The 53,314-nt window shown below is 34.0% G+C and overlaps 4 protein-coding genes across 7 annotated transcripts; 1 reads left to right on the top strand and 3 right to left on the bottom strand.

The window, feature by feature from the left end:
• Positions 1-15,107: 15,107 nt before the first annotated feature.
• On the bottom strand, positions 15,108-16,915 carry LOC137825499 (uncharacterized). The gene is made up of 2 exons (XM_068631173.1): positions 15,345-16,915; positions 15,108-15,270 (listed from the first exon to the last, which is right to left on the bottom strand). The coding sequence occupies exons 1-2, from the start codon at positions 16,774-16,776 to the stop codon at positions 15,248-15,250; spliced, it is 1,455 nt and encodes a 484-aa protein (XP_068487274.1). The 5' UTR covers positions 16,777-16,915; the 3' UTR covers positions 15,108-15,247.
• A 3,864-nt stretch (positions 16,916-20,779) lies between these two features.
• Positions 20,780-24,902, bottom strand: LOC137825497 (beta-glucosidase 11-like). The gene is made up of 13 exons (XM_068631170.1): positions 24,629-24,902; positions 24,427-24,496; positions 24,271-24,326; positions 24,039-24,114; positions 23,793-23,864; positions 23,613-23,700; positions 23,238-23,490; positions 22,965-23,080; positions 22,323-22,543; positions 21,723-21,754; positions 21,551-21,638; positions 21,166-21,256; positions 20,780-21,056 (listed from the first exon to the last, which is right to left on the bottom strand). The coding sequence occupies exons 1-13, from the start codon at positions 24,815-24,817 to the stop codon at positions 20,810-20,812; spliced, it is 1,599 nt and encodes a 532-aa protein (XP_068487271.1). The 5' UTR covers positions 24,818-24,902; the 3' UTR covers positions 20,780-20,809.
• Positions 24,903-25,793: 891 nt separating this feature from the next.
• Positions 25,794-30,231, bottom strand: LOC137825498 (beta-glucosidase 11-like). 2 transcript variants are annotated; one of them, XM_068631171.1, is made up of 13 exons: positions 29,797-30,231; positions 29,614-29,683; positions 29,433-29,488; positions 29,192-29,267; positions 28,931-29,002; positions 28,739-28,826; positions 28,346-28,598; positions 28,056-28,171; positions 27,478-27,698; positions 26,854-26,885; positions 26,666-26,753; positions 26,434-26,524; positions 25,794-26,301 (listed from the first exon to the last, which is right to left on the bottom strand). In XM_068631171.1, exons 1-13 carry the CDS (start codon positions 29,926-29,928, stop codon positions 26,010-26,012), a joined length of 1,587 nt encoding a protein of 528 aa, XP_068487272.1. In that variant the 5' UTR covers positions 29,929-30,231; the 3' UTR covers positions 25,794-26,009. The 2 variants fall into 2 exon arrangements, with proteins under 2 accessions (XP_068487272.1, XP_068487273.1); XM_068631172.1 differs by having other exon boundaries at positions 28,931-28,999; positions 29,797-30,155.
• Positions 30,232-40,956: 10,725 nt separating this feature from the next.
• On the top strand, positions 40,957-44,619 carry LOC137825496 (beta-glucosidase 11-like). 3 transcript variants are annotated; one of them, XM_068631169.1, is made up of 13 exons: positions 40,957-41,232; positions 41,467-41,536; positions 41,666-41,721; positions 41,877-41,952; positions 42,147-42,218; positions 42,325-42,412; positions 42,536-42,791; positions 42,991-43,106; positions 43,434-43,495; positions 43,703-43,734; positions 43,832-43,919; positions 44,026-44,116; positions 44,203-44,619. In XM_068631169.1, exons 1-13 carry the CDS (start codon positions 41,110-41,112, stop codon positions 44,456-44,458), a joined length of 1,386 nt encoding a protein of 461 aa, XP_068487270.1. In that variant the 5' UTR covers positions 40,957-41,109; the 3' UTR covers positions 44,459-44,619. The 3 variants fall into 3 exon arrangements, with proteins under 3 accessions (XP_068487270.1, XP_068487268.1, XP_068487269.1); XM_068631167.1 differs by having other exon boundaries at positions 43,275-43,495; XM_068631168.1 differs by having other exon boundaries at positions 40,961-41,232; positions 41,681-41,721; positions 43,275-43,495.
• Positions 44,620-53,314: the final 8,695 nt, after the last annotated feature.

The following is a 53,314-nucleotide window of genomic DNA, read 5'->3' as shown; positions in this document are numbered from 1 at the left end:
GGGTGCCAACTCGTCGCGTATGTTCATCTCAATCAAATCTAAACGAGCATTTAGACCATCCTTCGTCTTCCCGTTAATGTTAAGAAGTGTACCAATTAAGCTATCACACACATTCTTCTCAACATGCATTACATCTATACAATGTCTGACTTCTAACCTCGACCAGTACGGATGATCAAAGAAGATTGATTTCTTCTTCCAAATATTTGTCACAGATGACTTTTTTTTTTACTTACCGAAGGTGTGGTCTATGTTATTTACCTTTTCGTAAACCTCAACACCGGTTAATGGAGTTGGTGGACCACTACCCTCTTGGTGTCCATTAAAGGCTTTTTTCAACCTCCGGTAAGGATGATAACTTCTAAGAAACCTCCGATGCCGAAGATATACTGTTTTCCTTCCATGTTTCAATTGTTGAGAAGCAGTGTCTTCTTCCTATATTGGACACGCTTTGTGACCCTTAACACTATAACCTGATAAGTTACCATATGCCGGAAAGTCATTGGTGGTGCAAAATAACATGGCATGAAGCTTGAAAGTTTCATTAGGAAATCCGTCAAATACTTCAACACCCTAGTCTCACATTAACTTCAAATCTTCAATTAGGGGACTTAGATAAACATCAATATCATTCCCTGGCTGTTTCGGACCGGATATCATCATAGACAACATCATGTATTTTCGCTTCATGCACAATCCAAGAGGTAAGTTGTAAATAACTAGTAATACAGGCCATGAACTGTGATTTGTACTCATATTACCAAACAAATTCATTCCGTCTGTAGCTAAACCAAGTCGGATATTTCTTGATTCTTTACCAAACTCTGGAAAGTCATCATCAAATTTCTTCCATTGAATAGAATCAGCTGGATGTCGGTACATGCCATCGCATTTCCTCTCATCTGCATGCCATCTAAGATTCTTAGCATCGTCTGCGTTTGCAAACAAACGCTTCATCCTTGGAATGATGGGAAGATACCACATAACCTTCATTGGGGGTCCATGCTTTTCCATCTCATCAATAGAATCATCATCTTTTTGTTTCAACTTATAACGTGATAACCCACACCTCGGACAACTTTTCAACAATTCAAAATCTTTCCGGTATAATATACAATCATTAGGACATGCATGTATCTTTTTGTACTCCATACCCATTGGACAAAGAATCTTTTTGGCCTCGTAATTACGATTAGGTAGAGTATTTCCCTCTGGAAGCATATCCTTCAATAGCTGGAGCAATTCCGTGAAGCTTTTATCAGTCCATCTGTTTATTGCCTTCAAATTCATCAATCTTAACACCGCCGACAACCGTGTGAAGTTAGTTGATCCAGGATACAAAGGAGTCTCTGCATCTCTTGACATACTTCCATATCCATGCGCTTTTGCAAAACACTCAGCTCCCACATCACGAATCATGTCCTCCAATCGATCATCATCTCCATCATCGTGTACTGCTTCATCCATGGTAGAACCCACATATTCTTCAGTTACGGAAACACGTGGTAAATTTAATAATTCACCATGCCATGTCCAAGTTGTATAAGATCGAAGAAACCCATCACATAGCAGGTGTTCCCTCATGATATTCACATCCAGTATCCTTCCATTCAAACAGTTAACGCACGGACACCTGATCTTTGCTCCATCATGACCACTAATAATCGCGTTACACTGCGCAAATTGTATAAATTCCTCTACTCCCCTTTCGTACTCATCACTTATACGAACAACATTAATCCCACCTCGATCCATTATATATTATGGAATAGTTAGGATTTTCTAATAATTAGTATTCTATCTCACACATTTGTCGAGGGTCGAACACCCCCAGACTCAATCCAAACACGATAATTCTATTCTAAAAGTAGCAACTAACATAACATAAAACTTTTATTAAAATGTAATTAACTACTAACTAAATATATAATATAAATTTAAGAAAATACAAATTATATAATACAAATTTATATATAATAATATATAAATTATAATACACAAAAATATAAATTCAAAAAATTTTAAATACAACACCAACCTTTCCGTGAACCAAGTTGCTGGTGATAGGAGTGGCAGAGGCACGCGACAAAGGCGGCGGCGGAAGCGGTGGCGGTGGCGAAGCAGGGACAGACCAACGAAGACCAATGGAACAGTAACCTAAAATGCAAATGCGCCAACGAAGTAAGGAACGAAAATGAATGAATGAACGAAACTTACAATGGTGAAAATGCAGAGAGGACGCGAGCGCAAGAACAGTGGAAATAAAGAGCGGAGAAGAAAGTGAAAGTCTGAAACTGAGTGGCGCGCTTCAAATTTTAGGGTAAAAAGAATTTACAAATGCGGTTTTAGAGTAAAACCGCATTTGTAAATCAATGCCAATGATTTACAAATGCGGTCATATGAAAAACCGCATTTGTAAATCAGTGCACATTAATTTACAAATACGGTTTTACTCTAGAACCGCATTTGTAAATCAAATTAATTTAAAAAATGTCACCGCGTTTTTTACAAATGCGTTTAATCGCAAACCCGCACTTAATAAGGAGTATTCTTTTAATCTTTTTACACCAGTGAAAGAATCTAAGAAAGCCAACATCATATGTTTTCCCAGTTCCCAATCTGTTGTGTTCAATGCTAAGTCTAGTTAACCTGTTCAAGACCCCTAAGTTCTTTGGCAGTGCTCCAGTTAGACCATTCAAGGAGAAATCAAGAATCTCTAGTTTTGATGCATTCAACAATGATGCAGGGACAGATCCTGTGAGATTGTTGACCGCACCAGCAAATACTTGAATGTTAGGAAGAGTAATTCCAACATCAGCTGGTAATTTCCCATGAAGATGGTTTTGATTAAAAGTGAAATAGTATAATGAAGATTTGTTATAGATTGAAGAAGGAACTGAGCCAGACAAGTAATTCCCATATAGCACCAGATATGTCTAGCTTGATAAAAGGCCTATCTCGTGTGGTATGCTTCCAATGAAGTTGTTTAACCCAAAGCTAATTTGAGACAAAGAAGAAAGGTTTCTAATCCAAGTTGGGATTGTTCTTGTAAGATTGTTAGCTCCTGCAGCTAGTACTTTCAGTTTTATGCAGTGACTGAGATTACTTGGAATACTCCCACCAAAGTTATTATAGCTGAAGTTTGGATGTTGCAGGTAGAGTAAACGACCCACCTCATGAGGAAATTCACCATGGAAGCTATTGTTTAACAAGCTTAGTCTGTTGAGGAATGTGAGGTTTTCTATGAATGGTGTAAGAGTGCCTCCTAGTCTCAGTTGCTCAAGGCTAAGGTCCATGATCCTTCCATTGGAGATGTTACATGTGATTCCTATCCAACTGTATTGATGTGATCCTTGCATTAATTTGTGAAACTATAATTAATATACAATTTTCTGATCAAACAAAAATATACAGTATCAGACATAACTGAATGGAAACTACATCATTGCTACTTGGTATTATTAATCAAGATCCAAGACTGTTGTATAACAGATATGGTTTATTAATTATATAACATAATGAAAAATTTATTTAAGTGAGCATTTATGTCGAGCTTCTGAGGTGTAACAGTTTTTCATGTGAAAGAGATTTTGGCACTACACCATTGGCTATTCGTGAGCATTTTCAAGTTCTAATTATGTAAAAAAAGTTTTAATAAACACCTACAAAATTGACTATTTTAAAATATATGAGAAAATTACACCAATAGGCACAAATATTGGAATCAATGTTTAAGGAAGTAATTTATTGTAGATTTAAAATAATCAATTATTAGATTCCAGAACTTATTTTTAAGGTTCTATTAAGTGACTCTAATTTATTTAAAACTTCAATTGGATTTATCAAAAATCAGTTTAACACGATTTGAGTTAATCCAAATAAAATGAAGATAACTAACAAAGTTAATTTAAGATGTTACGTTCCCTCTTCACATTTCATACATAAAATACTTAAACATTGTGAATTTTCTTTGAGATTGTTGTGAATGGGTTCTTATACTGCGTGGTCCAAGGTCCAAAGACTCAAAGATATAGTCTTAGAAATAATTTTTATGATAAAAAAATAAAATAAAATGATTTTTCTTAAATTAAAATTAATTTATTATGTAAAACTTAAAAATTAAGGAAATGTAAAATCATCAACATATATACATATATAGACATATATACATATATATATATATATACATATATATACATATATATACATATATATACATATATATACATATATATACATATATATATATATATATCAGTCTCAAAACTTAGAATTAATATTAATGTTGAGTTTGAAAATTAAACTTAATATATTTTGAGAATAAGTTGATATTGTGTTATGTGTTATCTCAATCCGATCTCGAATTTAATATTCTTCAAGAAAATATTATATATTAATAATGGAATTATTTGCTACAACTTTTTTTTATAACATGATATTTTTTTCTTGAAATGTAATTAATACAAATTATAGTTAGTAAAACTTAAGTATTCCAATCTATTACTGTAAATACTATTTTTATATTTGTTTTAATTTATATATTTATAATTAATTATTTTGAATATATTTATTATAAAAATAAAAAAAAAAAATTTAAATAATATTTATGAGAAAGTTAGACTTTAATAATTTTAACTATAAAAATCAAATTATTTAATCTTAATATGAGTTGAATTGAATTTCATATCTTAGTGTAATTCATTTTTAACATTATATTATTATTAATTTGTTCTCTAAATTTTAATTTTATCTATATTTTTTTAATGTTTGTAGTGACTGAAGAATAGCTAGTATTGTTGTAGAACCTTGATGGACCATGGTCTCTCTGCAGATCTAATTTAGTTTCAACAATCTGTGAAAACTCATTTTATGAAGCTGTCTTCTGCTATCATTTCTAGCCATAGATCTTTTCTTCTTTTCACAACAAAATTTAATTCAACTAGTTTTGTAAATATATAATTAACTAAATAAGAAATTTAAAACTATACATTTAACTAAAAATATAATATAATTTTAAATTATATTTTTTACATATTATTATAATTAAACACTTACTATATAATTTATTTAAAACATGCATGGTGCTTAACCATTTTGAATTATTTTGCAACATTAGTGTCATAAATATGTTTTAAAGTAAGTAAATTTAAAGAAAAAAAAATTTAAAGTAATTTCCTAATAATTCAGAATTCTTTTTTCAAATTTGTGATTAGCTTTTTGAATTATATTATTTGAAAGTTTTTTTTATGAGATTAGCTTCCAAATTATGTAATCTGAAATATATTTGAATTACATAATTTAGAAACTACTATCAAATCCAGAAGTTCTGAATTATGTCATTCAAAATACTGTTTTTTATAATATATTTCGGATTACATAATTCAGAAGTTATTTCTGAATTTGAGATTAACTTTTGAATTATGTAATCTAGAATATATATTTTTTAAATTGCTTATGATTCTATAACCTCGAGAACATTTTCAGATAAAAAATATCTTATGAATTCGAAAATGTCTTCCAAATAATGTAATTTGGAAAGTTTAAAAAAGTGAAAGACATTGAAATCAGTAACAAATCAATGTAAGAAAAAAAAAATAAAGATCCTTAGGATGTTAGGCGAGATAAAATGAAAGAAGAAAGAATGTAAAAAAGTGTGTGAGATTTTAAAGATTAATTTATTTTTTTATTAAAAGATAAAAAGTTATTTTCACATTTACTGCCACGAGAATGTAAGGAGGTAGGAAGAGGCCGCCGAAGTATCGATCAAATAATGAAAGTGTTGCCGGTGAGAATATTAACATAAGAAATTTAAAGTTTAAAATTTAAATTTAAGATTTATAATTTAATTAGTACATGAAAATTTTAGGGTTTAGTTTTACGTCCCAACGTCAACATAATTAGTACATGAATGAACAAAATCAATAGGAAGTGGTGATTCACTTTTTTTTAGGCAAATTCTTCCTCCACTTTTTTCCTACACATTCATTTTTTTTTTAATTTCCAACCTTATCCTTCTCAGTATATTTAGGATTTTTGTATTGACAGAGACTGTGATGATTTATTCTCTATTTTTATTAGTATTTTAATTTTTTTATTATGTAGAATTTGATATTGTTATTACCAAAATATTTAATCAAATCTTAATTTTAAAAATGTAAGGATGTGACCCTTTAGTAGATTGATATTTTTCTAAATGTTTAGAATTGTTGATTATAAATTCTATCTTGTATACATTAAAATCATCACTATATATTTATTAATTATTTTCCTTGTTATGGAATAGAAAATGATTAGCATTATTGTGTTTGATTGAAATGTTTATTAGTAATAAAAATAAATGAGATAAATAAATAAATAAATAATAAAATTAATAAGGCAAGTTATTTAAAAAAAAGTGAAAGTCATGAACCAAAAATCTTAGTTAATTCACATATTTTATGATTAAAAAAAATAAAAGGAAGTTGACAAAAATAAAGAAAATTATAATTCTCTATTTTAATAGCACTCACACAATCTAGTTTAAAAATAAACGTATATCTTCCTCATATATTTAATAAAATAATAACCACACTTCTTTCTAATTTTAAAATGAAAATTTATCTTTCCTATATGTTTATCGAATAAATATTTCTAATGTTTTTAATAAAGTGACGTTCTTCGCCTTATTTTATTTAAAAATAACTTATATTTACTATAACTTATATATAAAAACTAAAAGCTGAAGTAATAAAATATAAAAAAATGAATTAATAATAGAGAAATTCTTTTAATTTTCTCAAATGATATTCATACATTGTTGGAAAATTCATTTAAAGAAAAGTTTGTATTCAATCCTCACCGTATGTAAAGATTCTTGGAGTAAATGAAACATTACTCTTATTATTGTACGTATCCATTATCCTATTTTTCTTCCTTCTATCTACACCTCCATATGTGAGTGGTAAATCCCCATATTGTGTGGATACATGCATCTAGGAACTTGCACATATCTACATTTTTAAGAGTGTGTGTTGCACCAGAAGACCAAAGACATAATTTATATGCAATAAACTTGATAGTGTTGGATAAGTGGATGGCGCATTAAGAATATATTAAGATGTAGTATTAAAATAAAATTTTTAAGTAAATTTACAACTAATTTAATAAAACTAATTCATATAATGTAATATTGTATTTAAAAGTTTATATTAGTTGAAAATCCATCTCTTATAAGATCACCACCAACTTTATTTTATAGTGTTAATTTAACTATCAAGATTTTATATTTCTAAATTATTCTTTTAAAAATTAATTTAAAATCTAAAATATTAATAGTTAAAACCTTTTGATAATTAATTTAGATACCAATTTAAAAAATAATATTAATAATAAAAATTATTATAAATAATTTTATACTTTTTAAAATAATATATAACTTAGTCGATAGGTGACTAATTATTTTTAATAGTTATATAGTAATTTTTTTAGTATTAATTGAGACGTACTTTCAAAGTAGTCGACAAACTATACTTTTTATAGTTGGACAAGAACTTACACTGGTCAAAATACAATTTAACATCATAAATCATGTTGTTTTATTTATTGATGTAGCACAAATTGCAAAAGTATGAACCCTAAGAAAGAAAGATCTTACATGGTTTTTTTTTTTTATCAGCAAAGAATAAATAAATTAAAAAAGACATTTCAGGGATGTCCCAACCCTTATACAATACCCATACATCACATGTGATAAACCACATGTAATTCAGGGCTTCCAATCCAGAGAAAGATGTTCATAACAGCAAATCCCTACTCTCCTGGGGTTCACCCCAGTTACACAAAACCTACATTAATAAGATGGTACTAAACTCATCCAGCTTGGATGCATAGACTCACGGGGCTATACACAGTTGCAGTATTACTGCCCCATGAGTGAGAAACCTGCATCGTTCGGCTAAGCTCCTAGTATTTTCCTTCCCACAACAGAGGATTTAATCCTTACTATTACCACACTTCTGCATTACCTAGCCTCGCCCAATGATGATTACAAATCAATGAGGTGTACCAAGGTTATGATGCTAGGGAATGATTCAGTCAACACAATGAATTTGATCACAACGACCAGGGACCGTAATAACCCTTCTGCATCCATGTCACAAGATCACCATAACCACTGTTTAACAGGTGTTTAACAGGTGTTTTTCAAGACTTTGATAACAGTGACTTGTTAATGTTGTGCGAGGATTTAAACCTTATTATTACTACACACCTGCATGACCTAGAACTTGTGTATAGCTCCAATTCGTTCTGCGTCTTCTCCTCTCCCATAAGCGCTCATCACCCTAGTCCAAACCCTGCTTTATAGCTTCAAAAGCTTACCACCGTAACCAGTATGATAGCTTTTCCATCCAAAAGCACCCCTGCATATAGAACAGAGAACAATTCCCCACTGTTACCTTATTTTAAAGAGAAAGAGCTCCTTAGCCACACCCCTCATTCTAACACTAACTCTTCTCCCCATGAGAGCATCTCACTTCAGAAACATCTACCATACCTCGTACCTTCTTCACACCAGTTATCCACCTCCCTCCCCTTTTAATTAAAGCTTGTGAGGCATAACATTGGATTTAAAATCCAGTCCACTAAAGAGTAGGTAAATGAATTTGATTTATGTTTTAACCATAGCCATGACTTGATTTGGGCCTTTTGGAATATCTCCTCTGCATCTACTACACCCTGCTTAAACACCACCTCGTTCCCATATGCTCCTCACAATTGCTGTCCAGACCCCTTTCCAAACCAAATTTTGTTTATAGTTAACCTGGAGTAAGTGGAAACTCTCAAAATTGGTCTTTATATCATTATGTTGTGCGAGCACTATACCAAACCATCTGTAACACAACGACCAAACACCCAGAGTATGTTTGCACTCCATGAAGAGATGTTGACTGGATTCAGCCGTGGTCTGACATAGAGCACATAAGGTATTGTTCAAGATCACCCCTTTCCTACTCAACCTCTCTCTGGTTGGTAGACTGTCCGTCAAAGCCCTCCATGTTGTGGTCACCACATTAGGGAAAGCTTTAGCCTGCCAAAGAAGTTTGAACACGTCTAGATGTGGCCCTCTTCCTTGGTTAGCCAAGCATGCATAAGCGGAGTTCACTGAAAAACACCTTTCATCTTCACTTCCCCACGTGGCCATCCTTCTCTTGTCGGCGCAGCCTAGTCATAGATATGAGGGTTAGCATCTCTTCTACCAGCTTGGCTTCCCACTCAAATCTTGCACGTCTCCAGCTTAAGTTCCACCTCCATACCTCATTCTCCCACCTACCTACCTCTTCCACCTTTTGGCCCTGGTTCAATGATATAGAATACAATCTAGGAAACAACGTTTTAAGACTAGAATTTCCGATCCATATGTCCTCCCAAAACCTTACTTTATCTCCACATCCTAGTTTTCACCCTACTTTTTGGAACCATCCTTCATCTCCGCCCTCCCCACAGGCTTTAGCCTGATCTCTCCACCACTATGATTGGAGTTTCAATGGTATTCGTGGGATTTCTGAGCTCAGACCATACTTCGAGACCACCATTTCCTTCCATCTCCCCTTCTCTTCGGTTATAAGGCGCCATTTCCATTTAGCCAGCAAAGCAGTATTAAAGTTTCGAATATCTCTTAGTCCCAGACCTCCTTCCTCTCTTGATTTGCACACCACACTCCATCTAACCCATGAAATGGGTTCCTTCTCCTTGCCCCACCCCCACAGAAACCTTCTCTGGATTCTGGTAATACTCTTACACACCGCAACCGGTGCTCTGAAAAGGGACAGATAGTATAGTGGTACAGCAGTAAGAACAGATTTGATTAGACATATTCTCCCCGCCATAGATAAGAATCTCCCTTTCCACACATTAAGTCTGGTTTTTAATTTGTTTACCACTGGATCCCAAAACTTTTTCTTCCTAGGATTTCCTCCCACTTCCAAGCCTAAATATTTGAACGGTATACCCATCTGTGCACAATTCAAAGTTTTTGTGTAGCATGCCATATTGTGTCTGGGTACATTGATACCTGCTAATTTTGACTTGTAGAAGTTAATCTTCAACCCTGAAGCCACCTCAAATCCTCGGAGAATGGCCTTCAGAGTCACCACATTGTTGTAGGAGTCCTCACAAAGGAACACTGTGTCGTCCGCGAACTGGAGAATACTTAATTCAGTCTCGTCCTTGCCAAATTTAAGGCCAGTGAGTAGCCTAGCCTTTAGAGCTTGTCTTACTATACCAGTCAAGCCTTCTGCTACCACCAAGAAAAGAAAAGGGGCTAGAGGGTCACCCTGACGCACTCCTCTAGAGGGTTTAAATTCCTCCGTGGGGCTTCCATTGACAAGCACTGAGACTGTGGTACTTTCCATACAACCTCGGATCCAATTTACCCACTTACTATGAAACCCCAACCTCTGCAACATGTCATAGAGGAAAACCCAGCTGACCGAGTCGTAGGCTTTCTCAAAATCTACCTTCAAACATAGCCCACTCCTCCCTCTCCTCCTCAGATCCTCGATGGCCTCATTGACCAAAACCACACTGTCTAGGATCCCTCTATCCTTTAGGAATGCCGATTGGCTTTCATCTATAATGGAGGATAGAACTCTCTTCATTCTTCCTGCTAGAACCTTGGAAATAATCTTATACGTTGCCCCTACTAAAGAAATAGGTCTATACTGTTCTAGCTTTACCGGGTCCCTTACTTTAGGAACTAATGCTATGAAAGACGCGTTGCATCCCTTTGGAATATGACCAGTAGTATAAAAGGACTCCATAGCTCTCATAACCTCTTTCTTTTTTTTAATGAAAGTTTTCATGTTAGGCATCACTATGCAACTTGACATCTCAGCTAGGCTGACATCTCAAGTAACAACAATCATCTGCCATCACATGAAAAAAGTATTATTAAAAAAAGGAAAAAGAAAGAAAATACAAAAATATGGGGGGACTAGACCAAAACCCACATGTTAACAAAAACGATACATAGGTAGACTATACCTATTCATAAAGAATTCTAAGAACAGACTAGATGGAAGTCTATTATACCAATGAAATGATTGTCTACGAATGAACCCTAAATTAGCCAACTTATCAGCACATGCATTTCCCTCACGAAAAATATGAGTAACCCTAAACCTGATTGTCCTACAGAAATTAAGACAAGTATTCCATCGATTACGAAGCATCCACGGAACAGTAGTCCTAGTAGTAAACGCAGCACAAACCAAGACAGAATCACATTCAAGCCAAACATTAGTAAGTCCCATCTTTTGAGCTTCCTCCATAGCATGTATAACTCCATAAAACTCAGCAACCAAAGCAGTTTGAACTTCAAGAAACCCTGAAAAAGCACCAATAAATTCTCCCATACTCCCACGAAAAATACCTCTACAAGTAGCAAGACCAGGATACCCCTTAGCAGCCCCATCAGTGTTAATTTTAACCCAGCCTGGTGAAGGAAATTCCCATCTAACTGGAAGAGGATGAAGAACTTTCCCACTACGAGTCTTAATACCAAAAAACTTAATCACGTTGAAATCCAACATATCATTCTTCATTGAAGCTTTAGACGAATTTCCCACTAGACAAGTTAAATCTTTAATTACCGAAATAGCCTTAGAAACCTCAATCTTATCCTGAAATCTAGCATAATTCCTCATACGCCATATCATCCATATAGAAAAGGTTGTCACAGCAAGTTTAATCAATTTAACCAAAGGACTACCATCACTCTTAATAAAAGAAAGAAGATCATCCTTATTAGAGAAATGAGAAGTAAGAAAAATCTGTCGAACCCAACTCCAAATATGTAATGCATTAGAACATTAAAAAAATAGATGTTGAATAGATTCTTCATGCTTTTCACAAAGCGTACACATAGAACATATATGCAAACCCTTATTCTGAATATGCAGATCTGTAGGAAGTCTCCCATGAAAATTTTTCCAGAGTACTAAAGTTTTGGAAGGCGGAATAGATGAAGACCAAATGAACTTACCCCAACCACCTGGAACTCCTGGTTCCAAGAAAAAAGTCCTAGCCGATTTAAGAGTGAAACGACCAGACTCATCTAGAATCCAATTAGGAATATCTTGTTCCTCTCTAACCATGATATGATTAAAAAAATGCGGCATCTGCTGTAAAGATAAGGGAATATTCCAATCATAACCTGACCAAAATTGAGAGACTGTATCCAGAATGTTAGCCCCATCAGATAACCCTGCAATATTTGCTAAAGAAGTAGTAGAACACCATTTATCATTCCAGAAATTAATAAAAGAACCTGTACCAACAGTCCAAGAAGTATAATCAAGTATAATAGAATAAAATTGTTTAATTCCAAGCCAAAGAGAGGAGGATCTATAAACCATTCTAAACTCGTATTTTGATTTAAGAACTCTGGCTTTCAAGAGTAAAGACCAAGGTTTGTTGCTATAAGCGAAATTCCAAACAAGCTTAAGAAGATATGAATTATTTTCATGATGAAGATTAATAATATTCAAGCCTCCATCCTCAAGAGGTGAACAAATTTTCGCCCAATTAACAGTAGCGATACCTTTTTTCATAATATCACTAGTCCAAATAAAATTCCGGCACCACTACTCAACTTGCTTAATAAGAGAAACTGGCCATTTATACATATTAAAACTATAAGCTAGAAATCCAGTAATCACTGTATTGACCAGCTGGATCCGACCCATCATGCTAAGAGATTTACCTTTCCAAGATGCTAGCTTCAATTTGACTTTATCAGCCAAAGGTTGAAGAAATCGACACTTTGGAGCACCAACAAAGATAGACACTCCTAAATAATTGAAAGGCAAACAACCATGACTACAAGAAAGAATATTTTGAATTTTGGTGACAAATCTTGGAGAATTATCCATGGTGAAGAAACTACTTTTAGAGTTATTAATATATTGACCAGAAAAATCACCATATGTTTTAAGAAAAGTACTCAAATTTCGAAGAGACTTAATATCCCCCCTACAGAAAATAAAAATGTCATCAGCATACAAAATATGAGAGGGAGTGAGATAACCTTTCGGACTAGCCATATTTAAAATCTTCTTATCATTCACAAGCTTAGAAATACCTCTACTAAGAACTTCCTCTGCAAGACAAAAAAGTAAAGGAGACAATGGATCACCTTGTCTTACACCTCGACTGCAGGGGAAAAAACCCACCAAACTACCACTTATTCTGATAGAAAGCATAGCTGAACGGAGAATTGCACTAATCCAACTGACAAACGAGGGGTGAAAACCAAAGCGTTTCAAAACTAATAATAAGAACTTCCAACTCAGAGTGTCAAAAGCTTTATGAATATCAACTTTGTAAGCCACATTACCTCCTCTAACCTTTTTAGAAAGCATATAATAGCCTCAGAAGCAATACCAGTGCAATCCTGAATCTGTCTACCCTGAACAAACCCATATTGATTAGGAGAAATGATTCTAGCAGCCACAAGAGCAAGCCTATCCGCCAGTATCTTGGAAATAATTTTAAATTTGAAATTAGCAACAGCAATTGGCCTGTAATCTTTAATGGAATCAGCACCCTGAATCTTAGGAATAAGAGATACCACATTACTGTTCATTCCAGGGAGAACCCAATTTTGTTTAAAAAATTGTTGAACAGCATTACAAACATCTGTCCCAATAATTTCCCAGCAAGAATGATAGAAAACACCACCAAAACCATCAGGACCAGGAGCACTATTACCGTTAAGATGAAAAACCGCATTCTTGATTTCAGAAAAATCAGGACATTTAATCAACATCATATTCTCCTCAGAGGAAACCATCGTAGGAATATAAGTACCAATAAAATCTTCCATATTATCAGCATTCAGAACATTAGAAATAGACTCAGCATAAAGATTTTTATAAAAGTCCAAAATATGATCCTCAATGATTTTAGGATCCTCCGTAACCTCATTATCAATCCGTAGACGATGAATCCCACTAGAATTATTTCTCCTTTTGACCACAGCATGGAAAAAAGATGTATTTCGATCTCCATCCTTGAACCATAACATCTTAGCCCTTTCTTTCCAAAACAAATATTGACAGTGAAGAGCATGATCAAGCTCCTCCTTAGCAATCTTTTCTTGACAAAGAAGCCCATCACTATCAGACAAACTAGCAGTCTCTAAGTTTTTTTGAATACCAAGGAGGATACCCTGCTTAAGAAGAACTGCATTGTGAACATTACCAAAAGAATTTTTATTCCAGTCCCGGAGCTCAAGTTTCAACCTTTTTAACTTATGTTGCAAGATAAACATAGGACAACCAACAACCTTATTAGCCCAAGAATCATGAATAAGCTTCATACACGAAGTGTCCTGAAGCCACATAGAAAAGAAACGAAAATTGCTAACCTTCCGCAAAGAATTACTAGCAAGACTAGCAAGAATAGGGGAATGATCAGAACAATTTTTAACAAGAACTTGATAAGTACAAGAATCCCATTCATCCAGACACACTCCATTACATAAAGCCCTATCCAGTCTTCTGTGAATTCTATGCAACCCTCTCCTTCCGTTACACCAAGTATAACAAGATCCAGTAAAAGGCATACAAGAAAGATCATTAGTATTAATCCAATCCAGGAATTCATTACAAGAAACCTGATTAGGAGCCACTCCCCCTTTACAGTCATCCGCCGAGAGCACAGCATTAAAATCTCCCAGAATACACCAAGGCCCTGTGAAGAAACTAAGATCCCTCCACAAAATTCGTCTAGACAAGTATGTGTTAGCACCATAAACACCTGCAAAGCTAAAACTTTTATCCTGCCAAAGACAAGTTACAGAGATAAATTGATCATTAACCAAGAAATTTTGGACAAGATTAGGAACCGACAAACACCAAAGCTTATAAACTTTATTAACAATAGGAGACGTAGCCACCAAATGCATATTGACAGATTTGAAAAGGACGTCAAAAGCAGTAGTGTACGGCATCATGGGTTCAGCAAGAAAAACCAGGAGAGGTTTATGTAGGTTAAGTAAACTAAGTAACATCTCCACAGTTTTGTGGTTTCCCAATCCTCTGACATTCCAAAAAAAAGAAGAGACCTTCATTGCGACGTTGTAGAGAGAACTGCCTTAGCAGTTTTCCTGGATTTACCAGTCCCCTTAGGTGGTCTCCCTGGTTTTCTTTTAGTGCGAACTGTTTCTTCCCCATTATCACTATCATCCTCCTCCATCTCAGTAGAGTCAGCCCAAAATTTTGAAACAACCTGATTTTCAATATGATCAGAATTAATTCCAACAATGGTAGGCGGAATAGTTGACGCTCCAATATGAGAATTACCTCCCACATCTGTAGTTTCCAAACCATCAAGAGAGGAAAAGTGATTTTGAAGGACCAACGATATTGCTTTAACATCCCCAATATATTTAGCCTTCCGAGGGGAGGTATGAGGCGACTGAGATGGTACAGTCACAATAGTAGAGACCTCCACATTAGGATTAGTATCTGCATGTGATTTAGCCCTCCGAGGAGAGGTAGTACGCAATGGAGATGGTACAATCACAGGAGCAGAGGCCTCCACATGATGATCATCAATAAGAATCGTTGAGTGTGACTCTGAGTCCTTAGCTTGAATAACAACAAGTGAATCCAAAGTGGGAGAGGACAACCCCTGCTTGGGTGAGGATCTATCATGATCTGAAGCATCCTCAAGAGGAGGCATATCTGCAAAATCATCCTCTCCTCCATCTGTTTTATCAGCAAGGTGCCCCAGGGGGGACCCTACATTAACCCCACTAGTAGCATCAACTCTCAAATTATCCATGGGACCTTCCAAGAGCTTCGTCTGCAGATTTTTTTCCCGATATTCTTTACGTTGGGTTGGAATCGTGGTTCTCCCTTGTTCCTGTTCATCAAAAGGTGTCTTCTGAGAAGGTTTATGTAGAGGCCCAGGAACACGACCCTGGTCATGGATCACCCGGCACTGAGCAAGCTCGTGCCCAATCATCTTACAATGAGAGCAAAATGGAGGGAGCCATTCATATTCCACACCAGCTACAAAAGCAAAGTCTGGACGTTCAACCAAGAGCTGATCAGGAAGGGGGGACAACAGATCAATATCCACCAGCACTCTAGCAAACATAGCCCTATTCTTTCTCATAGTATGCTCATCCAAAGACAAAGGAGTACCAAGGCCTCTGACGATGGAAAATATTGTCCTTGGTTTCCAATACTCCAAAGGCAAATGGTAAATTCTAACCCAGGTCTGAGCTTTGGTACTCCTCATAGTAGATGGGACAAAGTCTTTTGTCCAGGCAAACAGTCTCAATAAACCAGGAGATAACTTCAGGGAACCCATCCTGAGGGCCCATCGCATGTCTTCTATAGAAGCGAACTCAAACTCATAGAAACCCTTTCCAAGAGGAATTGCTTTCCATGGTCCAAGAGCTTTCCACACCGGCTGCAACTTTTTAGTTAAATCCAGGTGTGTGAGAGGTTTATCCCCCTTAGATAGAATAACCCGACCATGGAGATGGGTTTTGCAATCCTCAAGACCAGCCAAGTAATTTGCCTCATCAATCTGGACAGCAATCATGTCACCCTTAATACAAGGGGTAGGTAGTTGGGACAAAGGAATGTCACATGTATTTCCCAAAGCCTGAGCAAAAGTCTTCCTTTGACCGGTCATAGAATATACTTTATTATCAGGACAAACTTTTCGATCCATCAAACAAGTCCATGGAATGAGGAAACCCGCAGAGCCCTCCGCCATTTTAAAACCTTTAGTAGGAAACCCTAAAACCCCCAAATCTTCAATTTAGGGTTTCGGTTTCGTTAATTTACGTAACCTGGACCTGCTGCTATTGGGGTTCGTCGTCGTCTTTCTCGCAGTACTTGCTTCGTTGTCGCCTTTACCTGCGACTGCTGCTGCACCGCGGCGGCGACTGCGGGCTTGGCGTTGGAGGAACCAAACTTCGCAGAGAGATAGAAGCAAAACCCTAGCGATGTTGTGAGGGAGGGCGGTTGCGACGGTGGCGAAACCGGCCAAACCCTAACCTAGCGAATCTTGCAATCGCTTTGGGGGCGCTTGACCTCCCAGTTATTCTTGATAAAGTTGAAATTAAAACCATCCGGTCCTGGACTCTTCGACCCATCACATTGCCACACTGCTTCCCTCACTTCTTTCTCTGAGAACTCTGCCACCAAACTATCATTATCTTCCTCTGTTAATGCCTTAAACTCCACTCCTTCTAAAACAACCTCAAAGTCTCTTGAAGCTTTAAATCTGTTTTCAAACATCTTCTTTGCTTCAATACGAACTGTAGGCGGTTCCTCGCACCATTGGCCCCCCACCTCCACACCTTTGATTTCATTTTTAAGGCGTCTCCATCTCAGAGTTGAGTGAAAGAATTTAGTACATGAATCTCCACTCTTAAACCAGCTAGCTCTAGCTTTTTGGCATAGAAGGGATTCCAATTTCTTATCCGTCTCCTTCAATTTACTCACCAAAGCAATCCTATGCAGCCTCTCACTTTCCATCAAGGCACCGTTGCAGTCTTGGTAATCTAACACTTCTATTTCCTGCAAAATAGACTTCTTAGTGTTCTCTATGTTACCAAATTCAACCTTATTCCAAGCCTTTAAATCACCCTTTAGCCTCTTCATCTTCTCTTTTAACACTGTGAGAGCATTCCCCTGTATTACATAAGAATTCCACTTGTCCTTAACCATAGCACCAAAACCCCTTTCCATAAACCAGACATCGATGGATCTAAAAGGTTTTGGACCCCAGTCCTTGTCCACAGACTTCACCACTATTGCACAATGGTCAGAAACCTCCCTGTTTTGCACATATTGCTTACACATGGGCCAAATTTGCATCCACTCTTCGGTTACCAACACTCTGTCTAGCCTGCTCTTGGCTCTCCCATTTGAATTAAACCAAGTAAATGGCTTACCCACCAAATGAATTTCATACAGAAGATTAGCTTCGATGAAGCAATTAAAAGCTCTCATCTCACTCATATAACTGTCCCTCATACTAACACATTTCCTCTCACCAGTCTTTCTAATGGCGTTAAAGTCACCACATAGACACCATACCACATCTGAGGAGGCTTTTTTTAAATCAGACAGCTCCTTCCACAAAGTTAACTTATCGCTTAAAGAACAAGCAGCATAGACGTTTACCACCACGCATCTACAATGAATTTGATATATTTTCCATAGGCAGTAATGAACCCCTTCCCCATGACATGTGTATCATGGCAAAACGCTTCTTTATGCCACAAGGTTAACAAGCTTCCACTACCATTATCACCACCATAATGTAACCAACCCACATTATTATTCCCCCATAATTTGAAGCATCGTGCATCTGTAATGGTGTTCACTTTCGTTTCTTGAATACAAACAAAATTTGCATCCTCTCTTGCAATCAAATGACTCACATACCTAGCCTTAATGCTACCCCCCAAACCTCTAATATTCAGGTTTATTATCAACATATATGGTCATTCCTGTTTCCCTCCTCAAAGTTCTTCATAACCTCTGTATCTCTCTTTTCCAAACAGAGGTATTCATTAATTACCTCCTCCTCGTCCCCCCGACATTTAAGCCCTGATTTTTTCCAATCTCCCACAGTTTGGTTGGTTCTGCCGTAATACTAGGCCCAGCAAAGCGAAGGTTACAGTTGACAACTCCCCCATCAGATACAGAGTTTGAGCACATACCGTCTCTGTCGCACGAAGAGGAGATGGCCTTAGCACGCCTTGAAATAAGTCTCACGGATCTTCTCGGAAAGGATATCGAATCCCCCAATTCAAAGAGTCCTTTCAGTTTTCGTCTTCGTGGTGGGGTTGTAGTGTTACCTCCTGCAGTTACTCCCTTAGGAGAGTCCAAAGACAGTGTTCTAGCCACGCCCAGTGCTTGAAAATGCTCGTTCACCATATTCATAGTTGACGACTCACCCTTCAGCGTTTGGTTCCCTGTTTCGCTTCCTTCGTTCTAGTCATAACATTCCTCCTCAATTTCGCCATTCGTATTAACATCCAAACCTTCTTCTTTCCCTTTCTCACCTTCATTGACCTTCTGCACAAACCCTGACTCAGCACCACCCACTTTGGAATGGGCTAAGATTGAGATCCGATCCGCATAAGGTTGGGCCTCCAACGTTCTAACGTGGCCCATTTTCTCGCTCTCTGGGCTATTACACTCAACATCAATGACCGTTTTTGCCAGCTCATCAGTTTCAAAATAGCCGTTGGATGCGTAACCACGGTTTTGTATAGGGTTACAATCTAGGTCTGCACCTTGAGCCACCCTCTGGTCTAAGCTTGCTTCATTTATGAAAAATCTGCACCCACTTTTCTGACATGATAAAAGTCTTGGATATGATTCCCCAAAAAGCATTTTTGTTTTTTCCCCAATCTGCTCGCCGCCCTCCGCCGTCTCACCTTCCACTTCCTCCCCTTTTGATCGAATAACCTCCCTTGGCACCGACTGGATCTCCTCCTCGCCACTTTTGGTTGAAAAGACTGTTTCTTCTACATAGGTGTCTGAGTTTGACCCACTATCAGACGATCCATAGCCGAATTCGTTTTCCATATTCAAGACTCCGTAGCACACAGGGGCCTCCTCTTTGATAAGGATGTTACACCTTTGTTTATTGATAAGCATGCTTTTCACCATTCCAGGGCAATAATTATACCTACACCGCACTTGTATTCTAACGTATTCCAGATTCTCCCACAGCAAAGAAGAAGTGTCAATAGATACCAACGTAACCGCTTCCCCAACACTTTTGCATAGCATTCCTTGTTCCAGAATGGAAGAGGTAATCCATAGCATCTTAGCCATGTGAGTTTATGGTCTGCCACACATGACGCCATCCACGGCTTAATGCTTGAGAAGAAACCATCAAACCATTCTTTATAATCCTTGATAATATCCTTCACATGCTCCCCTTCTCTCGGAGTCAAAAGGATAAGGTTGTCTCCCAATGATCTTGCTCTTAAACTATTCAGGCCTTCTTTCACTAATTCCTCACCCAATTGATCAAAGTCCATGCCTTCCTTAAGTTGTCCCACAACGCTCTTTTCCATCCAAGGGAGAATATGCGTTTCAACTTCTATCGCTGTCCCCTTCCACTTCTCCTGTTGCATTTCCCTTGACACAGCTTCAGCGTAGGTCATGTTCCTTTTCTTCTCCACCCAAACCTCCTTGAGCTTCACTCCTCCCCTCTTCCTGTCCATATGATGAGCCCTCAGATCCCTTCGCTCCCCCTTATGAGTTTCCACTTGATTCCTTCGATATTTCGGGATATTAACGTGGAGTTTCATGTTCCCAATATATAAGCTATCCAGGTCTCTCTCCATGTGTCCAACATTTCTCACTTCAAAGAACCGCACAAAACCAAACCTTCTCCCCCATCTGTTTAACCTTCTTGAGATGAAAACTTCTTTCACCCTAGCCTATTTTTGAAAGATCTTAACCATGTCCATCTCCCAACTCGTGAGGAAAATTTGAGAAGAAGAAAGTGGTATAATCGTTTGAGTATCCATAGTTACCCCTTCTACCTTTACGTCTCTCCATGCTTTGCCGGTGATTCTTTTAGTTTGTCTATGCGTTTGCTACCACCTTTTGGTTTAGAAGGTGGGTTCAAGACCAGAGACTTTGCCAGTGATTTGTTTGCTTTGTCTGTGCCTTTGCTACAACCATTTTTTCCCTCAGGATTTCCTTTCTCGCTCATAACATCTCCTGTGGATACATTAGAAGAATTTTTCTTCCTTTCTTACATGGTTATTTTATGTGGCATTATGCAGTTGGGTATCGTGTGACAGAATAGTCTTCTCGATTTCTTTGATCTTTGAGTCCATAGGCTTCCCTTTAAGAAAATTTGAGTACCACTCAGCAGAGAGCTTAGGTTGCCTCCTTAAGTTTGGATCATTGATATCAACGTAATATAGGCCATAACTTATCTCAAATCCACTCACTAACTCGAATACATCCATGAAGGACCATACAAAGTAACCTTTTACATTCAATTCACTCCTTTAGATGTGTCAAGAATGAAGCAAAATAATAAACAAAAATCAGCTTTCACAAAACAACTATGCACCAGTTTAACTTGGCTTGAAAATGAAAATCAAAGTAAAAGTACCTTAGAGCATCAACCAAACGTCCAATGTATTTTTGCAATAACTTCACCCTCGACCTGTCCTTTAATGATGAATTGTGAGGTGTTCTTTGACCTGCAAACATAAAAATACTTACCCTACAACTATAAAGTAGGATGCTGAATATGACAATAAAAAAGAAACATGGAAGTTTTGAATGATGATTTCAAGAGAAAGACAATGAAGGTTTAGAAAAACAGTTTGGGAATGCAAGGTCAACCTTAAAGTCTACTATGGCAACCATATTGGGATTGCAATTATGACCATGTTTGTCCACAACTTTTCACATAAAGGTCATCATGAGATGTTATCATAGCCTAACTTAAAACCTTCAATACAATACTCTCATGAATTGAAAAATAACCTTACCATTTTCATGTATGTATATTGGTATATTGCCATAAGCTTTCTTTATTGAGTGTAGCACCCCTAGGAAAATATCAGGAGTAATTGGTACCTATAACAACCAGCTGGTTAGTGGAAAATATTCATATTCTTCAAAAAAATAGAAATACAGAGTTCCATGTTCATTCTATGTTACCTCATACGGAGTTGTGTCCTCACTAAGAACTCCTACAACCAGACAAACAACAATTAGCTATTTCAGTTCCAAAAACATAGGAAGGTTGGCTAAACAATTCTCAATTTAAAATATTAAAATTTAAACAGGATTTGTTAATGGTTGATGACATGAACTATGCTATGGATTCATGATCAGATTTATATGTTAATATTTATGTTTGTAGAGACACAAGATTTCATACAGAAGAAATTCCATCAGGGTGAGTGACTGAAGGTCTACAAAAAGTATTAGCAATGTCTGGAAGGGCAAGAAATATTGATTGTTAATCAAATTTGCTGTCCCAAAGAATTAAAAAATTTAAATATTTAACAAAAAGCATATAAATTCAATCATCCAAAGGAAATAGAAAAATCACAAACTATTGACCCACGAACCCTTTAGAACCATAGTTGCTGAAAATCAAATAGCAAGTAATTAAGTAAACTTCCTTGCATGAGAATTTGTTAAGGATGAGATCCCACAGAATAAATAAATATTTATATATGTGTAACTCATTGAAATTCGATATATAATTTGTTATGCAATAAAATTTTGTTAGGGAAAAATCTTATATCATACTTTCACTTTCCACTGCTATATCTGCTATGAAATCTCTATCCTCATTTTGCAGGTTGCCAGGATTGTTCTTAACATAAAATGAGAAGTAAAAGTTTACTCCTAAGAAGTCAATTGAGTTCCTGATCAAATTTGATTCCTCCTTGGTGAAGGAAGGAAGCCTTGAGCCAGCATTCTTTCTCATTGTATCAGGGTAATCTCCGAATGTAATAGGATCCATAAACCTGCAATAAAATCATAGACAAAAGTTTTACTCTGTAGCAATTAATGTATAAATTAAAAGCTATGCCACTTTTTTGATTGGGAAAAATGTCGAATTTTAAAAATCCTTTACTGCAACCTTGTAAGAAATGTAAAATTATTCACGACATTCAGAAATGATCCAAGAGTTTAATCATTGTCAACACATTCTTTAGCTTAACTTACATGCAAGGAAAAGTGGTGTGTGTACTATCACGCTATAAGTTTTTGGGATTGTTGCATAAAGGAAAACATTTGAGCATATAGAAATCTTGTTTCTTCATTTAGTATAGTTCATTTGTTTATTTTTGAAGATCTAGACTTGGTTCTTTGCATTCCCAAAATGAAAATTTGTTGATGTCAACAGGTATTAGAAAGAAGTATCGTGACTATATTGTTACTTACCACCCAATATTGAAGTCTCGGGCCCTTTGAGCAGCCCTTAAATCATCAGGAGAGTTAGTTTTTGGAAGATAACCAAAACAAACGATATTTAACCCAATAATGCCTTGCTGCATGGCCTGCATTCAAAAGAGATTGTTGTCTGAGTAAATAAAATGATGATTAACCATTTCAAAATGACATGATGATGATGATGACCATCTTTAATGATATCCTTCCTGATTATGGTTCAAAATGCCATATAGTAAAGTGGTACATTTGTTAGATAACTTTTACCTGGTATTTCTTCCTATACAGCCTAGCAGCTGAAGCATGTGCTAACAATATATGATGGGCTGCCAAATATGGCTCAGTTGAGGAATTTCCTTTGGAGCAGTTAAATAAAGAGGGAGAACACCGGTGAGGTGCTGACATTCCTACACCATAGCCAAAAAGTGCATACGCATTGGCCTCATTCACTGTAGTCCAGTGCTTAACTCTGTCACCAAATTCTCTAAAGCACACATCTGCATATGCTGTGAAGTCTTCCCTATAAGCATACACATATAAATATGTTAATCACAACAAAAACCATTGCTCAATTTTATAACTGATGTATTTTTTACTATCTCTATCTAGGATAATCAGAGATTTGAAATTTGGGAACTATACACAAGTCTTCGACTAAGGCATCCTTCATATTCATCCTCCAATTTTTGTGGTAAGTCAAGATGGAGCAGCGTAACATGTGGCTGGATTCCTACAAGATGAGGAATTTAACGAAAATAAATACATATAACTTGGAAGAAACTTTCTAAGGAATTAATCAAAATTTATTCTAGTCTTCACAACCATGGCTTATCAGTTCATTGATGAGGTTGTTATAATACTGTAGACCCTTGGGATTCACTCGTCCTCTTCCATCTGGTAATACATGAAACAACAGCATGGAAATAACAGTTTGATCAATGAGACAAAAGTTTATTTGCTTCTAAACAAAATCAAACCAAAGAGTGCCCAATACACACATATATAGAAAACTTTTATTATTTTAGAAAGTGATTTAAGAATGCTCCTAACAATATTTTGAGTGATAACCTGGAATAAGCCTTGACCATGATATGGAAAATCTGTAGCCTTCTAAGCCCATGTCGGCCATGAGCTGAACATCTTCCTGTAGAAAAATCAAGGTATGACATTTTCTCAGAACAGAGAACAAAGTTTTTTAGGTGAATTTAAAGCCAGTGGTGTATATATATATAAGATGCATCCTGTGTGCATGCCTGCATATATACCACAATTTCTTTTGGTTCTCTTGAGAGTGACAGACCTTATATTTGTGATAATGATCACACGCAACATCTCCATCACCTACATTCTCATTCACTGAAAATATATTTTGATAATCAATTATTTGAACAAAAGAATAGCATTAAACACTGGAAAGAAAAATTGATGTCAGGAAATGTGAATAGAAGATACTAACCATTTGTAGCATGAGCGAAGGTGTCCCATATGCTTGGCTTCCTGCCATCTTCATTCGCTGCACCTTCAACCTTTCATATATATGTATACATGGTTTAAGACATAATCAGAAACAGAAAGAAAAGTGTAGGTAGGACAATGAAGTGTGTAGTAGTGAATGGCGATAGATGAAAAGGAATAATGAGAGAGAGTGAAAGAAGAACCTGGTAAGCTGAGGTTGATGCACCAAACACAAATTCTGGAGGAAATTGATCTCTGCGCAAGGCATGAGCAGCAGGGAAAAGTGCTACCAAGAATATTTGTAGAAGTGCAAACACCTTCATCATCAACAGCATACTGTGTGCTTTTGCTTTTCGTTGTGCTTGCTTTGGTAGAGATAAACTCAGCAACATTTACTCTTCTTTTGTCTCTGCTCTACTTCATTAATAAGTAAATTAGCATTGGAGAAAGTGCATTGTGGTCAAACACAATTTGATTGAAAGTAAAGAAAATTTCCTATAACTATATATCAAACTAGTATAAATTTAAAACGAAATAATAACAATAATAATAAGGTTTAATAGTATTTCTATTAATACTTTTTTCATCTGGTTTCACTGTTTTTGATATTGTCAATTTAATTTAATTTTTAAAACAAATTAATATAACATTTTTATGAAATTTATAGTAATGATATGTTATGAGTCAAAATTGCAAAATTAACACGACACAAATAAAAAATGTTACATATAATTGTAGCAAAATCTGTCAAACTTAAATTTGACACAAGAAATTAAAAACATTTAAATTAGAATGAAATTAATTTTTTTATCTAAATAGTGAAAAGAAAGGCTATTAAACCTAGTAATAATAAATAACTAAGTTTATAAGTATTTACGACATAATACTAAATGTCACAGATAATTTTCTTAGAAAAATTTAGAACTAACACATTGAAGGAAATTATACTTTCAACAAAATAGTGTTATTTATTTTATGACCCTTTAATCATCATGTCATGTGATCCTGATCCAGGGATCTAAGATTCTGGGGAAAGAAAATAATAGTTAATTGAATATAGACGTTGGAACTGTGTCAAACTGTTATTATTTTTGAAATTGGAGCAAGCACGTGATAATTTGTTTGCATAATAAATTGCGAAACCTATATAATAAGTTTTTTACAATAGAATAAGGCAATAAGCAACAAAAGAAATTTTTGAATCTGAGAAAGAGAAATGAAATGGGTTCGTATTGACTACAAGAATCTTCGATTAAGCTTTTTAAAAGAATTGTTATCGTCTGTCTCAATTTTTTAAGTATGGCTTATATATTTGGTAAAAACCTTCGCTAAATACCAATTGGTTTTAAGATATTCCGGCAAGCTCACTTAATTCGGTAGACATCAACTTGTATATTATATCCTTAATGTCAATTAGACAAGAATGAGTAAAACCTCATTAAATTCTACGAAGCTCAAGTTAATATATAACATCCATTATTCAATGATAATCCACCCTAAGTATGGGGGACCACTGCTCGTGTATGCCATATTTCTGTATTTAGCAAAATCTAAAACTTTCAAATGATTTTGATGTCATAAACCTTATTCGCTCTGAATTTCAAACGTGTTCTGATTAGTTTGCGTGGCACTATGCAGTGAGGGGTTGTGTGAAAGCACACTGGCATTCTTCTCAGTTTCCTTGGTGATCTTTGTGTCCATAAGCTTCCCTTTCAGAAAATTTGAATACCATTCAGCAGAAAGCTTAGGTTGCCTCCTTAAGTTTGGATCATTCCTATCTACGTAGTATAGACCATAACTTGATTCATATCCAACCAATAACTCGAATGCATCTAAGAAGGACCACACAAAATAGCCTTTCACATTTAATTCACTCCTGTCAATGTGTCAAAAACAGAGGAATAATATACAAAAGTTAGCTTTCCTGACACAATTGGCCATTATTTTTAAATATTGTGCACACCCTTTTAACTTTTCCACTTGAAAATGAAAAAGAGAGTAGAAGTACCTGAGTGCAACAACCAAGCTTCTTATGTATGCATCCAAGTAATTCACCCTCGGCCAGTCGTCTAATGATGAATTATGAGGTGTTTCCTGGCCTGCAGATATAAAATGGCTTACCATATATACCATACAACTACATAATGGGACAGCTGAATATGTTGATAAAAGAAACATGGAACTTTCTAATTCCAAAGGAGATATGCACAGAGCATGTCATGAATTCGAAAATTTCATACCATTTTCGTGTATGTAAATGGGAACATTGCCATATGCATCCCTTAGTGAGTCTAAGAACCCTAGGAAAACTCCTGGAGTAATTGGAACCTAAACAAATTGGCGGGTTAGTGGAAAGTATTGAAGCTACATCCATAAAAGAATATACAAATACATAGACAAGAATAGCACAATGTTGTTGCTATGTTACCACATTGGTAGATGAATCATTCGTATACATTCCTACAACCAGAAAGAGCATTAATTAGTGATTTGACTTCCAAAAAATTGGAGGAACATGGATGACATCACAGACTGATTTCATCTACTAACTAAACATGCAATAACAGGAAGTAGTATTACATTTTACACAGGATTTATTAACCTTTGATGGTGTGGATTATGGTAGTTTAGGGGAAGACTTGAACAGAGAGGTAAGAAATGAAAATGAAATTGTGAATCTGATCCATTTGTGACAGTTAATGTTTGAGAGCACAAAGATTGCATACGGAAGAAATTCCACCAGGAAGTGTCAAGGGAGCACAGGAAGGTCTTTAAAATGTATTAGCAAAAATTTAAGAAGCAAAAAACAACAAAAATTCTAAGATCAACTGTCAAGCATGAAAATACTGGAACACGACTCATTCAATGCTACAGTCTGAAAAAATTAAAATAGCATGTAAATAAGTCCAATTCCATTTATAAGTACATTGATTCATACAATTAAGGACTAGACCTCTGATAATGCAGAAACATTTGTATGTAAGTAACTTGTTGAACCTCAATATAGAATTTATGCAACAAAAATAGGTCACTGAAACAGCATATGACATACTTTCAATTTCAGCAGATATGTCTGCTAGGTAGTCTCTATTGTGCATCAGCAGGCTGCTAGGACTGTTCGAGACATAAAATGAGTAGTAAAAGTTTATTCCTACGAAGTCGATTGAGCCCCTAACCAGATTTGATTCCTTCTGAGTGAAGGAAGGAAGCCTTGAACCAGCATTCTTCTTCATTATATCAGGATAATCTCCAAACGTAAAGGGATTCATAAACCTGCACTTACAAATCGAAGACAAAAGCCCATTGTATCAACTAATGTATAACTGAAAGCTGTGCATTTATTCGCATGAGAAAATTATATTGGATTTTTATAATACCTTAGATGTGATAAACCTAACAATTCTGTGTTCTTGAAGTGGAAACAAACAAAGAGGTTACGAATTGAATCACAGTCAGAACACATTCTTTATTATTTAACTAACTTGCATGGTGTGTGTATTGTCATGCTCAAGTATTAAAAAAATCTTATATGAAGGCATATGTCAAAGGTATATAAATATTGTTTCTTCACTTTACAGTTAATTTATTTGAGGCATTAGAAAGAAATACCATGCACAGATTGTTACTTACCACCCAATGAAGAAGTCTTGGAACCTTTGAGTGGCATTTACATCTTCAGTAGAATTTGTTCGTGGAAGAAGACCAAATGCAAGGAGATTAAACCCAATTAAGCCACGCTGCAAGCCCTGCAATCAAAAGAGATTGTTTTCCGAACTAATTATATGATGATTATCACCATTTCGAAATGACACCGTCATGGTGATCACGTTTAACTCTGTCCTGCAAGGCTATGGTTCAAAATGCAAATAGAAGGCCCTTTGAATGACAGTGGAGTGGAACAGTTGTTACATTATTTTTACCTGATATTTCTTCCTATATACCCTAGCAGCTGAAGCATGTGCTAACAACATATGATGGCCAACCAAATATGGCTCAGTTGAGGAATTTCCTCTGGAACAGTTAGCTATAGGGAAAGAGCACCTCTGAGGTGGCAAGAGTCCTACATCATAGCCAAATGCCGCATGCACGTTGCCCTCATTCAATGTAGTCCAATACCTAACTCTGTCTCCAAATTCTCTAAAACATACATCTGCATATGCTGTGAAGTCTTTCCTACAAACATGTATATAATTTATAAATGTGTCAATCACAATAAAAGCCATTTCTCAATTTCATGATAGATGTATTTTGCACATTCTCTATCTAGGACAACAATGGAACACAACTAGAGACTTGAAGTTGGGGAACCATACACAACTCTTCGGCTAACCCATCCTCCATATTCATCCTCAAGTGCTTGTGGTAGGTCCCAATGGTTTAATGTAACATGTGCTTCAATTCCTACATTATGAAAAAAAAAAGTAAATGTTCATCAGATAACCGGGAAGATCCCCTCTTAGGTGTTTAATCAAACTTTAGGAGAAAAATCTTGTTTTTGTACGAACCATGGCTTATCAATTCATTAATAAAGTTGTTGTAATACTGTAGTCCCTTAGGATTCACTTGTCCTCTCCCTTCTTGTAATAAATGGTAATAAGATGGTCAGAACAGTATGGAATAACAGTTTGATCATGGCAAGTATATTCAACTGGAGTCAGAAATTCATTGCCCCTAAAGCAAGTATGTGTATCTACACAAATTGCTTTTGACGACTTATTTTAGAAATTGATTTAAGAATATCCCTGACAAAAGTTTGACGATCTCACCTGGAATAAGCCTTGACCATGATATGGAAAATCTGTAGGCTTCTAAACCCATGTTGGCCATGAGCTGAACATCTTCCTGCAGGAACTCAAGGTATGCTATTCACTCAGAACAAACTACAAAGTCTTTTCGGGTGAACAACATGAATATAGAGCAGTGGTGAATATAATTCATGTTGTACATATATGTATATATTCAACAGTTTTTTTTGGTTCTCTCTAGATATACTCCAGGATCACTGACCTTATATTTGTGATATTGGTCACATGCAACATCTCCATCACCATCATACATATCCCCTGAAAACATAATTTTTTCTGATGAATATTTCTGATCAAAATAGTAACATTAAACCTTAAAAATAGACCTGATTTCAAAAGAAATGAAGCATTTTATACATGTGAGTGAGAGTATAGGGTAATACCATTTCCAGAATGGGAGAAGGTGTCCCATATGCTTGGCTTCCTGCCATCTTCATTTGCTGCACCTTCAACCTATCAAACCACCCCAATTACAAATTCATAACATATGAATACAAAATGAGCAACAGAATGAGAAGACAAGAACAATGAAGTATTATAGTACTATAAGAGGAGAATAGAAGAACCTGATAAGCTGAAGCTGATGCACCAAAGACAAAGTCAGGAGGGAACTCATCTCTGCTCAGGGCATGAGCACTGGGGTGGACCATCAACAATACTAATTCTATAACTGCAAAAACTTTCAAAATCAAGTCCATAGTCTCTATGCTCTTCTTCTTTATGCCCTTTGCAATGTGTTAGTTTGTTGACAACCAAACACACTTCTTGTGTTGCTGCTTTCTTCTTTGGATTCAATGTTTATGGTTCAGAGTTTTGTGGAAGTTCTTACATACCTATGAGTCCAAAAGCACTTACGGAATTTACAAAGTTGGCCACCACTTTGACTAGCATAGATGGTAGTGGTGTCACGTGGGTTTAAAAGTATAAAAAATGGTTTGCCAAATTCATGGCTTAATGCGTATGTTTGGAGGGACGTGCTCACTACGGCACCTCTGAGTCTAGAGTATGTTGTATGTTCTAGAGTGTTTAATAAAAAATTATCTTTATTACTATTTTCATTTTATTCTTCTCTTGAAAGACTAAAATGATTTTTAAAACAAGAACAGTACAACTAAATTTATTAAAGGCGTAAAAATAAAGAAAAAAGTGATTTTTGACAAAATTTATATGTATTATATTATGGTTAAGTATTTTTATTCTTCAGAAAGACCTTATATAGTTATCATTTCAGAATTTTATTTTACATTAAAATTTTGTTTTTTAATTAAACTAAGTTGTTTAATTCTTATTGAATACATTTTAAACTACATAAAATAATAATATATTGAATGAGGTGACATTTTAAATTGATGGTTGATATTGGGTAACTTTTTACATAAAATATTAATTTGTGCTTCTATTGAAAAAATCTTTTAATATAATATTGGTTTAATAGTTGATTTTCAAAAAGGTGTTTGACGGGTACATAAATTATTTCTTTTTGTCTGTTTTGATAGTGAGATTTGTATGGTCTGGTCCTCAATGATATGATTATTTTCCTTAAATATATTCAAACACCTTAAAAAAATCCACAGAGTATCCTAAAAAGTATACTCTTTTTTAAATATATAATAAAATATAAAAATATTATCAATATTCTATCTAATTATTTACCAACTGGTCTAGTGTTTTCTGGTAGTTTTTTCGAGTTATTTAAGGGTGTGTTTGGATTAGGGGGTGTGGGGGAGTGGAAAGTTGAGGGTGAGTGGGAGTGGAAGTGTGAAGAAAGTGTGAAGAAAGTTGAGGTTGTTTGGATTGGGATATGTTAGAGTGGATGTGTGAAGAAAGTTTATTGGAAATTGTGAATGGTGTGATAGTTGTGAGAGTATTTTAATATATTTTGAATAGTAAAATTTGTAAGATTACAATTTTACCCTTTATATAAAAAAAGAATAAATAATGATTAATCCTATTTCATATTTTAGTTAATTATAATTTTAAATTAAAGTATAATTATATTATTTAACATTTTATTAATTAAGAATTTTTTTTTATTTAAGTTAATTTATTTACATAATTTTAATATTATAAATGATTTTATAAATTATGTTATGTTATATATATACAAATATATATAAAATTAATTTTAATAATAATTTTCATTATTGTGAATAGCAAAATAAATATATTGAAAAAAAATAGAAATTTGGAATATAACATGAAAATTAAGTAGGTGTCAAAATATATAATGTAAAGTCATTACATGAAGAACATAATAATGTTAATTAGAAAAAGAAAAGACATTCCTAGTAATAACATTTGAATCCTTCTTGTGGAGATCTTCAAACGGTTTTCTAGAAGACATATCTTATTCCGTTGTATGATAATAATTTCATCTTTTTCATCGGCAACGTCTTCAATGCACCATTTGAAAAAATTACAGCCTAGAACCATGCCACTTCTAATCTGTTTTGAAGAAAACAATAAAATTGAACAATGAATAAGTTTAAAATAACATTCTTAAGTTTGTTTGAAACCTAATTGAATAAATTTTACCTTGTAGTTGGGACAACCCAAAATTTTTTCCCAGCATTTTTTTGTGTTGTCGCTATTCTCAAAACAGCAAATTGTCCACAATGACAAATAGGATCAACGAAGGCACTTGTGGTCCCAGTAGCATGGGTAAAAGTACCACGTTTTTGCACACTACAACCAGTACAACTAGATGACGACGTGTTGTGATACGTAGACATTAATGACACTTAACCAATGCTGTCGAAGTAATAAGATGGTAAAAAAGTTGCATTAAAAACAATATGATTATGTAAATAAGTAGCATGAAAAGTAGCATAAAACCTTAACAATAACAATGTCAACGTCAAAAATAACAAATACAATTCATCAATGTTCAACATGAAACTTAGAAATAAAAATAACAATGACAATAACATAATAATAACACACTCAATGGCCTTGATGACGTCGAATGTCAGCCAGAGTAACCTCCATTCTGTCCAATCGGGTATTCATTCTTTCCATGCCGGACAAAATCTGATTTAACAATTCCCTTTGAGTGGGGTTTTCCTCCTCAGGTTGACCACCTTCATCATCTTGTGGTGGCAATTCATCCTCTTCATCATCTTCTTCGTTTGCATGTTGTGGTCTACCAAGTTGCCATATGCCATTGACCTGGAATATATTTAATTTTGTCATACTTTTTTTCCCAAAGTAATGATTCCAGCCTAGCATTGTTGCTTGTTCATTGGACAAGTCAAAGCCATACACCTGCAAGATCCTCGTTATCAAATTTGCATATGGGAGAGGCATCTTGTTATCCCGGCATTTGATGATCTATTGCATTATGTAATGAGGCCAATTAATGCGTACATTATTCTTGATTAACCACATCATGAAAATATCTTCATTCAGCAGTTGTGCATAATTGCTTCCTCGAGGGCACAAGATATGCACCCATGTGTAATGCAACAGTCGGTCATTCATGTTCAGACTACCGACATTTTTCAGATTTTGACCTTCAACATCTTCACGAATCATGGTGGATAGTGCTAGTGCTCGATCAAAATTAACTTCCTCAGGGATCGTCCCGGGGGTTAACTTAAGACCGTCATATTGTAGATGAGCAATGGTCATCCAATCCACTTCTTTGATGTGTATCATTTTGCCGCAAATCTCAATGGCAAGGTGACCAGCAGGTGTGAATTTTGCATTTGTATAAAAAACCCTTACCAAATCCTCATAATACGGAAGATTAATTCCGAGGAAAGGTTGTAAACCTTGCCAATTCAGAAGATTTTGGAATTGAAATCCTGGACCAGCAAAAAATGGAGTATGCATCACTTTTGGTGGTAATACTGGTCTTGCGTGAAAGTTCTTTTCAAAAACCACCATTTGACGCCTGGTACTGAAGTATCTTGAATAATCAAGAACTTTTGGAATCCTCGTTGGTGGAGGAGGAACGTCAACATCTTCTGCTGGAGATTTACCCTTACGGGTTCTGTTACGTTTGTGGGATGATGATGCCATCTATAATGCAATTACTACAATAAATAACTAAACAGAAGTTAACATAATATCATAAAGCAATAATATAACAATGACAAAAACCAAAATATTACATTGCAAATGAAAGTAGGAGTTCACAAAACAAAATATTAGATGTCCAATAACTAATACAGACAGTCAAATATTACATACCCAATAAGTAAGAAAGAGAGTCAAATATTACATGTCCAGCTACTAACAAAGACAGTCAAATATTAGATTAATAATAATTAAAGGTAACCCCACGCAGAGATATGACATCAATGCCTAGTCATAAAGCCAAACAATTTTGTCATTCGACGCTCATATGGCATCCCAAATAGTTGCTTAACTCTTCGGGGATGGTCATATAAAAACTCATAGCATTGATCCATGAGTTGTTCATCTTGAATGTTTAGCTCCACGAGCATTGTCCAAATATCAGACTCTGAGTACTGGTACGAGGCATGGCGTCGATGGTGGTGTACATGCTCAGCATATAGGTCGTTTCTTCGTCTAATTTCGGCAGCTATATCTTGAGCTGCCGTTGCCTGTGCACGAGCAATATTAACCAACTGAGAGGCATTTTCATTTCCATCCTTCATTGATGACACGCATTGTTGAAGATTAGTATTCAACATTGCAAATTGTTCATCAATGCCGTACATAGTGGGGCCTTTTCTCTTTGATCCTCGGGATGAGGATGTGCCCGCAGAGCCAGCAGACGGCATAGAAGGAGTGTTTGATGGTGTGTCTGAAGGAGTGTCATCAGATTGGAATTCAGCAGCTGGTGATCGTGGGACGTAGTCATCTGCCTCCTCAAAGTTCGGTGGTTCGGGGATATAATCCATATTATTCTCCCCAAGGTTGACATTGAAATTGGTCATGTCAGGAGGTGAATTCATGTCACGGGCTGTCCTCACCCGACTTCCCGTGGCTCTATCATTAGACCACAACTCCTCCATGAGGTCATAATGGCGAATGGGAGTGAAACGCCATTTTGCCGCAGATGGTTTGGCCTACATACATCTCACATATTAGTATATCATTCGACATGTGAAGTTAAATGTTCATCTTACGTAAAAAAGTACTTATCATTGTACCTTAATCAGCTCACTCCAAACTTCGTCCTCGGCTTCAAAAAGTTTAGTGGTCTGGTTCCATGCGAAACCACTCAATCCACCAAACAAATCATGGATTTCCCTCCACCTGTCCTTCAGGCTTTTCTGCCGGTTCTTCACATTATTTTTCTTAAGACCCGATAAACCAGCCTCATTTAAAGCCATAACTATGTTAGTGTATCCTTGAGTGGTCCAGCTACCATCAATTCTATACCCTTTTCGTACCTCGTCAATCATTGCATTGAGCAAAATTAGGTCCATCTCCGCCGTCCACTTGGTGAACTCTCGATAAGAACCTGATGAATTTGAAGCCACATTTTTTCTGCGATCCATCTAATTTACTTAAATAAAGTTAGGATGACAAACATTGAAAAATGGTAGAAAATAAATTATTTCATTAAATTAATTGTTTACATAATCTTGCCACATTTCGTTTGCTATATCATCCCTAATATCACACCCTATCCTGTAATCATGTTCACGAGCATGGGTGGTGCTTGGTTGGACATCTTGTTCTAACAATTCATTATCTACTTCTTCAAGCAGAGACTGATCATTGTCGACCCCGCGTAGAAAGTTATGCAGAATACAACAAGCTAAAACAATTTTTGTCATGGTATCCACATCATAATGTGGCTCAGTCCCACTGGCTATAATTGGAAAACGTTTTTTAAGCACCCCAAAGGTTCTCTCAATAACATTCCTAAGTGATGAATGTCGATGATTAAACAACTCTTTTGCATTTTGTGGTCCTCTTCGCGAATATTCTTTCAAATGGTATCTGACCCCGCGATAAGGTGTTATTACATTTCGTTTTAACATAAAACCTGCATCACCAAGATAGTATTTTCCTACAAAGATTGTGGAAAACTGGGTTAGTATATATTACTAAAACCTTTTAATTTTTCTGCACACCCAATCCCCTATAACTAACCTTCTGGAATAACCAAAGGATCGCCTCGTACCAAAGCATCTTTCAATATCCTTGAATCGGAGGCAGTTCCTTCCCAACCGGCTAAGACATATGTGAACTTCATGTCAAAGTCACAGGCTGCAAATATGTTTTGGGTTGGCCAATCTTTTCTCCCTCGAAAACGAGGCGCATCAGCACGTGCAACCTTAGCACGTACATGACTCCCATCTATGGCCCCTAAACAATCCTAATGTAAACAAAAATTCATAACTTTAATTAACCACAACCTAAAGAAGACATTACACATAATTTGAAGTAATGTTTTTATCAACAAACCTTAAAGTAGGGGAAAAATCGACTGTTGTTAAGGATGTGTGGTTCTACAACCGTTCCATTTGGTTGAATTAAAAATTCCCCCTCCAACCTTAAAATGGCACTCAAAACATTATGAAAGTGACGGGAAACTGTTTCTCCAGACCGATGGAAAAAGAATGACACACTTCGATTCTTCACATTATGCCCAATAATGTGAAGAAATTTCGCTACTTGTTCTTCCACGGTTGATCGATATGCATCTTTAACAAGTCCAGTTCCCCGTATTCGTTCACATAATTTAATGAAAGCTTCTGGTCCCATGCGAATAATGTGACGAGACTGTTCAGTGTGAACCAAGTACTCCATCAATTCTTGTCTGCGACGCTCTTTTTGTGGTTGGGAGTCACTGATACAGTTGCTTGTAGTAGGCATTGTGCGTAACAATTTCAATCCAAAGGCAATCATACAAAGAATCATGACTGATGCACCTTCATTATTTTTTTTTATTTGTTCTTCGATTTGTGAAATTAAGTTCATGTTCGCCGCAACAAGATCGTCATAAATTGCAACTGTTTCCTCAAAGTGTACCATCTCTGCCTCGTCATAATTTCTTTCCGAATTCATACCGAACGCAGTTACCGTATCGGTGTAAAAGTACACCAATACAGTTACCCTAAAACGTACTTTTAATTAATTTTAATAAAAAAATTAATCAAAATTACTATATCATTCAATAACATTATTTAATCAAACAACAAATAAATATAAACAAATAAAATAAAATAAAAACCTAAAATTTCTATTTCTACTTCTAATTTTCTTTGCAATAATTTATTATCAATCTAAAATAAACTTTTTTTTACTTTTTAAATTAGTATAACATTTTTTTTTAACATTTAATTCTAACACCAATAATTTATGTCAAATACAAATAAATAAAAAAACCTCAAAATGATATTTCTACTTTAAATTTTTACTGTTTTTTTAATTAATACAACATTTTTATAATGTTTTCTATTATAACATTAATAAATTATGTTTAATCTACAAAAATAAAAACCCTATCAAAATATTTTTAAAATTTTAATTCCATTCTGTAAAAAAAAAAAAATTATATCTGTTTCATAAACAATTCATTTTGGAATAAATAATTATTTTCTACATTTATAATTAAAATATCAATTAAAAATAGCACTTCTAAAATATCAATTACTTTTTAAAAAACCTACAAATTAAAAATTTCTATTTCCACTTGTACAAATATTCATTTTAAATACATTTATTTTTATCTTTCTAATAATTTATTTACAATCTAAAATAATATTAACTACAGATTATTAACTACTTTTTAAGAAACCTACAAATTACACATTTGACATTATTCCACTTCTAAAAATATTCATTTTAAATACATTTATTTTTTTCTTATAACAATTAAATCTTATAACAAAAATTACAAAAACATTTTTTTTAATCTTTTCAACTAATAACATTAATAATTTATGTCCAATTAAAAAAAAAATTAACCATACAGACTACAAATATACATTTAAAAAAATTATCTATTCTCTTATAAACAATTAAATTAAATGTTAAATAAAATTAACTTTGTATATTTATTATTATACAATATTTCAGTTTTCTTATACAATATTTATTAACTTTGTATATTTATTATTATACAATATCTATTCTCTTATTAACAATATTTATCTTAAATTTTTCACTTTTCTTTAATGACAACAACTTTTTTTGTTTGATTTAATTATAACATTAATAATTTATGTTTAATATAATAAAAAACATAAAATTTACAAATTTCTGTATACATTCTCTAAATAATTCATTTGATAGAAATAAATTTTTTTCTTAAATGTTAAAAAATTAATAACTATCTACAAAAATTAAAACAATAAATCAACTGAAAAAATTAATTTAATTAACTAAACTCCTTAACATATTTAATTAACTATCTAGTAACAACTTAACATAATTAACTAAACTAAACTCTAAAAAAATTATATTACAACAACAGCCTTAACATAATAAACTAAAATAAATTCTAAACAAATTATATTACAAAACCATAATCATAAATATAAAACACAAATTAAATAAAATAATTTTACATAAAAAAAATTAAAACCTGAAGATAAGCACTCAACAACAGCAACAACAGCAATAGGATGCCTTATAGGAAGATCAACACACCTGAAAATACCAGAAAACAAATAAATTAACAAACAATTTTATTTCAAAAATTCAAGAACATAATCGATTATGGCATCACTTACACAGAGAGGATAATCGATTATCAATGCATAATCGATTATGCTGATAGGCTAAAAAGACCATAATCGATTATCCCAAACACATAATCGATTATGTCCCGTTTCACACACATCACATAATCGACTATCAAAGCATAATCGATTATGCTGATAGGCTAAAAAAGACCATAATCGATTATCCCAAACAGATAATCGATTATCACCCATTTTACACACTATACATAATCGATTATCCCTCGAAAAATTTGCAGATTCCACCATAATCGATTATTTTGCCTGTGATATTTGACCCATAATCGATTAACCGTTGAATGAAACATATGAACTCACCTCAGATGAACCCACAGATGAACCAGATGAAGGCACAGATGAACCCAGAGATGAACACACCACTTTCAGATGAATAACCTCTACGTTAATGAAGCCCCTAACACACACAATCACTTACGAATCTCTCCAACTACACACTCTATGCTTCGCTCTGCTCTTCGCTTATCTGTGAATTGTTTCACTCAGAAGCAACGTTTATAAAGAAAAACCAGGAACCTCACACACCTACCTCTCACCCACTTCATTCATGAGGTCTCAAACTTTAAGGTGGTCAATAGATTCCTGAACCAAGTCAGGAATCTCTTGCTGTGCACTTCGCATCTTGCTGTTCACTTGGCATGCATGCAGAGGCATGTGCTTCTTGAATCCAGCAACAAAAAAGCAAAAAAGTGAGGGCAAGATTGGAAATGGGTCGTGATGATTTGGCACTTCCAATGCACAGTGACACTTTCTCTTCACCTTTCAGAAGAAACCAAATTCGCTCAACTTTCTCTTTCGCTGCACTCTCACCCGCTGCAAACCATGGAACCAAATGGGGTGCTGTTGTGACTTCCGTCGTCGACAACAGTAGCACCCCTGGATCCAAACACACCCTAAATCTTAAAAAATCCTTTATCCAACTCACTGCTTTTAACTGTCATAAATAATTCTAAAGAAACTTCATCCACATATTTCCTCACAAATTTTAATCTCTAAAATGTATTAATATTTAATAAAAAATATTACTACCAATGTCAATAAATTTTTAAATGAAAATTACATAAATAAATACATTTTTTTTAAATAGTTACACATAGAAATAAGTCTAATTTTAAAATACTACTTCCGGTCTTTAAAACAATAGAAATCATGATTCATTAACGATTTTACAATTAAATAAATTTTTATTAAAAATTTAGAAATTGTTCATCACTAATTAGTACTTGACTTAAGCTTTTTTTCTTGTATTAATGTTATAGGAATTTGTTAAGTGTATTTCTCTTATTCCTTTTGTAATTAAAAAGGACAATCTTCTTATTAATTTTATAGATAAATATAATTAAAAATTTAAATACTATAATAATCATTTAAATAAAAATTATAGTAAAAAGTGTTTGAGGATAATTATTATTTATTATATGTAGTTTTATAAACAATAAAGTTAATAAAATGGATTATATGATAAGGGTAATATTAAAAAAATGTGTACATTTAAAATGGCTACAAAATGATTGGGAAAAGAAATCCTCTTTATTAATTGAAAATACATATACCCTTACAATAATTTGTCACACCATTTTCTCATGATAATGAAAAATAATATTTATAATAATTATCAAAAATTAAAAATATTATTAAATTTTTAAAAAAATATTTATAAAAAATAATTATAAAATAAATTATTTTTATAATTTTATCATAATTAATTTAGTTGTCATAGATAATTAATTGAGTTTAATTTTTTTTTATCCAAATAGTAAAATATTACGGATTTTTGTACACTCTAAAAGTAGTTAAAAAAGAAGAATTTCCATAGTTAAAAATAATAATGTCCATATTAAAGATTTACGTTATGATATCATTGATGTAACATGTAACATACAATATGTTCTCTTCCTTAGTTTATGTCATTGATGTTGTTGCTTAGTTTGTGTCATTGATGTAGGATGTCTCATTAATGTTTTTAAGATGAGTTATGTCATGTATTCTCATGTTTTATGCTCTTTTCTCTTTGAAAACATCTCAGATTGACGAATCTATAATATTTCTAGATTGTTTAATCTAAGATAACATTATTCATCGAGCAATCCGAAGAAAAAAAAAGTTGAATTTTTTTAATTTAAACTATTAAATTCAAAAGCCTATTCTAAATCATATAATTCATAAAGCCTAATCTAGAATGCATTTCAGATTACGTAATTTAGAATAATTTTTAAATTGTGCAATGTATAATGTATTTTTAATTGAGAAAAATGTATCAAAGATTATAAAATGCATTTTTATGTTTATTTTATTTGAAATTGATGTCTCTGAGATAATGGACGATGACAGGTATTGAATTATTTTATGTTTAGGTTGTCCATTAAACTAAAGGTTTAAGTTATTGAATACAGTCAAACATTCTCATGTCAAACAAATAAACAATAAATAAAAATATTAATGAGTAAAGACAATCAAATCAAATGTGTTTCCTTAAAAATTATTTAATTAAATAAAAATGAAATTTGTGTTTCGTAAGGTAATACACCATTTGACGAAAAATCAGTTCAGAGCAACTTTAATTATTAAAAGCTGTTTCAAAATTATCGGATGCCTACAGTACTGTCTTCTCCATGATAAAATATCAATGTTACATCTGAAATGACAATTGCTAAAAGAATCTCTTGAGAATGAAATAAATTGTATTAGTATATATATTTTTTAACAGTAATGTTTCAATATATAATTTATAAATGATGTTATAAAAAAAATTATTCTTGTCATTTCATAAACTGATACAAATTTTAAGATAAAAAAATATTATCAATATATATTATTTTTTTAAAAATGTTATTTGATAAGTTAAAGACATTAATTTATAATTTTTTAACGTCCTCTTTCGAAGACCTACATTTTTTTTTCTATTTTTAGCTGTTGAAATATAAAATAATTCGAACTTATTTTTTCAAGATAAGATCTAATCTACACGTGTCAAGCAAGCGTAATTTCACATACATAAAGAAAATAGTTATATAGGTGAATTGACATATGAGCTTTGACCAAACTCAAAAGAATGAGAATAAATCAAATTAAAAGAGATAAAAAGCTGAATCCCAAGAAAGCAATATCCTTATCATTTGTGTTTCATGGTCAAAACATAAAAAGAGAAGAGAGATGCAGTAAGAAGAAAAGCATGGAGAGAAGAGGTTGATGATGAAGGTTTTAGCAGTTATAGAATTAGTACTTCTCATAGTACACCATTGTGCTCATGCCTTGAGCAGAGACCAGTTCCCTCCTGATTTTGTATTTGGTGCATCAACCTCAGCTTATCAGGTTCTTCTCTTGCCTTCCCCTCTTTTTATATCCTACAATAATTAGAGATTAAAGTATTTATAAGTGGAGACAAACTTAAAGTATCTCACACAAACATCATCTTATAAGTTGATTTTATGAAATTGTGTTAAGTCAATTTTTTAATATAGTATCAGAGTCATTTTATACTCTTCTTGTGATTCTTTGCTGAATTTGTTGATATGTTATGAATTTGTAATTGGCGTGATGTGAAAGATTGAAGGTGCAGCAAATGAAGATGGCAGGAAGCCAAGCACATGGGACACTTTCTCTCATTCTGGAAATGGTACTGCCCTCTACTCAGTATTCTCATATATACTAGTTACAACATGCTTCATTTCTTTATTAAATATATTTTTTTAAGGTTTATTGCTATTATTTTCTTCATACAAATTTAATGCAAAATTATGTTCAGGGAAAATGTATGCAGGTGATGGAGATGTTGCATGTGATCATTATCACAAATATAAGGTCAGTGACCCTGGAGTGCAAGTGTATGCATAAAGAACCAAAAGAAATTGTTGTATATATGCATCTTACATGCACCACTTGCTTTAAATTCTTGTTCAACTAAAAAGACTTTATAGTTTGTTTTGAGCTAATATCCTACTCTGATTCTCCTGCAGGAAGATGTTAAGCTCATGGCCAACATGGGCTTAGAAGGCTACAGATTTTCCATATCATGGTCAAGGCTTATTCCAGGTGTTCATTAAACTGCTGTCAGGGGTACTCTTATACTAATGTCTAAAATAAAATGTGAAAAAGTAAATTGTATTAGATACACGCAATTGGTTTAATTTAAGGGCAATGAGTCTCTGAGTCCAATTGAATATCGTTTCCTGCATCAAACATTATTTCCATGTTCTGACCTTGTTTGAGTGTATTACCATTACCAGATGGAAGAGGACCAGTGAATCCCAAGGGACTACTGTTTTACAGCAACCTTATTAATGAATTGATCAGCAATGGTTCTTCTGAAGACTAGATTTTCCTCTTAGATTTGATTAACACGTAAGAGGTTCTTCCAAGTTATCTAATAAATATATTTTTGTTCTATGATTTCTTTTAACGTAGGAATAGAAGCACATGTTACATTAAACCATTTCGACCTACCACAAGCACTTGAGGATGAATATGGAGGATGGGTTAGTCGAAGAGTTGTGTATGGTTCTCAAACTTCAAGTCTCTAGTTGTGTTACAGTCTTGTCCTAGATAGAGATTGTGTAAATTAAATCTGGCATGAAATGAGAAATGGTATAACATATTTATATATGTATGTTTGTAGGAAAGACTTCACAAAATATGCAGAAGTGTGCTTTAGAGAATTTGGAGACAGAGTTAAGTATTGGACTACTCTGAATGAGGCCAATGTGAATGTAGTACTGGGCTATGATTTAGGAGTCATGCAACCTCAGAGGTGTTCTCCTTCCCCTTTAACGAACTGTTCCAGAGGAAATTCCTCAACTGAGCCATATTTGGCTGCCCATCATATGTTGTTAGCACACGGTTCAGCTGCTAGGGTATATAGGGAGAAATACCAGGTAAAAATTATGTATCAAATGCCCCATTCTAGCCACTCTACTATGTCATTCATTTGGCCTTCTATTTGCATTTTAAACCATAATCAATGTAAGGTGATGATCATGGTGATGATCATGATGATGATCATGATGATGATTTTTGGTAATGGTGATAAGATAGTTTAATTTATTCAATAAACCATTCTTTTTCTGGATGCAGGGCATGCAGCATGGATTAATTGGGTTTAATCTCCTTCTTCTTGGTTTTCTTCCTCAAACAAATTCTACTGAAGATATAATGGCCGTTCAGAGGGTCCAAGACTTCTCCATCGGGTGGTAAGTAACAATCTAGCCATTGTTGACATCAATAAATTTGCATCTTGGGATTGCAAAGGAGCATCATTTCAAAATGTTTTAGTAAAGGATTTTTGTAAAATCCAACATAGTTTTCCCAAACAAATAAATGTTTGAATTATACATTGTACAGTTGGTTTTGTAGTGCAGCTTTATGAATCCCTTTATATTTGGAGATTACCCAGATATAATGAAAAAGAATGCTGGCTCAAGGCTTCCTTCCTTCACTCAAAAGGAATCAAATCTGGTCAAGGGCTCAATCGATTTCTTAGGAATAAACTTTTACTTTTCACTTTATGTTAAGGACAGTCCAGGAAACCTGCAGAAGGAGAACAGGGATTGCCTAGAAGATGTAGCAGCAAAATTTCAATGTATGTCACAAGCTGTTTCCCTGACCCATTTTTATTGCATAACCAATTCAATATCTAGGCTGAACAAAAATGTTTCTTTATTGTGAGAGGTACTATCCTACAGTTTAAGAATCAAGATACTTCTTATGAATGGAATTGGACTTATTGACATGCTATTTTATATTTTGTGGAAATGAATCAGCTGATTATTGCTCTTTCTGGTTGCAGTGTATCTTCCAAATGATATAACTATACCTGAGGTAATAGCAGGAACATGGTGCTATTCCACTCTCTATGTATTCCTTTCTTTTAAAGATTTAGCAATAATACAATCCACTAACCAGCTGATGGGTTTAGGTGCCAATTACTCCCAATGTTTTCCTAAGGACGTTAGACTCACTAAGGAGCACTTATGGCAATATTCCAATTTTCATACAAGAAAATGGTATGGCAATTTTCCAATTGGCATTCAGAAGTTCCATAATTGATGCGTTTTTCAGCACAGTCATCTGTCCTATGTAGTTGTATGGTAAGCCGTTTTAGCTTTGCAGGCCAACAAACAGCTCATAATTCATCATTAAATGACTGGTCCAGGGTGAATTACTTGCATGCATACATTGGAAGCATTGTTGATGCACTGAGGTACTTCTACTTTTATTTTCATTTTCAAGAGTTACAAAAGCTGATTTTTGTTTATTCTTTTTCCTTTCTATTCGACACATTGACAGGAGTGGATTAAACGTAAAGGGTTATTTTGTATGGTCCTTCATGGATACATTCGAGATTGTGGGTGGATATGAATTAAGTTATGGTCTATATTACGTAGATATGAATGATACAAACTTAAGGAGGCAACCTAAGCTTTCTGCTGAATGGTACTCAAATTTTCTGAAAGGGAAGCTTATGGACCCAAAGATCACCAAGGAAACTGAGAAGAATGCTAGTGTGCTTTCACACAATCCCTGGCTGCATAGTGCTACTTGAACTAATCAGAACAAGTTTAGAATTCAGAGCGAATAATAAAAGGCTTATGATGTCAAAAATTATAATGTATAAATAATTTTTATCAGTTGTGACTCTGACTGACATTTGACTATTTGCATTGAGGGCTAATGAAAAAAAGCTCAATTTATATTTCGCTTTAACTTTATTACGAAGTGGACTTTAAGCCTAACTCAACCCCACAAAATCGGCTCGAAAATAAATCTGATACCATGGTTATGATTTCTAAACTTGAAATGAGGTGGAAAACCATGTTCTTTATAACATGTATCAATGGTATGCCTTGTCTTTCCACAATGACTGCAAATTTTGGCAGTATAGTCTCTTTCATAGTTTCCTCTTCCGTATCCACCACCTCTGCCATAGATGGTAGCATTGTTTTCATAACCTCCTTTGCTAGTAGCAATTATTGTCTTGGATTGATCACTAAAAATTTGTCTCTCTTGTCGTCTAACGAGAGAGCAAACTCTATTCAATGATGGATTATTTGATGAACTAACATGGTAAGGTGAACAAAAATCTTGTAAGGGATCAACAATTTCACCCAAGGGTAAATGTAGCAACCAGATCTCTAATCAGAGTTCTGATACCATATTACGAAGTGGACTTTAAGCCTAACTCAACCCCACAAAACCGGCTCGAAAATGGCTCTGATACCATATTATAAAATAGAACAGAGATGAACAAAAGAGTAAAAGGGAGACAAATTATATGAGAATGAATATCTCTAATATTATATGTTGAGATCAAAACAAATAGTCTGAATATATACAAGCAGTACATTCATTCTAGGTTTTGCTAAAGAAAAAAATAATCAATCAAATAAATACTAGAATCATAACAAGACAAAACAAAATAAAGGTTATTTACCTCTATAGAGAAACAACTAATTATTATAAAAGACACAATTAATATTAAGATCCTTCTAGCGAATGTTTGTTGGGCTTACCAGGTCACCCGCTATCGGGCTGTTATCGAACCATCCATAATATGTTATCTCACGCACGAGTTGTCACTCTTGGCGTGAGGGTATGTTGGAGATCCCACATCGACTAGAGATTAGAACAATTCATTGTATATAAGAGGGTGCAAACCTTATCTCATGAGTTGGTTATATGGGGTTGAGTTAAGCTTAAAGTTCACTTTGTAATAAATTTATATTTATATTTGAAATTTTGTTTTATTTTTCTTTTGCTTTCTCAATTTATATTTCATTTTATTATAAAGAGTTGACATTTATAGTTCTAATAATTACTAAGGATATGTAGATTATAGTAATAAAGGGTCTATTTTTTTTATAGATTTATTGTTCACAAGCAAAGATATCAAGGTATATCTCTTATTTGGATTCATGGTTTTGTGGAGAAGAGAATGAGAAGATATAAGTGTGAAGAGTAAATTTTTTTCTCCCCTTAAAATGAAGAGAACCAAAGATAAAGTAAGTTCATATTTTTTTCCAAATTTATCTTATTTTACTTTAGGGTTTCACATTTTTTTTTTCATTTTTCATTAGTAAAAAGTAGACTTCATTATAAATATTAGTTATTAATTAAATTTAACTAACACAAATATTTTAATAAAATAAAATAATTATAATAAAATAAAATAAAATTTTAATATAAAAATATATTGTTATTTATAATAAACAAATTATATAAAATTATTATTATTATAAATATAATAATATCATTTATATTTAATATAAAAGGATTTTTTAAATTTATGAATATTTAAATTATTTATTTCTATATAACAATTTACAATTTTTACATATATATACAAAATTTTACATGTAAATTATTTTTTGTCAAGTAACTCATATTTTTCTAAAATTAATTATTCAACTATATCAAATTATACTACTAATAACTTTAATTCATCAAAAAAATTTAGACAAAAAGACCTAATACTTTTTATTATATTTTTTAATAATAAGGATAAATTTATAATTTTATATGTAATAGTCTCACAAGCATCACAAACTTTAATAAATATTCATCCACACACCCATTTTCTTTATATTTTCCATTTTACTCTCTTCAAATCAAATTAATCCTCAAACTTTCATTCTTTAATCCAAACACAAACAATGATGTATATTATTCTTTAATATTGGTGTGACATGTATTACTGACACAAGATCATGTATTTTAATGTAAGGAATAATGTAAGGAACGTAAGAGTCGGTATTGATAACTCTTGTAATAATTTGTTTTATCATATGTAATGGATTTTTTTTATTCATGTTATGAATTTATTTATTTTTTAATTGGTGTTAAAAATTAATATTAAAATATTTTAGATTATAGAAGTGGAATACTTTTTTTCAGATTTTGAAAAGAAATGGAAGCTTGAAGTAATGAAAGAAGGAAGTCATTATAGGAGGTCTGTGTTTGATTGAAGAGGGGATGTGTGAGAATTTGAGAGAGAGGATGTATATGAATTTGAGAGGAAAGTGTGAAGAAAGTGAAGTTGTTAGGATTAAGGTATATGTTAGAGTAGATTTGTGAGGAAAGTTTATTGAAATTTGTGAGAGATGTGATGGTTGTGAAGGATTTTTTTAATTTTTTAAAAGATGTAAAATGTAAGTTTATAAATTTACCTTTGTGTTTACAATTATTTAAATAATGAAATATGATGTATTTTGTGTAGATTTTGAGTTAATTAAAATTTTGTAAATTACTTTGGTGTCGTTGAATAATTATGTTCTCGCCAATAAATCTGGGTTGGATCTTGGAGGTGGATTCCAGATCAATCTTTCAAAACTGTCGCTTTGAGATACTTAAAGATTACAATGAGAGGAGTTCCACCTTTTGTTTGGGATCTTAGGCCTTTTTATAACACTCGTAGATCCCTCTTCAGGAGTTAGTAACCACATAATAAGTTGTTAATATATCATCTTTATTTTTAGAGTATTGATATGCAAACTACGGTCTTACTTTGTTAAATATAAATATATAATAAAATGTAAAATGTTATCAATATTCTATCTAATTATTTACCAACTGGTCTAGTGTTTTCAGGTAGTTTTTTCAATGAGTTATTTAAATCTTAAAAAATCCTTAATCTAACTCATTGCTTTTAATGGTCATAAATAATTCTAAAGAAACTTCATCCACATATTTCCTGACAAATTTTAATCTCTAAAATGTATTAATATTTAATAAAAAATCTTACTACCAATGTGAATAAATTTTTAAATGAAAATTACATAAATAAATACATTTGAAATAGTTGTTAACATATTTAGTTTTTCTGTTTTAAGTTATTGGGTTTTATTTGTTTGACCCAACTTTCCTTTTCTGTTTCAGTTATGTCTTAGTCTTTTTCTTATATACATCATGTATTCTACTCTCTAATACACAAGTAAATAAGAATTTCTTTGTCATATGTTTTTCTCTCTTTTATGCTTAAGTCATTGTCTCTTTTTTATTTGCAATTAGGGTTCATCAGAACCTCCCTTTCTCTATTGTGATTTTGTGTGATTACGTGCACTTCAATTGATGCACCACATCAGACAAGGAATATTCAACTTCATTAACTGTAATATGGTATCAGAGCTCTTCGAATGAAGAGCTCTGTTGCGCTTCTCTCTGATCTTTATTTCCCTCTTTGTTGTTCTTGGTTATCTTTTCTGTTCTCTTTCAAAATTTTCATTGGGTTTAAAAATATCTTAGACAATGTTTAATGAAAACCCTAGTCTTCATAGTCTTAATAGTAGTCACACTATTACATGCAATTTTTGTGGTAAATATGGTCATACTGAGGCTGTTTGTTTTCGCAAAGTGGGTTTTCCTTCTGGTAATGTTAAAACCTCAAAGTTTTCTTTTACTAGAAAAGTCTGCACTTTTTGTAATCGTCTTGGTCACACTGTCGACACCTGTTATAAAAAGCATGGGTTCCCTCCTGGCTACAAAATCACCAATTGGACATCCCAAACCAATAATATGATTACTACTGACACTTTTTCTGAGCTTTTTCCTAAAGAACAGGATGTAAAAGGGATTCAACTTACATCACAACAGTGCCAATTCCTTACCAACATTTTGCGTTAGCAAAACCTTGAGGATCCTGCCCCTCACACTCAAATGAATCAAGTCGGCACCTTCTCTACGAATGAAATCCCCAATACTGAGCATTCTTCAACAGGTAAGTTTCTCTCTTCACTATCTGCTATAAAAGAATCTTGGATTATTGATTCTGGTGCCACAGATCATGTTTGTCACAATTTGAACGTTTTTACTACTTATACTAAAATTAAACATGTCTTAATTAGTCTTCCAAATGGCCAAACTGTTTATGCCACATATTTTGGTTTAGTACGTTTTTCTGACAAGTTTTATTTGTCTGATGTGTTATATGTGCCTCATTTTCAATTAAACTTAATATCTGTTTCTAAACTCACACACCAACTTAAATGCACTTTAACTTTCACTTCAATCCACTGCATTATACAGGACAATCTCACCCAAGAGAGGATTGGTACAGTTAAAGCCACCGTTGGTTTGTACCTTGTCACTACCTTGCCTGCTTCTAGCCGTTCTAAACCGCATTGTTTTGCTCCTTTTATTAATTGTAATATCACGGACAAAATACTGTGGCATTATAGACTAGGACACCCTTCACTTGAAAGATTACATGTCTTAAGCAAACAATACTCTTTTATTACTGTTGATACTCATCATGTATGTGACACTTGTAGTCGCGCAAAACAAAGAAAACTTCCTTTCACTTTAAGTAATACTGTTACCTCTGCTATTTTTTATCTTGTACACTTTGATATTTGGGGACCATGTTCCATAATTTTTATGCAAGGTTTTCGTTATTTCTTGACTATTGTTGATGATTACTTGCGTTATACTTGGGTTATTATGCTGCATAACAAATCTGAAGTGCGTTAGCACATCATTAACTTCACTGTTTTTGTTCAAAATCATTTCAAAACTAATATCAAAACGATTCGTACTGACAATGGTGTTGAGTTTGCTATGTCAAATTTTTATGCTTCAAAGGGAATTATACATAAAAAATCTTGTGTTGAAACACCACAACAAAATGGCATTGTAGAATGTAAACATCAACACATACTAAATCATGTGTTGTTTTATTAATTCGGGCTTTACTTTTTCAAGCAAATCTTCCTCCTATTTTTTGGAAATTTGCTGTAAATCATGTTGTTTTGTTAATAAATGTTATTCCTACTCAATTACTTAATAACATCACTCATCATGAAAAGTTGTTTGGAAAACCATATGACATTTCCTTTCAAAAAGTGGTTGTCTCTATTATGCTAGTACCATTACTCCACACAGGAAAAATTTAGATGATAGATTTATCAAATGTATTATTTTTTTGGCTTCCCGCAAAATACAAAAGGTTATATTATCTTAAATTTAAAGTTTCATAGCATAGAGATATCAAGACATGTAATCTTTCATGAAAATCACTTTCCATATAAATTGGACTGTGGCTTGCCTAAGGACCCTAACACTTTATCTCTCCCTATTTCTAACGCATATAATTATGCTTTTAATTTTTTTTTTCTAATACTGCACCTCCTGTCGAGCCATGTGCCTCTACTCCTGCACCCAATATTGTCCCTCCACCAGCCTCATTATCCTCTGATCTTCCAACAAATAGTGTCTCTGCTCCTGCATCCAACATTGCACCTCCACCAGAATTATCACCGCTTGCATCTCCAGGAAGCACCTCACCCCAATTTCCAAGGAGATAAACTCGTCCTCACCGAAAACCTGCCTATCTTGCAGATTTCCACACTGCAACCAACACTGTAAGTAGTAGATATCCTATTCTTAATTACTTGTCTTACAATTCCTTATCTTCCAATTTTAGAAATGTTATTTCCTCTATCAATTTTTATCCTAAACCTCGGACATATAACGAAGCCTCCAAACATGCTTCTTGGCAATCTACCATGCAAGATGAGTTTCAAGCTCTTGCTGCTAACAATACTTGGCAACTTACCCCTCTCCCTCTAGGAAAGAAAACTATTGTTGTAAATGGGTATATAAAATCAAATATCATTCTGATGGCACTGTTGAGCGCTACAAAGCTAGAGTTGTTACCAAAGGGTTTGAGGCTTGATGAAAGGTTGTTGGCCCTTATTGTGACTTGGATTCTAACTCCAAGGGGGAGCAATCATTCTGTTCTTACAGAGGAAGACCTTGTGTATATCTACTGCATAATGAAGAAGATCAGAATAAATTGGATCCACATCATCAAAGAGCACATGCAAAAGGCAATGAGGTTAAGTGACTATCACTATCCATATGTTGTTTTGATTTCTAAATTTTTGTTGTATTTTGAAGTGAATCTGGAAGATGAAACATCTGAGTTGGTCAAGTAAACTCAAGAGATGAACAATGGATCTCTCAGCAAAATGGGATTCACCAAAATAGGTGGCAAATGGATAAGCAAAGATGGTGACCATGATGCCTCATCAAGTGTTGCTGCTGATCTTGAAGAAGAAGAACATGCTGCTGATATGGATTTTCAACATGAAGATCATCCTAAAAAAAATCAAGATGATGGACCTAGTGCTGAAAATCAGGAAGATGGAATGTCAACCATGTCTTCTTTTCAGAGATACATGGTGAATAGGCTTGATGGATTTGCGGAGAATCAAAGAAATCTCCATGATCTGTGTGTAAGAAACTTCCAGAGCATTGATAACAGATTCAACAGCATGGATGCACGCTTCATGACTTTGGATGAACAGATTGAGGCAGTTCAGAATCATATTTTTGATCTACAATATGCCAAAGATGATTAAAAAGGAAAAACAACCGGTTGATGTCACGGAACAACCAATTGTTTTTATGGCTTGTATCAGTTTCTCTTGTTTTCTGCTTCTGCTCTTAAATTCTGTTTTATTAAGAACAATTATTTTTATATCTCTTCTTTTTGTCTATTTGTGAAGACAAATAGGGGGAGATTATGTTGTGTGTTGTTTCAGTTTTAAAATTTTTGCAAAACAGTTTATGGTTGTTTAAAGAAAGCCTTGTAGGTTTTTCTATGCTATGATATTTTGCTCTGATATACTGTTTCTGTTCTAACCCTATATCAGAAGTGCTTTGCTTAAACTGTATGTTGCAAGTACTGCTTCAAATTCAATCAGATCCAACACAAGCAATAAGGGATTTGTCTTCATCAAATAGGGGGAGATTGTTAAACCAAGTGTGTTCAAGCTTTGAAGAATCCAAACCCTTTGAAGGATGATGAAAGGCTAGTTGTGCTTGTTGTTGCTGAGATGTCTTTTAGATAGGATCTGGGGTAGATTTAATGTATAATCCACTCTTGATTGAATCCAAAGCATAAGCATTCTCAATCCTTTTAAAATAAAAGTGTTTTTCAAACTAAGTGAAAAACAACCTGTTGTTTTGTCGAAACAATCGATTGTTTTATACTTAGATATTTTTAGAAATATTGAAAACTGTTTTTATGGTTGACTTGCTGTCAAAACCAAAACAACCGATTGATTCATGGAAACAATCGATTGTTTGTTTTGGTACCATAACAGAAAATTGTTTTATGCTTTGACTGAGCATTAAATGATTTTCTAACTGTTTACACTCCAATTTTTAATGCTTTGACCAATCTTTAAATGCAATGAATAGTTTTTTAAGATTTGATAACAAACAACAACTTTGAATATATACAGAAAAACAGATTTGAGTTTTTCACAGATTTTGCTTAAGAGAAAAAGTTGAGAATTGCTCAGATATTGAGTTTGATCAAAGAGTGTGAGATAGGATTTTCATCTTGTATTGATTTCATATTTGTTATGTAACAAGTGTAATCCTTTGTATCTTTTGAAAGAACCTTGTGTGTTTGCTGAGAAGTGTTGTGTGTTCTTGAGGGAATCAAGATCAGCATTCTTACTGTTGTTGTGCTGGACCAAAGGGAGTGTGTGTCTTGAGGGGATCAATGTCACTTCTTTGGTTGTGTTGTAAGTAATCTAGGGTTGATTGCTTAGTGGATTCCCCAGTGGTTTCTGGGAAGACTGGATGTAGCTCTGGGTTTAGAGTGAACCAGTATAAACCTCTGTGTGCATTCTCTCTATCCTTAATCTCTTTAAATTCAGTTTTGTTATTTGTAAACTGGTATAAACAACCAATTGTTTCTACGAAACAACCGATTGTTTTTCTGATGCTGTGTTTTTTGCTTTGTGTTTTGACAAACTGATTTTCTTATCAATTGTTTCTCGAAGTAATTTCATTCTTGGCTTAAAAGTTTGCGAAAACCCTCTTTAAACCATTCACCCCCCCCCCCCCTTCTAGTTTAAAGCGATACATTCTTACATGGTATACATGACACCCCCACTTGGCCTCTCTCTTCCTTCTCCCCAGCATGTTTGCAAGCTTCAACGGTCTTTGTATGGCCTTCGTCAAGCTGGTCGCTAATGGTACGCTAAGCTTTCTACTTTTCTTTTATCAAATAATTACTCTATTTCTGTTGTTGATCACTCTCTTTTTCTTATATATAATAACGATAAACTCACTGTTATTCTTGTTTATGTTGATGATTTGGTCTTAATTGGCGATGACACTGAGGAAATCAATACAATTACTGCATCCCTTCACTATCACTTCAAGATAAAAAAATTTAGGTAATCTCACTTACTTTTTGGGACTGGAAATTGCTCGCAACAGTTCTGGTCTTCATTTAAGTCAACGCAAATATAATCTTGATCTTTTTCACGAAACTGGCATGCTTGACTCTGCACCTGTGGTCACTCCTATGACTCATACCTTCCGTCTCTCTCCCAATCAAGGCTCCCCTCTTGATGCTGATGCAACTTCCCAATACAAAAGACTC

Source organism: Phaseolus vulgaris, chromosome 8, assembly GCF_000499845.2.
Source record: "Phaseolus vulgaris cultivar G19833 chromosome 8, P. vulgaris v2.0, whole genome shotgun sequence".
Classification (NCBI taxonomy): Eukaryota; Viridiplantae; Streptophyta; class Magnoliopsida; order Fabales; family Fabaceae; genus Phaseolus; species Phaseolus vulgaris.
The sequence above is the reverse complement of the archived record's forward strand: the minus strand, read 5'-3'. Positions and strand labels throughout refer to the sequence as shown.

Bases quoted from the DNA above. Each gene is read 5' to 3' on its own strand.
- LOC137825497 (XM_068631170.1), bottom strand. From the start codon at position 24,817: ATGTTGCTGAGTTTATCTCTACCAAAGCAAGCACAACGAAAAGCAAAA. The intron at 24,115-24,270 runs GTCTGTCACTCT...ATTTTTCTACAG, and splicing joins ATCATTATCACAAATATAAG to GAAGATGTTCAGCTCATGGC. The intron at 21,755-22,322 runs GTATGATATAAG...GTCTGGTTGTAG, and splicing joins TATAGCAGTGGAAAGTGAAA to GAGTTCTTAGTGAGGACACA.
- LOC137825498 (XM_068631171.1), bottom strand. From the start codon at position 29,928: ATGGACTTGATTTTGAAAGTTTTTGCAGTTATAGAATTAGTATTGTTG. The intron at 29,489-29,613 runs GTATTACCCTAT...TTATGTTTTCAG, and splicing joins CTTCTCCCATTCTGGAAATG to GGGATATGTATGATGGTGAT. The intron at 29,268-29,432 runs GTCAGTGATCCT...GAGTTCCTGCAG, and splicing joins ACCAATATCACAAATATAAG to GAAGATGTTCAGCTCATGGC.
- LOC137825499 (XM_068631173.1), bottom strand. From the start codon at position 16,776: ATGGCGGAGGGCTCTGCGGGTTTCCTCATTCCATGGACTTGTTTGATG. The intron at 15,271-15,344 runs GTAATTCTCATA...ATTGAAAATCAG, and splicing joins GGAAACTACAGATGTGGGAG to GTTGTTTCAAAATTTTGGGC.
- LOC137825496 (XM_068631167.1), top strand. From the start codon at position 41,110: ATGATGAAGGTTTTAGCAGTTATAGAATTAGTACTTCTCATAGTACAC. The intron at 41,233-41,466 runs GTTCTTCTCTTG...GTGATGTGAAAG, and splicing joins CATCAACCTCAGCTTATCAG to ATTGAAGGTGCAGCAAATGA. The intron at 44,117-44,202 runs GTACTTCTACTT...ACACATTGACAG, and splicing joins AGCATTGTTGATGCACTGAG to GAGTGGATTAAACGTAAAGG.